Raw genomic sequence first — 71,153 nt, forward strand, 5'->3', positions numbered from 1 at the left:
TTCTTTCTCTTTTCCATTTCTTCTTCTTCTCAAAAAATACAGAGATGAGACCCATTGAGTATAATCAGATTTTTAGCTAAAGAGATTCAATATGAAACCCACTGTTTCGGTTATTGTAATTTCTGGTAATTGTCAGATATTTTTATGAATTTTAACAACTACGAGATCGAGAGTAGATGTATGACACAGAAGACTTCCTCAATCAATCAACTCAACAATTCTCAATTGTAAATTTGTGGGGTAGCCATATGAATCTTCTATAACCTCCAGCTCCATTTAGTCTATATTATTTCAATGTTAAATAAATTGTCTTTTTAGGCAATTTAGAGGTTCTTTAAAGGTAGAGATTCTTCAAGTGTCACACTTATCCGGCATTGACACGCAAGTTCTTGAACAAACTAGAAAAAAACTTAGGTTAACAAACATCTGACCCAATATAAGTGTGACAGTGTGGGTGCAATTGTAGTTTATTTGTAGTTTTTTGTAGATGGAGAGCAAATTTTGTTGTCAACATTTTTTTTTCCACATAAGATTGTAGTTTAATTGTAGTATAAATGTAGTAATTTTGTAGATACCCTTAAAAACAATACAACTTTATACAATACTTAAACTGATTTGTAGTTTATTTGAAGAAATTTTGTAGATAAAGAGAAAATTTTGTAGTCAACATTTTTTTTCAACTTAGATTGTAGTGTAATTGTAGTATAAATGTAGTAATTTTGTAGATACCCTTCAAAACAATACTGCTTTATACATACGTAAACCGATTTGTAGTTTCTTTGTAGATTTTTTGTAGAAAATTTGTAGATTAGGAGAAAATTTTGTAGTCAATATTTTTTTTAATATAGATTGCAGTTTAATTGTAGTATAAATATAGTAATTTGTAGATACCATTAAAACAATATTGCTTTATACATACTTAAACTGATTTGTAGTTTATTTGTAGATTTTTTTGTAGAAAATTTGTTGACCCAAGCGCATCAGCTCACTCCCGTCAAGAACAAGAGCTCCTCCCTTCGAATAGTTGACGAAAACAGAGCCTTGCATATTTAAATATGCTCAGCCATTCCTAAAAGAAAAAAGAGGAGAACCAAATCAAAAAGACCCTGAGCTTTAGAAAGGGAAGACTGGTATATACTTAGAGAAACAGAAATACGTGAAAAATGAGGAAAGAGAAGCCTGCAGAAAAAGGAGGAAACAAATCTGATGTGAATATGAAAAAATATTTAGTCCCAAATTTTTAGGCGCCTAATTTGGAAGGAATAAGCTATTCAAATATTTATTCCAGATTTGTAGGCGCCTAATTTGGAAGGAATCAGCTCTTAATATTGAGTATTTAATGAATGGTATAAATTTTGTAGGAAAAATATAAACATGGCGGGTAATAATGGAAATATGCACATTTTTAGTAATAAAGTTTCATATATGGTATAGATAGGAAAAAATCCCTTAAAACAAAGGCCAGCGTACATAGTGTGGGAGAGTGTAGAAATGACAGCAGTAGCCACTCTACATGGCTGCTATTTAAGATTTAGTCAGTATATCCTGAATTTATGTTTTTCAGTTTAATTTTTCAAGACAAAAATTTCCTGAATTGTCCTGAAGTTGAGATTTTTAGCTTAAAATTTCAGGACAAAATAAGTACTAGTTAATCTCTAATTAGCATCCCTGAGAATGACTATCTTTGCATTTGCTCCTGTAAGAGATGGCGGGGGAGATCGGTTTTATGGCCAATTAAAAAGATATCAATATAGTAAAAAAGAAAAATATAGTTGGGAGCGCATGCGTCCCTAATTAAGATGTAGGTAAAGCGAAATTGATGTACATTTGATAGGCCAGGAATAACACCATTTTGTCGTACCGTTTTATTGTGACGTTCTAAAATTGTGTTCAAATTTCTTTTGTCATTCTATGGTTTAAGTGCTGGTAGAAGCATTGGATATGGACGTAAAGTGAGGTAGTAGCTTTGAAGATTTTAAGTAGAAAATTCTGGTACAGACAGTTAAAAGAGTGGCCAAAATTAATAGAACAATTGATATGCTAACATAAAAAAATAGCTCTTGTGGAGGGCCATGCTCCAGAGGCACTTTCTCCAACTTCCATCAATAGGAAAGAATAGATCTAGGTCACGACCATGGTTTTTTATAGCGCCCTCGGATCATAATTAGTCGGATTAATGAAGTTCGAATACAAAAAAAAAAAAAAAAAAATTGTTGGCACTCGATCAAAGATAGAAATTTGGGACAGTGTTTCCTCTTTTAGCTTATAGAGAAGTGATAAATTAATTCAAATGTCAAATCTTTCGGAATATTGTTAATCTTAAAAAACTATTTCGGACAAGTATGGTCAAGACAGAAGTGATTTAACTTCTCTCTCTCTATATATATATCTTGCTAATTAATTCTTCGTCGGATCGTCAAATGATATATACGTAGTATCAAATCAACATGTTAGAAATCTTTTCATTCCAAAAGAGAAAGTGACATTTTTTATTTAGCGATATCTCATGCTTTTGGACTTTGATTATATTGTATTGAAGGGAAAATAGCACTACTAAAAATCCGATAAATACCAATCTGAATTTTTCGACCAACTTTGGTCGGTCAACAAAAGCGACCAAAGTTGGACGGAACTGGGAGAAAAATATTTACATTTATTTTAAATACCGACAAATGTTGGTCGGTAATTTGGTCAACAAGTTGACCGAGCTGGTCAGACTTGCTTAGTCAAAGAAACTTTCACATTATCGACCAACTTTGGTCGATAATGTAGACCCAATTTTTAAAATTTTAATAGTTATATTATTATTTAAAACGTTTTATAAAATTTAAGGAAATTTTATTTAAAATTACCGACCAAAGTTGGTCGGTTAATACAGGGGAAGCATTTACCGACCAACGTTGGTCGGTATATTTTAATTTCTGGAAAATAACCGACCAAAATTGGTCGGTTATTAGGGCAACATTGGTCAAAATTATGAATCACTTTTATATTCACTATCTAAATAATATAAATGTAATCCGTTAACACTTTTGTAATACAAATAATGAATACACTAACATATATTATAACATGTTATATATGTAGTTAAAGTAGTACAACGAAGCGTGTTTTATATATATATATATATATATATATATATATATATATATATATGAGAGAGAGAGAGAGAGAGAGAGAGAGGTCAAACTTTTTGTTTTTAATATTCAACGATGCATCCAAGTAAGTTATAAGTCGATAAATCAATTTACAAATAGATATATATGATGATAAATTATATATACTAATTAGGATCTTCACAAGTCTATCTCTAAAAGAACCCGAAGGCTAGAATTGACTTACAAGAATATTGCATGCGGCCTGAATTATACTTGCAAACAACAAACAATGGTAAGGTGTTCAATCCCAAAGCAAGTTACACATTCACTTTGGAGGAAAGACGATAAATTTGTGATTGGGTTACGAAATTGAAGATGCCTGAGGGTTATGCGTCGAATCTTGGAAAAAAAGTAGATATGGAGATAGGGAAGTTGAGCCATTTGAAAAGTCACGACTGTCATGCTTTCATGGAGACCTTAGTGCCTATTGCCTTTTGTGGTTTGCTTGAATGAATCTGGAAACCCATCATAGAGATTAGTTTGTTTTTCAAAGACTTGTGTTCTACCACATTAAGGGAAGAAAACCTACTCCGAATGGATCGGACATTCGTATAACTTCTAGTATGATGGAAAAAATATTTTCATGTGGTTTTTCTGATGGGATGGAACACCTTCCAATCCACCTTGTACATGAGGCACAACTTGGAGGGCATGTTCAATGCAGATGGATGTATCCCTTTGATAGGTAATATTATAAGTTTGATGTAATTTTCTATTTTATTTGAATGTTCTTAGCTAACATGAAATTATGTAGGACAATTGGCCAATGCAAACAATTTGTTAAGCAGAGGAATAAGATTGAAAGATCTATACGCGAAGCTTATCTTGCAAAGGAAATTGCTCATTTTTGTTCTTATTATTTTGAGAGTAACGTGCCATGTTCTAGGAATAGGCCCAATAGGTACACAGTCGAATGTGTAAATGACCCATTATATCCACCAATGTCCATATTCAATCAACCAGGCCGATGTTCTAAGAATGTTAAAAAGAGAAGTTTGAGTGATATGGAGTACAAGTCAGCTACATTTCATGTGTTGCTAAATTGTCTCGAAGTTGTATCATTTCTCAAGTAAGTATTGATTTATTAGTTATCAAAATATAAAATCTATTGTGATTACATCTTGATGCAACTACTAAAAATATTTGATGTGTCACAGTCACTTCGTGGGTCAATTTGGCCATGATGATGTATATACGAGATTTGATATGTGGTTCAAACAATTTGTAAGTTTATCCCGATAATGTTCTAACACTATGTAGGTAAATAATATTTGTAAGTTATGCTAACTTATGATTTTTTAACACTATGTAGGTAAATAATCCAAATAATAGCGTAAACCAATTTTTGAAAGACATATCTTGGGGACTTGGGTTTGAGGTCACAACAATGTCTAAGTACGTAGTGAATGGTTATAAGTTCCATACAGAGGTTGCTCTAAAAATAAAAATAGCAACAACAACGAGGTTTGGATTCAAGCTGGTGATGGAAATCAACATGGAGATAGTGATTATTATGGTTGCTCAAAGAAATAATAGAACTATAATATACAGGTTGACCATTTAAGAAATTGATACTCTTTAGATGCAAGTGGTTTGACCCAAATCCAACAAGAGGTACAAGAGTACACAAACAATTCAACATAATTGAGGTTAATCATACGAAGGAGTATGATCGCTATGATACTTTATGCTCCTTATTTATTGCGGCGGAATAAGCCCGATTGGTGGGTTGTAATAAAAACTAAGCTTGTAGGTATGAGGAAAGTCTAGAATGTGTTAGATGTTGCATATCAAAACAATATCTCCAATGTTCACCAAATAGTGGACGATCAGTTAGAAAATGATTTGGAACATCCTGAACGCATATGGGAAGAAGTTGATATAAATGAAGTAACAATTGTAGAAAATGGGGATGAAGAATCAACTGATGAAGCTCAAACAAGTGAGGACGAAGAATTCTCGGACGAGGAACAATATGTTGATGAGCTTTAAAAAGTTGGTTTTTAAAGCACTCTTATTTTATAACTAGTTTCTTATATGTTTCAATCTAAAATAAATGTATTATATAATGCAGCAGGCAAGGGTCAAGGTAACAATGACCCTACTGGTTCTCGGGGTCGAGAAAAGGCTAGGAAGGGAAATAGGAGGGTAGATAATAATACTCCCTCTTTTCCACCCTCTACAGAGATGCCTATGTCGTATCCTCCACCCCACGGCTATACTGAGCTGCCACAACATCACGAGCCCTACACCTTCATCCAGACACCAAATCTTTCATCACAAGGCCATAGGACTATTACTTTCGACATACAGTCCAGCTGCCTCACGACCACGTGGATCACAACCATGTATATCACATCCCTACATATCACGGCCACATGGATTGCATCTATCTATGTCATAGCCACTCGGGTCACAGCCACTCGGGTCACAGTGTGAGGTTATCACTAGTTTTTAAAATGAATTCTGCGTTTCAAGGCCTTAAAAACCTCTTTCAGCTTCACCTCGATTTGCATGCGCAGGCTGGGCGCGTAGCCGGAAAGTTATTATGTGAAAAATCTATGAAAATGTTAAAACTTTGACTTAAAATGCATTTAAGTTGAGTTCGGTCAATATTTTGGGTAAACGAACCCGGACCCATGATTTTATGGTCCCGGAGGTTCTATGGAAAAATATGGGACTTGGGCGTATGCCCGGAATCGAATTCTGAGGTCCCTAGCCTGAGAAATGAATTTTTTAAAGAAAATTATTTTCTGGAAATTTTTATGAGTTTTGGAAAAGAAATGCATTTAGAATTTGATGGTATCGGGCCCGTATTCTGGTTTCGGAGCCTGGTACAGATTTTATATGTGAAATAAGATGAGTCTGTGAAGTTTGGGAAGAAACGGATTTCATTTGACGTGATTCGGACCTTAAATGCAAAGTTTGATGTTTTAAGAAGTTTTGAAATATTTTATTGATTTTGAGGTTTAATTCGATGTTTATGATGTTATTTTGGTGATTTGGTTACCCTAATAAGTCCATAGGATGTTTATGAGGTTGTGTGTATAGATGGTTTGGAGCCCCGGGGGCTCGGGTGAGTTTTGGGTAGGTGTCAGGGTGATTTAGACTTAGAAAATCTGGTGTGTTAGTCATTTTCTGGTGTCTGGTGTTGTCTACTATGCGATCGCATAGGGCCTTTTGCGATCACATAGCTCGGTGTTGAGGGAGGAAATCTGTAAAACTATGCAATCACACAGCATGTTCCGTGATCGCATAGAGTGGTAGGGGCTGGGGTAGCTTGAACTATGAAATTGCATTGTGCCCATCGCAATCGCATAGCCTAGGAAGCCAGTCCACTATGCGATCGCATTCCTTTCTTCGCGATCGCATAGACCAAAATCAGCCCAGTTATTTTTAAGTTCAAAAATAGAATGTATTACGGGAATTTCACCATTTTTCACAAACATCTTCTTCTCCACACCTCTTGGGCGATTTTTGAAGAGAAACTTCACCATAGCTTCATAGGTATGTAATCCTAAGCTCGTTTTCTTCCATTTTAATTAACACCCACTAGATTTCTAGGCCTAAAACATGAGATTAAGGGTAAAAAATTAGGGATTTGGGTAGAGTTAGGGATTTTTTATTATTTGGGAATTTGACCTCGTTTTGGGGTCGGATTTTCAAAAACAAATTATACATTCGGGCTCGTGGGTGAATGGGTGATCGGGTTTTGGTTCGAACCTCGTATTTTGACCAAGCGGCCCCGTGGTCGATTTTTGGATTTTTGGGAAGAATGATGGGAAAGCTATAATTAAGTATTGGAATTGGATTGTTTAGTGTTTATTGATGTTATTAAGTCGATTATGTCTAGATACGATTGATTTGGAGCCAAATTCAAAAGGAAAAGCGGTGTTTGAGGCTTGAGTTAGCCGTGGAAGTTCGAGGCAAGTGTTTGGTCTAACCTTAGCTTGAGGGATTAAGAGTCGAGTCCTATTTGCTATGTGCTAATTGTCGAGTACGACGTATAGGCATAGTGACAAGCATATATACGTTGGTGTATAGCATGCCCGTGAGCCTCTTGATGTGATTATCATGACTTCGTTGTATTATTCATATCTTGGTGCTGAACTCTATTTGTTGGGCAAAGTTCGTAAAAGTAATTGTGATATTTGATCATTGAGGATTGTTGGCTCAAGTTGTATAACTAATTGTGAAAGTATGAGTGGTAATTGAAACCTTTTAGATCATTGGCTCGAGCTGTGAAGTGAATTGTGAAACAAAGGTGAAAAAGAGAAATGAATCACCATATTAACTCTCTTGCCGGGATATTGTTGTTTTTGTTGTTTTGAGGTTGTCCCTTGCCGGGACTTGTTGTTGAATTATTATTCCCTTGCTGGGATTCTTATTGCAATTTCATTCATTTCCTTGCGTTATTGTTTGTGATTGTTGTTTGGGTGAGGAAGAGAGTTAAAGCACGAAGGGTGATGCCGTGTATTGTTTGGTGAGAGAGTGTTAAAGCACAAAGGGTGATGCCATGTATGATTTGTGAGGAAAGAGTGTAAAGCACAAAGGGTGATGCCGTGCCGCACGATGTATCATTCCGTGCCGATGTTATATTGATTATATGGTAAGGACGAGCGTAAAAGCACGAAGGGTGATGCCGTGAACATATTCATTACTTGATTGCTTGGTGAGGACGAGAGTAAAAGCATGAAGGGTGATGTCGTGCACTATTTGATTTCTGGTTCCTTGTTGATATTCTGGATATGTTGTTTCTTTCAATTACTTGTTGTCTTTCTATTCTAAATTCCTTTTCTGCCGTATATAGTTGAATTGCACAGGTTTATTTGGTAGTCTGGTCCTAGCCTCGTCGCTACTTCGTTGAGGTTAGGCTAGGCACTTACCAGCACATGGGGTTGGTTGTGCTGATACTATACTCTGCACTATGTGCAGATCCTGGAGCAACTTTTGGACCGTAGATTGGGTGGCTGCCTTCAGTCCACACGGAGATCCAAGGTAGCCCTGCAAGCGTTTGCAGGCCCTGGCGTCTCCCTCTATCCCTTTTATTCTTGTTTCTTTTCATTAGTTCTGAAACAACATATCGTTTATTTTTCAGACTTTGTATGTAGTATTCTTATATCGTCTGTGACACTGTGACTCTAGTTCTGGTAGTTTGTTTTAGCAATTGTATTGGATATATATGCAGATGGTTTATGGTTTTTCTTACGCTTATTATAAATTCCGCTGTTTTCACATTATTGCTTTTAATTGTTAAAGAGTATATAATGGGTTAAAAGGTAATTTGTTAAATATTTCACTTGCCTAGATCACATTAGAGGCGCCCTCACGACTCCCGAGGGTGGGAAATTCGGGTCGTGACAAGTTGGTATCAGAGCTCTAGGTTACATGGGTCTCACAGTTCACAGACAAGCTTAGTAGAGTCTGAGGGATCGGTACGGAGACATCTGTATTTATCCCCAGAGGCTGCAGAGTTAGAAAAATTTCACATCTATTCCTTCCTTTCGTGCGGTTTGGTTTCTCAATGTTGATTGAATTTCTATTATGTTCTTTCACAGATGCCGAGAACACGCACTTCCTCATCCGCTGACCAGCAGCCCGAGCCTCCAGTAGCAGCTCCTAAGAGGGGTAGAGGGCGAGGCCGAAGCCGTGCTAGAGGCCGAGGTAAGGGCAGAGCTCAGCCTAGAGCAGCAGTACCAGCAACAGAGCCTTAGGTTGACTTTGATGATGAGGTTCCGGCCCCAGCAGTTCCGGTGGGCCCAACTTAGGTCCTAGAGGGGTTTATTGCTACCCCAGTACTCCAAGACGCTCTGGTCCATATAGTGGGCCTTATGGAGAGTGTCACCCGGGCAGACTTGCTTCCTGTAGCACCATCTGTCTCTCAGGCTGGAGGAGGATCCCAGACTCCTACTACTCGCACTCTGGAGAAGGTAGCTCCCCAGTTTTAGACTCCAGCAGTTCAGCCAGTTGAGGTAGTTCAGCCGGGTGTGGTAGCCCAGGCCGGTAATGGAGTAGCTATATCTGTCGTTGCTTTGTGGAGATTGGACAGGTTTACCAAGCTCTTCACTACTACGTTCAACGGTGCATCTTCTGATGATCCTTAAGATTATCTAGACAGCTGTTATGAGGTTCTCAGGAACATGGGGATAGTTGAGACCAACAGAGTCGATTTTGCTACTATTCGCTTGTCTGGATCTACCAAGACTTGGTGGAGAGATTATTACTTGGCTAGACCAGCCAGATCACCAGAATTGACTTGGGGGCAGTTTACTCAGCTATTTCTGGAGAAGTTTCTCCCTATCACTCAGAGAGAGGCCTATCAGAGGTAGTTTGAGCGTCTCCAGCAGGGTTCTATGACCGTTACCCAGTATGAGACCAGATTCATCGACTTGGCTCGTCATGCTCTTATCATACTTCCCACCGAGAGAGAGAGCGAGAGGGTGAGGAGGTTCATTGAGGGGTTTATTCAGCTGATTCGACTTCAGATGGCTAGAGAAACTGGGAGTGAAATTACTTTCCAGGAGGCGGCCAATGTGGCCAGGAGAGTGGAGATGGTTCTGTCGCAGGGAGGTGGTCATGGGTCGGACAAGAGGCCTCGTCATTCCGGTAGATTCAGTGGTGCCTCGTCTGGAGGCAAGGATTCGTATGGTAGAGGCCACCCTCCTGGGCCTTACCAGTAAGCACTTCAAGTTTCTCACGGTGCTTCAAGTGGCCGTGGTTCTCATATGCAGTATCATGATCAGCAGTCCTACAGTGCACCACTCGCTTCAAAGTTTTCAAGGTGGTCATTCAGGTCGTCAGGGCCAGCAGTCTCAGTAGCCGAGGGCTTGTTACACTTGTGGTGATATGGGTCACATTGCTAGGTTTTGCCCTCGAGCACCGAGTAGCTCTCAGCATCAGGGTTCCCGTGCCATGGTTCAGGCACCGAGTGTTCCACAGCTTGCCCAGCCAGCTAGAGGTTGGAGTAGAGGTGGAGGTAGAGGTATTAGAGGTGGATCTCAGGCCGCTAGAGGTGAAGGCCAGCTAGCAGCATGTCGTCCTAGGGACGTAGTCCAGGGTGGTGGGCCCCAACCCCGATGTTATGCTCTTCCATCCAGGCCTGAGCCTGAGGCTTCCGATGCGGTTATCACAAGTACTGTTCTGGTTTGTAGCAGAGATGCTTCAGTTTTATTTGATCAGGGTCTACATACTCATATATGTCATCTTATTTTGCACCGTATCTGGTCATGCCTAGTAATTCCTTGAGTGCTCCTGTTTATGTGTCTACACCGGTGGATGATTTTATTGTGGTAGATCGAGTCCATTATTCGTGCATAGTTGTGATTGGGGGTCTTGGGACTCATGTAGATTTATTACTGCTGGAGATGGTTGATTTTGATGTCATACTGGGAATGGACTGGTTATCACCTTACCATACTATCTTGGACTATTATGCCAAGACTGTGACCTTAGCTTTGTCGGGTTCACCTTGTTTAGAGTGGATATCAACTCCTGGTCATTCTATCCGCAGTGTCATCTCTTATGTGAAGGCTCGGCGTATGGTCGAGAAGGGGTGTTTGGCTTATTTAACGTATGTTCGTGATTCTAGCGCCGAGGTTCCTTATATTGATTTTGTGCTTATTGTTCGTGAGTTCCCTGAGGTGTTTTCTTCAGATCTTCCGGGCATGCCGCCCGACAGGGATATTGACTTTTACATTGATTTGGCTCCGGGCACTCAGCCCATTTCTATCCTGCCGTATCGTATGGCCCTGCCTGAGTTGAAGGAGTAGTTCCAAGATTTGCTTGAGAAAGGCTTCATTAGACCTAGTGTATCGCATTGGGGTGCATCAGCGTTGTTTACTAAGAAGAAGGATGGGTCGATGCGAATGTGTATAGACTACCGGCAATTGAACAAGGTTACAATCAAGAATAAGTATCCGCTGCCGAGGATTGATGATTTGTTCGATCAACTTCAGGGTGCCAAGGTATTTTCAAAGATTGAATTAAGATCTGGCTACCATCAGTTGAGGATTAGGGTATCTGATGTCCCTAAGATAGTTTTCTGCACTCGGTACGGGCATTATGAGTTCTTGGTGATGTCATTCGGGTTGACAAATGCCCCAGCAGATTTTATGGATTTGATGAACCGAGTGCTCAGACCTTATTTGGATTCATTCGTGATAGTCTTCATTGATGGTATTTTGAGCTATTCCCACAACCGTGAGGAGCACGAGCAACAACTTAGAGTGGTTCTTCAAACCTTGAGAGATAGCCAGTTGTATGCTAAGTTTTCGAAGTGTGAGTTCTAGTTGAGTTCAGGTGCATTCCCGGGTCATGTTGTATCAGTAGAGGGTATTCAGGTTGATCCGAAGAAGATTGAGGCAGTCAAGAACTGGCCTAGACCATCATCAGCTACAGAGATCCGGAGTTTCTTGGGATTGGCAGGCTACTATCGTCGGTTAGTAGAGGGGTTTTCATCTATCGCAACCCAGAAACCAGGTTGACCCAGAAGGGTACCTAGTTTAGGTGGTCAGACGAGTGTGAGACGAGCTTTCAGAAGCTTAAGACAGCTTTGACTACGACACCAGTGTTGGTTTTACCCACAGATTCAAGGTCATATACAATTTATTGTGATGCATCTCGTATCGGATTTGGTGTAGTGTTGTTGCAGGATGACAAGGTCATTGCTTATGCTTCGCGACAGTTGAAGATTCATGAGAAAAACTATCCGGTTCATGACTTAGAGTTGACAACCATTGTTCACGCGTTGAAGATTTGGAGACATTATCTGTATGGCGTGGCATGTGAGGTGTTCACAGATCACAAGAGTCTGCAGTATTTGTTCAAGCAAAAGGAGTTGAATTTGAGGCAGAGAAGGTGGTTGGAGCTGTTGAGAGACTATGATATCACCATCTTATATCATCCGGGAAAGGCCAATGTGGTGGTCGATGCTTTGAGTAGGAAGTCAGCCAGTATGGGCAGTCTTGCTTATATTCTGGCTGGTGAGAGACCGCTTGCTTTGGATGTTCAGGTTTTGGCCAATCAGCTCGTGAGGTTGGATGTTTCTGAGTCCAGCCATGTGTTAGCTTGCACAGCTCATTCTTTTTTATTGGAGCGTATCCGTGATCAGCAGTATGATAATCCCCATTTGTGTGTCCTTAGAGACACGGTGCAGCATGAGGTGCCAAGTAGGTTACCTTAGGTGATGATGGAGTTTTGAGATTGCAGGGTCGAGTTTATGTGCCTAATGTGGATGGTCTTCGAGAGTTGATTTTAGAGGAGGCCCATAGTTCCCGGTACTCTATTCATTTGGGCACCGCGAAGATGTATCAGGATTTGCGGCAACATTATTGGTGGCAGAGAATGAAGAAAGATATCGTTGCATATGTGGCTCAGTGTTTGAATTGCTAGCACGTTAAGTATGAGCATCAGAGGCTTGGTGGTCTATTCCAGAAGATTGAGATTCCTAAGTGGAAGTGGGAGAGGATCACTATGGACTTCGTTGTTGGACTGCCATATACTTAGAGGAAGTTCGATGCAGTATGGGTTATTGTTGATAGGCTGACCAAGTCAGCGCATTTCATTCCTGTGGCAGTCTCCTATTCTTCCGAGAGGTTAGCTGAGATCTATATCCGGGAGATTGTTCGTCTTCATGGTGTGCTAGTGTCTATTATTTCGGACCGAGGTACGCAGTTTACCTCACATTTCTGGAGAGCAGTTCAGTGAGAGTTGGGCACACGGGTTGAGTTGGGCACAACATTTCATCCTTAGACGGACGGCCAGTCCGAGCGGACTATTCAGATTTTGGAAGATATGCTCCGAGCTTATGTCATGGACTTTGGAGGCTCGTGGGATCAGTTTTTGCCTTTAGCAAAGTTTGCCTACAACAATAGCTACCAGTCGAGCATCCAAATGGCTCCTTATGAGGCTTTGTATGGTAGGCGGTGTCGGTCACCGGTTGGATGGTTTGAGCCGGGAGAGGCTCGGTTGTTGGGTACAGATATGGTTCAGAATGCCTTGGACAAGGTCAGGATTATTCAGGATAGGCTTCATACAGCTCAGTCCAGGCAAAAGAGCTATGCCGACCGCAAGGTTCGAGATTTGGCTTTCATGATCGGTGAGCGGGTATTGCTTCGAGTGTCGCCTATGAAGGGCGTGATGAGATTTGGGAAGAAGGTAAAGCTTAGCCCTAGGTTCATTGGCCAGTTTGAGATTCTTGATCAAGTGGGAGAGGTGGCTTACAGACTTGCATTGCCGCCAAGCTTATCAGCCGTGCATCCAGTGTTTCATGTGTCCATGCTTCAGAAGTATCACGACGATCCATCCCACGTGTTAAATTTCAGCACTGTCTAGTTGGACAAGGACTTGTCTTATGAGGAGGAGCCGGTATCTATTCTAGACCGGTAGGTTCGTCAGTTGAGATCGAAGAGTTTTCCTTCTGTTCATGTTTAATGGAGAGGTCAGCATGTTGAGTCATCGACCTGGGAGTCCGAGTCCGATATGCAGAGCCGTTATCCCCATCTTTTCCCCGACTCTGGTACTTCCTTCTTATGTCCGTTCGAGGACGAATTGTTGTTTTAGAGGTGGAGAATGTGGGTCATCACTTGTTTTTAAAATGAATTCTGCGTTTCGAGGCCTTAAAAACCTCTTTCAGCTTCACCTTGATTTGCGTGTGCAGTCCAAGCGCGTAGTCGGAAAGCTATTATGTGAAAAATCTGTGAAAATTTAAAATTTTGACTTAAAATTTATTTAAGTTGACTTCGGTCAACATTTTAGGTAAACGGACTCGGACCCGTGATTTGACGGTCCCGGAAGGTCAGTGAAAAAATATGGGACTTGGGCATATGCCCGGAATCGAATTCCGAGGTCCCAAGGCCGATAAATGAATTTTTTAAAGAAAATTATTTTTTGGAAATTTCTATGAGTTTTGGAAATGAAATGCATTTAGAATTTGATGGTATCGGGCCCGTATACTGGTTTCGAAGCCCGGTACAGATCTTATATGTGAAATAAGATGAGTCTGTGAAGTTTGGGAAGAAACTGATTTCATTTGACGTGATTCAGACCTTAAATGCAAAATTTGATGTTTTAAGAAGTTTTGAAATATTTCATTGATTTTGAGGTTTAATTCGATGTTTATGATGTTATTTTGGTGATGGTTACCCGAATAAGTCCGTAGGATGTTTATGAGGTTGTGTGCATAGATGGTTTGAAGCCCCGAGGGATTAGGTGAGTTTTGGGTAGGTGTCGGGGTGATTTAGACTTAGAAAATCTGGTGTGTTAGTCGTTTTCTGGTGTCTGGTGTTGTCTACTATGTGATCGCATAGGGCCTTTCGCGATCGCATAGCTCAGTGTTGAGGGAGGAAATCTGTAACATTATGCGATCGCACAACATGTTCCGCAATCGCATAAAGTGGTAGGGGCTGGGGTAGCTTGAACTGTGCGATCGCATTGTGCCCATCGCGATCGCATAGCGTAGGAAGCCAGTCCACTATGCGATCGCATTCCTTTCTCCGCGATCGCATAGACCAAAATCCGCCCAGTTATTTTTAAGTTCAAAAACAGAATGTATTTTGGGAATTTCACCAATTTTCACAAACTTCTTCTTCTCTACACCTCTTAAGCGATTTTTGAAGAGAAACTTCACCATAGCTTCATAGGTATGTAATCCTAAGCTCGTTTTCTTCCATTTTCATCAACACCCACTAGATTTCTAGGTCCAAAACATGAGATTAAGGGTAGAAAATTAGGGATTTTGGTAGAGCTAGGCTTTTTGATTATTTGAGAATTTGACCTCGTTTTGGGGTCAGATTTCAAAACAAATTATATATTCGGGCTCATGGGTGAATGGGTAATCGGATTTTGGTACGAACCTCGTGTTTTGACCAAGCGAGCCCGTGGTCGATTTTTGGATTTTTGGGAAGAATGATGGGAAGTTATAATTAAGTATTGGAATTGGATTGTTTAGTGTTTATTGATGTTATTAAGTCGATTATGTCTAGATACGATTGATTTGGAGCCAAATTCAAAAGGAAAAGCGGTGTTTGAGGCTTGAGTTAGCCGTGGAAGTTCGAGGCAAGTGTTTGGTCTAACCTTAGCTTGATAGATTAGAAGTCGAGTCCTATTTGCTATGTGGTAATTATCGAGTACGACGTATAGGCATGGTGACGAGTATCTATACGTTGGTGTCTAGCATGCCCGTGAGTCTTTTAATGTGATTATCATGACTTCGTTGTATTATTCATATCTTGGTGATGATTTCTATTTGTTAGGCAAAGTTCGTGGAAGTAATTGTGATGTTTGATCATTGAAGAGCGTTGGCTCAAGTTGTATAACTAATTGTGAAAGTATGAGTGGTAATTAAAACCTTTTAGAGCATTGGCTAGAGTTGTGAAGTGAATTGTGAAACAAAATTGAAAAAGAGAAATGAATCACCATAGTGGCTCCCTTGCCGGGATATTGTTGTTGTTTTGAGGTTGTCCCTTGCCGGGACTTGTTGTTGAATTATTGTTCCCTTGCCGGGATTCTTATTACAATTTCATTCATTTCCTTGCGTTATTATTTGTGATTGTTGTTTGGGTGAGGAAGAGAGTTCAAGCACGAAGGGTGATGTCGTATATTGTTTGGTGAGAGAGTGTTAAAGCACGAAGAGTGATGTCGTGTATGATTTGTGAGAAAAGAGTGTAAAGCATGAACGGTGATGTTGTGCCGCATGATGTACAATTCTGTGCTGATGTTATATTGATTATATGGTAAGGACGAGCGTAAAAGCACGAAGGGTGATGCCGTGAACATATTCATTACTTGATTGCTTGGTGAGGACAAGAGTAAAAACACGAAGGGTGATGCCGTACACTATTTGATTTCTTGTTCCTTGTTGATATTTGGGATATGTTGTTTCTTTCAATTACTTGTTGTCTTTCTATTCTAAATTGATAGTTCCCCCGCAACATGTTACCCCTCCCATACTTAACTATTTACTACTGTACTTCCTTTTTGCCATATATAGTTGAATTACACAGGTTTATTTGGAAGTCTGGTCCTAGCCTCGTCACTACTTCACCGAGGTTAGGCCAGACACTTACCAACATATGAGGTCGGTTGTGCTAATACTACACTCTGCACTATGTGCAGATCCCGGAGCAGCTTTTGGACCGTAGATGAGTGGCTGTCTTCAGTCCATACGGAGATCCAAGGTAGCCCTACAGGCATCCACAGGCCCTGACATCTCCCTCTATCCCTTTTATTCCTGTTTCTTTTCCTTAGTTCAAAAACAACGTATCGTTTATTTTTCAGACTTTGTATGTAGTATTCTTAGATCGTCTGTGACACTGTGACTCCAGTTTTGGGTAGTTTATTTTAGCAGTTGTATTGGATATATATGCAGATGGTTTATGGTTTCTCTTCCGCTTATTATAAATTTCGCGAGGTAGTAGCTCTGACCCCCCTACACCGTCCACACATGCCTTTGATATACATGTTTCGGACAATGATGATGATGGTGATGAGGAAGTGCATTATGATCAATATCGGAGGATCATCATAGTCCATGAGGGTGATGAGTACGAGTTATTTGTTATTTTTGCGTTTATTGTTTTGTAACAATTTTACTAAGATATTAATGTATTTTTATTGTTAAATTGCAGGTTCATCCCGAGTAATAAGACTACGAGGATAATCACCAAATCCATCAGAAAGTTTTATGATGGCCCTTTTGCGACTTGGACTGATTTCCCATTCTCGCTGAAGGAGCAAATTTTCAATCAATTTTAAGGTATAAATGCTCTTTTAAGCAGTTTAATAATTTATAATTATGATATTTCCATATTATAATTAACTTTTGAAATACAGAGCAAGTGTGTATGGGAACACCGCTATAGCGCGGAAGTGGCTACAATTTTTTATCATAAAGCTCCCAAACGATTGTCGCATACTTTCTCCGATGCTAAAAAGAAGAACAAGAAGCCTGACTGGTTACTTTAAAATTTATGGGATGATTTGCAAAGGCAATGGCTTACCGCAAAGTTCTTAGATAAGAGCAAAAACGGAAAGAAAGCTTGTGTATCTAAGAAGGGAGGCTCCTTGCACACTAGAGGTGCGATCAGCCTAGGGACAATAAAAAGAAGATTGGTACGTAATTGCTTAAATTATTTTAATTTTCGAAGTATATCTATTCTGTTTATTAACTAAATTAATTTATTTTCAGGAAAAGAAGTTGGGGCGTCCAATGAACCATGATGAGCTATTCAAGGAGACACATATTGTAAAAAAGTAGAAAGAGACGGATCAAGAAATGTGGGTCAAGGACCGGGCCTCGGCTGTATATGTAAGCTTTCACTTTTCTTCAAGTATTTTAATTTAATTTTATATAAATTTTGAAATAGTAATTCAATTTATTTTCGTATAGGGTTGCTACAGAACTAACGTGGCAGAATTCATCCGCACTCAGCCAGCTGGTGAATCAAGCGAGCCAACCCAACCTTTGGACGAGGATGTTGAAAGAATATGGATGGAGTCTGCTGGCGGTCCAAAATGGGGGAAGGTATACAGGCTTCCTACTAAAAAGTTTCATCGCTATAAGTGTAGAATGTAAGGAATAGGGATCTCGCAAGGCGAGCAACTTAATGGGGAGTGCCTCTTTGCTATGCGGGAGACTGTGACAAAGCTCACATCCGAGCTAGAAGCGGCCAAGGAAAGAGAAAGAGTTAGAGATGCTCAATTCCTTGGCATGCAAGCTCAGATCAGAACTCTCCTATCTACTCGATCTTTTCCGTTGCCCCGATCTCATGAGTCATCGCCAGAGGATCGACCTACACGTGATCGTTCCTCCCGTCCTCCCCGTGGTTGTTCTTCTCGTCCTCCACAAAACCCTTCTCGACACTGTCTTTTAGATGAAAGTTTATCAGACGGTGATGATGATGTTGTACATTATATACTTTGAACTAGACAAATAGAACCCGTTTTGAACTAGTTGTAATAAGTTTTAACTTGATTTTGGATTTTTATGTTCAATTGAACTTTTATTTGTTAGTTTTAATGTATTTATTGATTGTTGATGTGTTGTTGCTGTTGTTGTTGTTGTTGTTGTTGTTGTTGTTGTTGTTGTTGTTGTTGTTGTTGTTGTTGTATGTTTGCTATAAGGTGTATTGGTATGATGGCAGGTGGTGTAGCTGCCAAAAAAGGCATTTTAAGCCAAATATAAAACCCAGAAAATCGATCAAAGTTGGTCGGTTTCTAATAAAAAAAATATTTTCTGCAAATTACCGACCAAAGTTGGTCGGTAGTCAATAAAAATAATAATTTACAATTATCGACAAAAGTTGGTTGGTTAATGAACAAGGAATTCCCAGAACTCAACATTACCAACCAACTTTGGTCGATATTGTTAAATTTTAATTTTAAAAAAAATTCATTTATCGACCAACTTTGGTCGGTAATTTTTTAAATTTAATAATTAATAAAAAAAAACATAATTTAAATACACCGACCAACTTTGGTCGGTAAAATTAAATTATTAAAATATTATTCCCACCAAAGTTGGTCGGTAAATGTTTGAAATTCTTCAAATGGCCGTTTTAACATGCCGACCAACCTTGGTCGGTAATTATCGATCGACTTTGGTCGGTATATTAAAATGACAATAAAAATAGTGACTAAGCGTGTTTGGACGGGTTTTGGTCAGTAATTGGCCATAACCGACCAACGTTGGTCGTTTTTCTGGTCGGTATTTATCGAATTTCTAGTAGTGTAGCATGGGCTAGCCAGTTTTCGCACTGGTCATTCAAAAATAGCCAGCGTTTGCAAAGTCATTGAAAAATAGCCACTATTTTGCTGCAACACAGAAAGTTCCAGCATAATATACTGGAGAACGGTGCACCTCTGTATGAACTTCCAGCATATTATGCTGGAACTCTTCCAGCATATTATGTTGGACCGGCATATTGGAGTTCCAGTATACTGGAGTTCCAGTATAATATACTAGAGTATTTTTCGGATTTTGAACAGTGTTTTAGTTCAGATTTATCTTTACATGAAAAGTGGCTAAAATAACCTATTATTTTTGAAACTGTGACTATTTTTGAATGACCACTTATAAATTTGACTGTTTTTGAATTTCTACCTATATTTGATCCCCAACTAGCAGGCATTTTTGTAAAAATTGGCTTACGACGATTTTAGTTAAATTATAAGAAAGGATGACGTGTATGGCGAAAAAAAATTGAAAAATGATCTTATACGGTCTATCACTTTTAATCTTAGACATGTATTATTGGTCTTTACACAGTTTCCTTGTCAGTCTGTGTCATGTTTTTAATAATTACAATTTTCGTGCACGTTTAACCAAAGACCAAAAAAAAAAAAAAAAAAAAATCAGTTTCCCATAAGTCAAGGGAATAGAATTGGATAATTTTTATGAACCCAATTTCTCAACACAATCACAAACTTATAAATTATAATTACTGAACTGAATTACACTGGAAGCAAGAATTACTAACGAAATTAAAGGAACAAGGGAAGCATAACCAGAAGGGGATGAAAAGCCAGAGATACAGAAATAGAAAGGGGATGAGAAGACAGACTCAGAGAAAGTGGAAAGGAACTTCACAATACCATCCCTCCCTTATTTTACTAACCTACTGCTATATAAATATTTTTTAACCTGGGTCCCACACATAACTTGCTAAATTTCCCAATATGCCCGCTCGGAGGTTATTTTCATTCATAACAATAATCCCGTCCTCAATAAGAACCTTGTCCTCAATGGCAAAATTGATATCATAGTGGTGATTAGGCCAAGACTTGACCGTGGATTAGGTGTTACATCAACAAGAAATGTGTCTGAAAAACGGCTATCAAACAAATACCATGAGAATAATGTTGCAAAGCACAATGTTGGAATATGCAACACCTTTGAGTCAACTATTAGAGATAGAGCAACATTTGGGATCTCACAAGCTGACTCATGAAAAATCATACTGAACTTAGCCCTATCTAGTATGGCAACACATTGTTCCATCACACCTCCATTGATAACATGACATAACCTCTTCAAAGCCTCCTGGAAAACCTGGTCTCTTAGGATAATGGAGATTAAAACAAGGGCAAAAACAGTATTTTTAGATGCGTGTAGTTGGTAGACAAAACTGCCCTGCTCAAATAGGACAGAGTAAAGAGCAATTTCACGGGCAGCCACTTACCTCAACTCCTTCTTAAGTTTGTCAAGCCTTGAATCCATTTTTCCAATCTTTTGATCTAAACCTGCTTTATCTTCACACTGGCTTTCCTCAGCGTTGATTATTTCATAATCGCTACCAATAAAATTGCAATTTCCACCAAATGCATCCACATTCCTTCCTTTGTAATTCAAGCAAAAGTTATTGTTTGATACGTTGTGCCACCATTCATATTTAGCACATATACCATCTCGAGCGTTGTTTGCAAACAATTCTAAACAAGAACCACCAACCTTGAGTATTTGCCCAGTGTCGACCCAAAGGCAGACCTGTATGCCAACTTCACAATACAGCCATAGAACACCTCTAATGGTACAATCGGTTCTCGCAATTGCTCTAAGAACTCAAGCAAGTTGCTGGAAGTCGTTGAGCTCAACCCTTGACTGTATGTTAATTGTCAGTATAAAGTCATCACTCATATTCCATGTGCCAATTCTTGCAAACTTTGTGTCAGCCTTTTAGAAATTTTGATGGAACAACTTCCTGTTTAGTAAAACTTCACCACATGCTTCTGTTATAACCTTGAGGACGTATTTCGCTGAGGTATCCTTATCCAAGTGTTGCACCATAGTTACATCATGCAAGGCAAACAACAAAACAAGAAGGCTCTGTCTCCAAGGTAACACCATTTCTCTTAGTTTCAACTCTGTCAAGTCGGATGAAGGGTCTTTTTTAGCATTATAACAGGGATGAAAGACTGGAGATGTAGTTACTGCCCATATCGAATTAAATTGCAAAATGTAGGCATGCGAACACCATTCTCGTCCAGGGTCACACACTGTAGTCATAGAGTTAGAATGTGCAACTAAGCAAAACTTGCTAGTAGATCCCAACAAAAGTAGTCCTTCTACGGTCTTTGTGGAACCTGTTAGAGTCATGAACATAGAATTTATTCCCAGATCCCAAACACAAAGATCCGTCACAGTAGGATTAAATGGAAACTGATTCCAAAGGCGTTGATTAGCGAAAATGGTAGCAATGTGATAAGCTGATTTCCTAAGGATTCCCTTAAAATGATCCACCACTATGTTTGAATAATCTTTGCACGGATTGTATACTTTCAGTTGAAAAGCAAACTGTGGTACATGCAACACGTTGTCCGCCCAAATTGGAAGGAAACCTTTATCATGTTCTACTCCTTAATTGAATTTTCAATGCACAACTTCAGGCATTATTTAGTCAGAAGGCATTGCACTTGTTGGGATGCCATCCTCATTCTCCATGAGAAATTCAGCAAGATACATATCTTCAACCCAATTTCTCAACACAACCACAAACTTGTATATTATAATTACTGAACTGAATTACACTGAAAGCAAGAATTACTAACGGAAGTAAAGGAACAAGGGAAGCATAACCAGAAGGGGATGAGAAGCCAGATATACAGAAATAGAAAGGGGATGAGAAGACAGGGAACTTCACAATACCATCCCTCCCTTGTTTTACTAACCTATTGCTATATAAATATTTTCTAACCTGGATCCCACACATAACTTGCTAAATTTCCCGATATGACTGCTCGGAGGTTATTTTCATTCATAACAATAATACATGTCATTTACTCATCCTATAACAAAATTTATGACAGCAGTCCATTTCAGAAATAATATTACTAGTAGTTTTATTTTTTAGGACGAAAGATGGAGAATACTATTACTTTATTTCCCTTCGATTCTTGAAAAGGAAATACTTTGTTTAACAATGAATAATGATATATTTGACCTTTAAAACATATATGACAAATATCACAAGGATAGGATGAATGTTATTTCCAATTTAGAGATCACATGGTATTAAATGATATAGATTTAAGAAATTTCACTACATATCAGTATTTGTTTTGTATTCTGCCACTTATCCTATCTGTATTCAAATTCTATACATGGCAAATGGCATTTAATTTCATTCACACACAATCTCAAATGATGCCTTTTGTCTTTAAGTTAAAGAGATTTTGATAATTCTCTTCCACACACAAACTCAAATGATGCCAAATTATTGCATATATAATTCACTACTCCTATATATTTCTCTTACACACCAAATTGCATAAAATTCACACCTCTTTCCTGCTCCAAACATACTCTCTGACTCCTTCTTTCTTACCCTCGCCGCCCGTTTCGTCTTTTCTTCAAATCTAAGCTTGTTTCTACACCTATATATAAGCAAAACTTTACGTCCAACGTATCACTTTCTCGCCGGAAAATCAAGAATGACCTCTAAATGTATATCCAATTGCGTTAACGACGCTAGAGCTCCGGTACGTGCCACGTATATAAATCTTTATAAATGGCCGGAATCCGACGTTGAGTTTATTAGATCAGTCAGCTCAAAAATGCAAGGGAAAAACAATAACAATGGCCATGGACATGGACATCATCCTAAGGTGGTGGATAGTATTTCTTGTAGGCAATTATATTTGAGGAGTTATACTTTTTCAAGGGAAGAAGAGAATGTAAATGATGAGAAGAAAGGAGTAAAATGTTATGGTAAAAGAAAGAGGAAATTAGCTCGTCGGAATGGCGGCGACAGCGACAGCGACGGCGACAGCGGTGGTAGTTCAAGTGGTGGCCGGAGACCGACTAGAAGGAAATGTAAAGGTTTTAGAAAGGCAAAAGAGATATCTTGTTCTGCTTTGGCTTCGATTTTTCGGAGGTTATTATCTTGCACTACTAAGGTTGATGTGGTTGGTTAATTTACCCCAAATTATTTACTTTAAAAGATTATAGAATTTCCTTCTCTCCTTTTTTTTTTTTTTTACCCATAAGTGCTTTCAATTTTTCACCTTTTTTTTCTTCTTTTTTTTCTACTTTGTGTTGAGTTTTTGTTTATATAGCATCTTGATTACGTATTTGAATTTTATTATCGCAATGTATATGTAATGAAACTTTACAGGAATGATCACATTTTTCGAATGATAGCGTTCAATATTTGGTTTAATTAAATTAAATCATTGAATTAATGGTATATATGTTGCTAGGTTCATTTGTATGGAAATCTAAAAGGACGAATAATGAATAACTTATATATACCGATAATTAAAAGATTTTTATACCATAAATGTATTTATACCTCTTATAACAAGGTAATTTGCATTATTTAATTTCCATGAAACTATAGTTACATTTCTATATTTCTCTCTAATGTAACGACAATAAAATATTTATTGTCCAGTGATGGATTTCCGTCCAGCTATCTCTTGCCCAATTTACATCGAGTCTCCTGTTATCTAAAGGAAACTTTTATGAGCAGTTACTTATAGTTATTATATAGTGATCTAATAGTGTAAAAATTATTTTATTAGATAAATTGTGTATAGAAATGAAGCTAAAAATATATTATATAAATCAAAGATAGGCGTGCAATTTCAGTTTCCACTGGAAGTACTGGAGTTCTTTAGCATTCACAGCAACAAGAAATGATGCCAAAGAATCTTGAAGAAGAACTCTTAGAGAAAATGAAAAACTTACAAAGGAAAAAAAAGTAAAAGCCTCAGAAAAACTAACAAACAAAAGAACGGAAATCATTATCAATTACCACCGAGATTGTGTTGAGATGGATGTGATCCATATATTGATATTTAACTAGAAGTTTCAGGTTCGAGCTATGAGGAGGGAAAAATTCCTAGAACGAGTACTTCCTACTTTAATGAGCCTTATGCGATACGAATCTGAATTAATCGAGCAAGTTATAGTTGCATATATCCAATAGTTATACCAAGAAAGATTATCAATTAATTTAGAGAAGAAAATGCAATTCATTTGGGTGCACTCATTCCTCTTAAGTGCATAGTACGGACATGACAAACTTGACTACACTTCTTTTCCTATTTTCAGAAAATTTCCCACCAAAAAATAAGAAATTTAAGGATCCATTTGTCCATTGATTGTTTTTCCCCCTTTTTTTGGGGGAATTTTTCAAAAATGTATTTGCCCATCAAATTTTATAAGTTTTTGGAGATTTTTCGAAAATGAGCTTTTCAAAAACTAAAAAGTTGTTTTGACCACTTTTTCAAAATTTCAAATAAAAAAAAATCCTACTTACAAAATTGTAACATTTTTTCAAGTGAAATGCATGTCCAAACATAATTTCAAATTTTAAATACCATTTTTCAATTCAACTCTAGCTCTTTTTTTTTTTCTTTCAAAAACTATAAGTTTTATGTCCAAACTCTTATTTAATTTATTGGTCATTTTCTTGAGTAAAAGTGACACCTCTCTATATCCCACTAAAGAGGTCTTTGTAGAGACAATCGAAATGTTCTACGTAATTGCTTGCCTAATTAATTCCAACTTAAATAATGCAGCATTTGACTGACCACATAAGTAAAAATAATCGCCGAATACCTTACTACCTATTCTTTTCCTATATTACTTAATACTAACAAATAGAACGAGATTTTTTCTTACATGATCAAAAATTATCCGTAAGTGATGAACCAGTACACGCTCAGGATATATAGCACTTCAAGAGAGTGAAATTCAAGTGGCATATAAAAAAAATTATCAAAATCGCCATCGTATGATTGGCCAGAAAGTGAAGAGCAGTTTATAAGCGGCCCAACTTAGGAATCATGACCTCTCGAAGAACAGAAAAAATATACCGCGAAGACATGAAGCACTTCTTTATGGTTAAGCTTTTCAATATGCCCTAATATTAAGCTATATTTACGAAATAACTCATTTAATCGCAATATAAAGATCAAATTATTCAAAAATACAAATGCTATAAAATTAAGTAATTCTTGTATAAATAATCTTTTCACTATTAATCAATCATAGTACTTAATTTCTTCATTATTATGACAGATATGTCTCCACACGAGTTGGTCCATAGCTGTAGCTAAGGTTTAGTGTGTATGGTGAAATCGGAGGAACCCATCTCCCGCCCTGGAGGTATGTTCGGAATGTCGTGACAACACCTCGAGGCTGTGGGATCGTGATTGGGCTCCTTATCTCGAGGATCATCCGCGGTCCCGCAGTGGCTCCGAGGTTGAAGGATCTGTCCGCGGCCCAGCAAAGGTTACAAAGACGGGGGACTCCTGAGGCAAGCAGCTAGAATCAATAGGTCCTGGTGTCTTGTCTAGCCGTCTCATCCCCGTATCTTTACATTTGATGCATTCTGTATCATGCGGGGTTCCCTCGCCTATATAAGAGGAGCCCATACCATCTTGTAAAGGGCTTATGTTACTCCATTTCTCCACAAGTGTAATAATTTCTCTCACTCTTTTCTTCTAAGTGGTTCATCCTCGCAGGCTCGAGACCTCCTTCGTATATGTTATTTTCTTACTTCTTCTTCACCGTATCGTTTAATATTGGCAACATAGAGCCCTGCTTAATCATACTTCTAACTGTTATCCCATCCCCGATAGTCCGAGATCGATATCAACGCCGATCCCGAGGTCCCATCGACCATCTTCGAGCTCGGGCAACATGCCCCTTTGGTTTGATTACTGCCTCACCTTAACTCGCATTTTATCTTATACCTCATGTTCTTAGCATTAACTGCTTTAACAACTAGCTCGGGAATAGATCACGTATTTTTAGAGTCCCATTTACAAATTTAATTGTTGTTACTATTTTCACGGTAAATATTTAGCCTCTGGACCCAATGTTTAGACCTAATTTGACTCATTGACAAGGTTTACCAATGACGACATTGTGGAATTTTTAGTCGCGATATTTGGTAACGTGACTATGTAGAGTAGCCTAAATAGGGTGGTCCATTTATAATTTAATAAAAAAGGAAGATGTTAATTTTGTTTAGTACAAGTAGCTTTGCTAGTTGATCAATGTGGGAAAAACCTTTTGACAGAATACAAAAACAAACAAATTATATTGGAGAGTGGAGACTATACCAAATAATAAGATATAATTTGAATAAAGTAACATAAAAATATCTTACAAAAAATCTCATGTATTTTATATTATTGGTCTTCTACATTTTAACATGACTATTGTGGCATTGAATTTTGTCAATTATAGTCGATGATTATGTAAAGTATAGGGCAAAATATAGAGTGGTCCATTTGTAACAAAGGAAGACGTTAATTTGGTTTATACAAGTAGTTTTGGTAGTTAATTATTTGGTCCATTATTGGAAACAACGTTTGATGCAAAAAGAGGTTTTTTAAATTAAAAAAAAAAGTGCACAACTGAAGAGTGGTAGTTAAGTTGGCTAATTAAGTCCATAATAACAATCTGAACCTTAAAAGAAGCTGCCAAATATGGTATCTGAAATAAGTTCTAAAATTGTTTATTCCTTTTTTACCAATTATTTAATCTCGATAAGATATAGGAGTAATTGTATATATTAGTCCCACATTTATTTCTTGGGATCAATTCTTGCAACGGAAAACTTCGGGAGGTCTATTTGGTGTCAACGGTATTATTATGTTATAAATGCACACTATTTCATTATTTCACCAAGTTACTAAAGTATTAATTTAGAAAATAGTAGCTTCAACATAACATCTTGTTAAAAAGAAACCCGAAAAATAGGAAAATACAAACAAGTTGATCGGAGACAAGTAAGAAAATTAAATGGAGACCTAATTTCCTTTCTGTTTTTTTTTTGTTAAAATTTTATTTTCCCAGAAATATATCTACTTACTAAAATAGTAGTTTTTCTTCTCACCAATAATACAAACTACGGGGTAATATTCATTCTACTGTGGAGACGACTAAAACTCCAACAATTACGAAGTATAAGGCACTAGTAGTCCAATCACAACATAATTTGTAAAATAAGGCAATAAAGTAAAGAATGAGCGATATAAATTAATACAAGTAGTACAAAATTAAAGCTGTATTAAGAACAAAAAGTAGGGGGCTTGTGAGAGATGCAAATACTTATTTGAATGACTATGGTTCAAATATAAAAATTCTTGTTTAAAAGTGTATTTCAAGTGAAATTTTATTTCCACTTATAAATCTTAAAACCTTTTTGTCTTAATTGAAGTTCCTGTTCGAAACAGGTTCAACTCCCACAAACTTTTTTCACAATTTTAACTTTAAATACTTTTTTTTCAACTTTGATTTAGATATTCTCCGAGCAGTAGAGATAGAGGTTTAATGAGACTCGGGAAAATAATAAATTTTGTGTACACTATACTACTACAATTTTTTTTTTAATTCTAGTAGTTATTGTTGCTTTCTTTCCCCAAAAATTAACACTTTGACCGAAAAAATTGATCGGCAATACCGCCCGTAAAAATTAATCGAAATCAATCAATTTTACTGACCGATTTGAATTAATTGACCAGTATTTTTCCGACTCATCCAATTCGATCGGTTTTTGGTCAATAATCGTCCAAAAGCAATCACATTCCGTCGATTTTTTTGGTCAGAAAAGAGCTGTTTAGTAATGTAAAATTGAGGTCTTTTGTGCCACAAGTTCACAATTACCTTAGAAAAAAAAAATCAAAATGAGAATCAGCATCGTGGAAAACTTAAGGAAGCATATGATTCTCTGGAAATAATAACATGATTTCCTCTAATTAGTTACAAGAAATCCTCTCACGATAAGCCCCTCAGCCAAATCACGAGGAGATCTGTTAGTAGCTACTAATAAAACTATCTATTTTGATATTTCTAAATTTCCATTACTAGAGCAGTAGAGCTTGTTTACAACACCTTTGCCATTACGCTATCACGAAATCAATAATATGATTTCTTTTTTCCCTCCCATTTTGGTAATAAATCTATGATTGAATCAATCTACATTCCCTCACCTTCTGCATTATGTTCATTGAATTTGTCCTTTTTATTAGTCAATCTCCAATTATGATCATTTTCTGCTGTTACGAACCAACCCTGGCCCTAAGATTTTCGACAAAATGTTACATAGCTGCTTTCCCAAAGTAATCATCGAGGCGCAATCAGATGCTCCAATCAACAATGAAGAAGCTAGAGATAGCGATACCCAATGGTTTGCTAAAAGTATTCAACGAGATTTTCTCATGACTAAACAGATTGAACAATCTGTTTTTACAGAGATTTTGCCTATGAAATATGATGGGATTTTCGAGGCAACAGAGATAAACTCTGATTCAAATGATGGCAAATTAGAGGAGGACCAGCAAGTCTGCGCGATGGTGAAGGAAAATTCAAGGCACACTGTAGTTCAGATACTTGACAAATCTCCTCATAGGAAAGGAATTGATTTTTTGGATGATATATCACCATGGATATCCACTGAAGAAGCTGCTGATATTTTTGAAACTGACGCAGATAAAATGTTTGGCAAAGTTATTCAGAGAAACGAAACCGGTACGACGCTCATCACGGAGGTTGTTAGCCACGCCAATCCGGTGCTCTCTCAAGAAATCAGTACTATTGGTGTCTAGTGAGCGTTAAATCCAATGCAAAAATTCCAATTCTTGCCATTGAATTTGATATGGGATATGGTTGCTGGAATCAATTGCTTATAGAACATCCTAAAATAATTTGCCCTCGGCATCGACTTGGGCTTGCCCAGTGCTTAGCGGAGATGTCTCATTTGCATCAGTTTTCACATGATGAATTTGGATTAGACTTTCTTTTTGATCCTGGCTCGGGTGCTATTCCTTTAATCAGGGTACAGTCACCTCAAAGGAGGTTAGAGGACCATTTTACACCCTCAAATCCAAGCAGGCAACATTTGACAAAATATGGGGGAGTTTTTAAATATATGTTGTGGTTCCAACATGATATCAATTCCCATATAGCCATTTGGTTTGACACTTGGCAGCGACCTAAGGCTAGTAAGTTCTCTCTAGCTTTCTTAGTGATTATTCTGCTGGATAGGTGTGTGTATGGAAAAGTTAGTTGGTTGGACAATGGGAGATGGATATTAGATGACATGATTTACAGGAACATGCTCACTGTGCTTGAGTCTTTTGTACTGTCTATAGTAGTTTCCATGATATGCTTCTTGAATCTATGAAGTCTGTCCAGTCAAGTAAGCTAGCACTTGCATTTACTTCTGATGATGTGAATTCCCCAACTAGAAGAGGAGCTATCAGGCCCTTGCGTTTTGCTTATGTTAGTGCTTCATATGAGCAGATCTGTAGCAATGCCACTCTTCTGCTTGGAGATGATGTGATTCTTGTTGTGCTTGTGTCCAATGTTAGAATTTTGAAAATGATTTGTGGTCGCTCCTGCAATAGAAAGTCTGCCCAACATATTAGAATTGCTTGGATACACCAGAATGGGTCAAAGTTGGAAAAGCCCTTTGCTTGTCTACTGCCTTTGACCTTGGGAACCCATATTTTGGCCACCAGGGGAGAGCTAAAGTTATATCTAAGGCTCCAAAGATCATCACAACCACTACGAATATGTTACAAGGACCGCAATCTTCCAGGATTCTTGTTGTCTAAATCCAAAGAGTGTGCTTGGGAGCAGAAAATACAGAGAGGGCTCCAGGTATTAGCTGAAAGTTACTACAAGCAATCACCGCATGTTCGAGTCGATAAAGCTGTTGGACTCTTGTTTGCTCTATTTGGTATAGTTCAGAAGGCAAGGTCTGCTTCGCCGTATATTATCTTTGATCCCGGTCCTTATCTTGATTATGCCAGATTTCCCACGCTAGCCATCTTCATATTAGCAAACAACTATAGTGACTGCATTTGCTTAGGATTCTTGCACTACATGACTTCACTTGATTTTGTTATATGGATTGTTGTGACTGTTTCTTGTGCCCGTCCTTGTCTGTTTAAAGCTCTAGATCTGCTTGCAAAGCTGAACGAGCTTTTCAATGTATACCACTTTATCATAAGCCAGGAGCATCCACATGTTTCTTCCTTGCTGCAGATCCAAGAGTTCAACAGAGCTTATGGTGAGGAGTGCACTACTTATAATGTTCTTGCCCCAAACCTTGAGGACAAGAGCCATAAGAGTAAGAGACAACATAAGGTCCTTGAATTCGTGTGTACCGTACAAGTTGTATGTGTTATTCTCGGCATGGACTTCTTTAGTACTGTCACTGCAATTCGCTCAAGCCTGAATGACCCCACTGGTGTTCAGTCACAAAGTCTATTCACTAACACGTTGTCAAGTTTGGGATTTACCTTTATTCTGACTAAGAACTTTCTAGAGGAATTTCCAAATGAGAAGTACTGGTATATTGTGGTTAATCAACCAAATTTTTACAAGCTATGGGGTGACATGGAACAAGTTGAGTCTGACTTTGAATCTGCACATTTTAAGGTCAATTGGGAGCATCTTTACTATATTTCTTTTTCGATGTTGATTTACTTTGTGGAAAGTTCACCTAGAATTGTCCATTTAGACAAATGGTTTTCCCCTTGGCAGAGACGTAAGGATATTGTGGAAATGCCTAGGCATGACAATGTACGATGGAGGGGAATATCAGATCTGTTGGATGGCAAGTATGATGATTCACTATGTGTAAATATTTGAATGAGGGTTATCATAATAAATGAGCTGCACTACAACTTAAATTCACTCAATCTTTTGTCTGTACTATGTTAGGTTGGAGTGCAATCGAGTATGGTACAAATTATGAAGTTGTTGTGGAGCTCAATCATGTCACCGATATTATTATTATAGCAGTCTCTATTCTACTGTTTATTCCAGTGTTGTTGTGGCCTATGGAGCTTTCAAAGGAAACACACGATTTTTATCATCACAACCACGTCCAATGTGAAGTAAACTTTGCCAACACACTGAACAATTTCCATTTAACCGAGTTCATGCTTTTGTGGAGGTTCGCCACTAGAATATTTGCATTGGTTCTCTCATTTAGCTTGCTGCTAATTGACTCTAACAGATGGAAATCAAGGTCATATGAATATGTATGGCAGGTCAAGTTAAGATCTCTGCTACTATCTACTAAGAGCCACAATGATCAAAGGTTTGATTGGTTCATAACAGATGCGTTATATCACATATTCTGGTCAAGTCACAAAGCATGCCTTGGTTCTGAGATAATGAGTTGGGAGCTAGCGAGTATCACCGTTCTTGACTCGAACCTTGAGGACATGGTTCTTATTGAGGACGGGAGTATTGTTATGAACCAGCTCTGGCCCAATGTCTCACAAGTAGCTATTGGGCTGAGAAGAGCTTTTGGGCCAAGAACATGTAATAGGGCCAGATTAATTTGTTATCCAGGTTGAGTATTTGACGCAAGGATAGTTCTGTTAAAAGGGGGACTGATCGGTTATTTGGGATTATGCCTATTGTGAAGAAAAGTGACTGCTTCTCCTCGTCTTCCTTCTCTGATCCTCTCCATTCTCAATAGCTTCTCATCCTTTCTTCTCTCTCCTTTGTATTTCAGTTTACTATCTCTAATTCCTGTAATAGTTTTGAGTTTAGTTATAATTTCTTGTCACTGTTGAAGTAATAGAAGTGTTGAAGGACTGGTTTGTTACATCTGCTCATTTTTTCTTTCAAATTTTCAATTAAATAGTATTTTTGTTAACTACCGACCAGAGAGAAACTCTCAAATTCTAACGATAATTTGAATAACATATATATCATAATAATTTAAAGCCAAGACTTCTTGTAGAGACCATTTCTCCAATTGTAATCTTTTCTATATCGCTCCAATTTTATCGGGTGTCCCGAATGGACAACTTCTTGGAGAGACGAAGCTATATAATTTGTTATTAATGTAAACTGTAACTTGAATGGTAAGCTAGTGAGTTTGTATACCCTTAAAACGGATAACAATTAAATTTATACTCGATTTTATGGATATGTGGATTGATTCAACACAAATAATAAAAAATGTTAGATAAACGAGTTAAATATAGAATGAATAATCAAACCAATTGTGATGTTACGGCCGGACTCGGATTTGCGCTGAACAGCAATTTTACTCTCGATTGGATCCTTGGTTTGAAGCCAAATGTATATGAAAAATACAGTAAAATAAAAACTTATCAATAGCTAGAGAGCAGAAAAATGAATTTGTATTGCCTTGGTTTGCGTGTTATACTGTGTCCTATTGAATAAAAAGCTTCCGTTTTATATAGTAAGAGAGTTTCATCCCTAGTACAATTCTAAAGAAGGTAAAAATCCTCATTTCTCGTCAATTACTGATCCGCTACCGACATCAGGCGAGATCTGCGCCGTGATATCCGGTGGGGTGCGAATATCACAGCCCTCTGTTAGGTGTGTGCAACCGTTGCCATGCTTTCCGAGGTCTCGGAGCTCATTTTGGATTCGGGGAGTGTTGTCTTATCAGGCCCGGTGGCGGGCATTTCATTCGGGCCTCGATACATGAAGTTCCCAGCTTCAATTCCGATCCCATATAGTCATATCCTTGCTTCGTTTGACCCACCGGGAAATCGGGGTGTGTGTTAGCCCTGGTTTCACCCGTATAGAGAGTTATATCAGAAAAAGGGAAATTCATATTGTGTAGCCGCCCTCTAAAATAATAGCCGTAAAATATATATCTTTTACATATTAAATATTAAGATACAAAAAATATACATATTTCATACATGATCAGTGTGTATTTTTTGAAGCAATAATTATTTTAGCCGACCAGCCAAATATATTAAAAGTGTAAAAAAAAAAAAAAAACTAGTCTCATTTTATTATTTCATCCCCGATGAAACTAACATACACTAGCTAGTAACTAATACAAAGAATAAAAAGTTGGAAAAAATCACATGCATAGATTCTAGACCTCGTAACCCAATTATTAGGTTAAGACTTCATCAAAGTAAGGGTTTTTTTTTTTTTCCATTTTAAGAGGACAAGAAAAAGAGAAAAAAAAAAAGAAGGGAAATTTCCATATAAATTGTGTATAACTTTTTGAGCTGACGATAATCACGTGTGAAAGGGGCCCACAATGGTTGTAAGGTTTATCAAAAAATTCGTGCCCCTTACAAGGGTTGTAGAGCTCACTATTTATAGTTGCACCTAAAGAACAAAGTCTTAGGATCAAGTCCCATTTTAATGATAATTATGAGGGTCATTGAAGAATGTATAACAGTAGGCAGTAAGTGTCATATTCTCTATAACGAACTATGTATTTAATGCTGTAGAATATTCTCTATTAAATATTACCGGGTGGCAGATATTTATTTCGCCTTTATGAATACCCTTCTCTCCGATAATAAACGAGGTCGTTGTTTTCAGATTTGATTATCTTTTGTCTTCGGCTCTTGCACGTGTCGCTTTATCATGCGAGCATTTAATATAGAGAAATTTTCATAAAGCACCATCTTTTAGCATTAATTAGTCATCTATAGATACCATTTGCTATATTACGGATTATAAATACTTTTTTTGTGGTTATAAGATGTATTTGATGTATTTAAACTATTGTATTCATGAATACAGTAGCAAAAATAGGTGTGAATCAGGGAAGTCCAGCTAATCAGTTGTTGTATTCGACTTTATTCATGGAGTAAAACATGGGATTACAGCTGGACAAATTATTGTATTCGACTGTATTCACGACGTGAAATAGGGGATTACACTGTTTTTAAAACGGAAAGTGAATCAATTAACATAATAGACTCCTAATATAACTCAACAAACTCAATTATAACACACATCAGTTATAAAAAAAGATTCTCAACCGAAAAATACCCCAAAAACATAGCAATCTTCAGAGAAATTATATAACACATCTAAATACATAAATTATATTAATTAAAAAAAACTTATGAATACATTCATGGCATATAGCGAGATAGTGAATACAATGAAATACATAGAATACAGCGGGATACATTGAAATACAATGAAAAAAGATAATGAATACAGTGAAATACATGGAAATACAGCGAGATACATTGAAAGATATTAACAGAAAATTCAAGTTGCTCAGCCCCAAACTCCGTCGTCTCTGTTCAAGAACAACCCTAATGTCGTCTCATCGAGCTGGAGGATAAGTAGAACCAAATCAAGAACCCAAAAAAGAAAAGGTCCCTTTTTCCCTAGATTCCCTCTTTTCCTCTCAATTTCTACTCCAAAATGGAGAAAATCGCTATTTCTACTCATTTGTGCCTAGCCTTAAGCCTTTCAATTCTAATTCAAGTTCAGATATAGGGTTTTCCTTGCCTTGCCTCACTATTGTATTCCCAAATCAACGCAGAAAGATATTGGCTTGAACAGCTTCAGTTGAACAGCTTCTAAAGGTTTGAACTGCTTTAGTTGCAGATTTTAGTTCTAAAATTAAACGGGTGATGTTTTCTTGAGTTGGGACGGGACTGCTTAACACTGGTTCTGATTGAGTAGTGAGAAATGTTCGATGGATTCGGCTACTGAAACAGATTGAGAATTTATAGGCTTTGTGCATGTGGTTGAAAAGCTTAAGGTGAAAGATGAGAGAGAGAATAGAGAATAGATATGGGGTAGGGGAGGGAGAAAAATAATACAAAGCTTATATTATGGCTTAAAGATAGGAGATAACCATAAATAGATATTTGGCTATAAAAAATCAAAAGGTAGCTATGGAATATAATTTTTTAAAAGAATATTTATTTAAAATAAATAAATTATTAACCTTTGCTATAGGAAGTAAAAATTCCTTTAATATAAACATATTTTACCCTATACAAACTCCCTAACAATATATATGTCATATAATTTAAAAAGTGACCATTAATTTATGCTGAGTTGAAACCCTCTATCTTAAAATATAAATAGACTATAGGGAGTAAAAGAAGTGGTACATAGGCTGATGATTCTGTCTGATTTAAGTAGTCTAATTGCTTTCTTAATTTTCCAATCACTGCCTATTACTTATTATCTCTATTGGTGACAAAGTTAATACTAAGAGGAAGTAGGTTAGATTAGATCGATGCATAATCCTTTTCAGAATGTTTGATGACAGTTGACAAATTAAAAGAACATAACATGTTATTTTTGACAACATGTTCTTTCAACTTTTTGGCTTATCCTCTCTACTAAACCACAAAAAAATAACACCTTCGGTATCGTCACTATCTATTTACTCATCATAGATTTGCAAATATATTAAAAGGATTAACTAATTATTTAGACTCTTAATAGATCTAAAGAAAATGAGGTAAAGATTAAAATTATACGGCAAGAATGACCCTTTTTAATGATATAGTGCATGGCAAGCATGAAAAACTAATAATCAAAGTATTTAAGTTATATAATGAAGTTGTAAAGCATTTTTATAAGTTTAGTATTGTGTATCGGTTATATTACGGCAATATATGTCATCTGAAATATAAAACTTATATGTCAACTTAAATATAAAAATTATTTATTCATATTATCAATAAAATATCCAGTGTATTTTCACAAGTGGGTCTGGGGAGGGTAGTATGTACGCAGACCTGTTTCCGGAAGACCCTCGGCTCAGTAAGGCAAAATCACAGTTGTTATGACAAAGAACTATGGAAAGCGAGATAGTAGTGACTGTTAGGGATATAGTAGATATGCCCTAGATCCAATATCATATTTGATGATTTGAACATATTTTTGTGAACGTTATTTGATATTAAAATATATGGCATTTGATATTTTTTTATCATTGTTATTAATTGCTTGATTAATTTGATAAGGTCCTTGATTAAATTTTGAGACTTAACATTGTGATGGAGATCATGATAATGAGAGTAAAGTTTCTTATAATTTAATCTAAATTTATTCTTGATCTTAGGATTATTAATTTGGATATTAGTAATTCGATTAGATCAATATTTATGTGATCGTCTATATGGGATAAAGATTAGTTGACCTCATTAACTAAATCACATAGATAGATGATGCATATAGAGATATGATCATTGAACCGACTCATTGGATAATTCCTAATGGTTAGAATTACCATAAACTGTCAATAGGATGTTCTCTTGAAAAATGTGATGTAAGAGTTTCCTTTGACCTGAGATCGTCATAGTAATTGAAAAGTTATTTATTGTGCTTTGATACTAGACACCTATGGCCCTAAGGCGATAGTTGAAAGGATATTGGGTATGATTAAATACTTGTAGAATTAGTCATTGATCAAGATAGAATCTGTCAACTCTTGGTAATGAGTTTAAGCTCCATGTTGTCATGAATTATAAACGACCAAACTAAGATCTTGGCCAGGGCAATTGAATGAAAGAAGAAATGAGTTTCTTAGGTCATTCAATGGTCGATTATATTTGACATGAACACATAGTTGGTCGTCTATTAGGATTTGACAGTTAAACCATATCCTAGGGCGATCCAGAGCTATAAGGAGAGAAGGAAATACTACATTATTATTCTACTGGTTCTTGAAAGTAAATTGTATACTTCATTCTATCCCGTCGTTAAGGAATGTTGCTAGACGTCATCCTTAATTAGTATATTGATGTGATCAATTTACTACCGGCTTAGTATTGAACCTATGGGGTCGCACACTAACGAGTGCTCTGATCTTTGCTAAAGGATTAATTACTTTATTATTTGATAATTAAATTAAGGAATTTAGTTAGTCAAATAAATTTATTTATTAGTCTAATTGAAATATTATTATATTCATTGCTAGCACGGAGGATATAGCTAATATTTGTGAACAAATTGAAGTTTTCTATTTGGAATAGAAAAAATTATAACTCTTGATTGAAATATATATGTGATATATATGTGATACTCATAAATAATATTTATATACATATATATACTTATATGTATATAAGAATATGTATATACTATTAATGAAGAATCATAAATCAAATCCAAACTTGGATTTACGTAAGTCCAGAAGGACTCGTCGGCCACTAATTCCCATTGTGAATGGTATTTGGATTTTTCAATAGTAAAATATGGAAAAGTTCAGTTACTACTAATCCACCGAATTAGTGGCGGAGGCAGGATTACTGTCAAGGGTGTTCAAAAAAAGAAAAAAGTTAGAACGGTAATTGCTTGTTGGAATAGAACCAATGACCTTTCAAAGGTTTTGAACCCCCTTAACCACTAAGCTATGCTTTTGGACGGCGTCAAGGGGATTCAAAACATAATATATAGAGGTAAAAAACAAATTTTGTCTTACATATACAGCGTAATTTTTCGGCGAAGGGGATTCGGGTGAACACCCTTCCGCCCCCCTAAATCCGCCCCTGCACCGAATTTAGTTTTCCTTAATTGACTTGGGAAAGATTTGGTGATTGGCTCTATATATATATCACCTATATATCGTGGCCAAGGTTTTTTTTTTTTTTTTTTTGATTCACAAGAAGTGCCGCACAGTCGAGAGAAATAACTTTGACAGAGGAAAATTGTTTTCTTGTCTTATTATTATTGCTTCGAAGTTTTTGAGAAAAATTTCAGCACAATTTTTCGTTCAATTTGTTTGCGGGTTTCAGTGATCAAAGAGTTGATAGCAAGGATCGGTCTCGGTGTGGATACGCATAGAGTCTTCGCACTATCGAAGAAATTTTAAAACAAGACTCTATTCACCAGGTACGTCTTAGATCCGATCTATTGACATGTAAATAAATTTTTAAAAACGAAAAGATCTGTCTAGGATTGTTATTGTCTTTCGCTGCATGTTACGAACACCTATATGCAATCCTTCAGTGACAACCAGAAAAAATAGAAAGAAAGCAAAGGAAACATCAGGTAATAAGCTAGCGTTTGGCCATAAATTTCTAAATTTATTTTGAAAAATCTGATTTGGGTGAAGTTTGGTTTGAAGATGAAAATGTGTTTGGACATCAGTTTTCAAAACATATTTCCCAAATTTATTTTGGAAAAACATGAAACATAACTTATACCTACAAGTTCTAAAAACTATCACAAATACCAAAACAGTACCATTATCAATAACACTCATTATATTATCGCAAACCATAGTCCTGAACATAAATAAATTTGGTACAAGATTATCATTTTTATAATCAACTACATAATACACTATCAGATGACCGAGAAGACGAAGCAACATTGTTACAAAATTATAAATGGTGGGCTCTTTTATAAAATACAAAAGTTTGGGGCAATTTTTAAAAAATGTAATAGTGATATTTTGGGTAAAAATTGCACAGGACGCCCTATTTGGTCGCCTCTATTTAACCTATACCCATTTTTTAAAAAGCTTTTAACTTGTACCCACTTTTTAAACAACTTAAGCCCCATTTCTCCTCCTTCTCCTCCTCAAAGTTATATCCGCCTCTTCTTTCTCGAACTTCTCCTTCTCCCTTTTCTGTAAGAAATTTGTTACGGCTATGTATATAACCTATATTCACACAAAGAAAATCCACAATTAACAACAACCATAATTTCAACTTTAAAGAAAAATTAAGAAACTTATAATTAATTACCCCTTAGTGAGAATGGATAAGCCAGCGAAAGCAACGAAAAGGAGAGTTGATATGATGGTTGACACTCCATCATCACTGGTGGAAGAAACTAATTGCTCTGTGTTTCAGCTGTAGAAACTATTTGCTGAGTGGTTGGATTTGCTTCTGATAGCAAGAAATTCCAGAAATAGCGGAAACCATAAGCCAGTTACAAAATAAAAACTTCAGCTCTAGAGCTGAAGTTTGTCAGCTACAAAACAAAAACTTCAGCTCTAGAGCTGAAGTTCGCTAGTTACAAAACAAAAACTTCAGCTCTAGAGCTGAATTTCACCAGTTACAAAAACAAAAACTTCAGATCTAGAGCTGAAGTTCGCCAGTTACAAAACAAAAACTTCGGCTCTAGAGCTGACTTCAGGCCCAGCTACTAGAATGCTGAAGTTTTGCATGATTGCATTTGCTACTTTAGCCCCGTATGCTGAAGCTATGCAAAAAAGCGGTTACGCTTGCAATTTTTTTTGCAAAGCGGACACAAGTTAAAACGTGACATAAAAAGCGGGTATAGATGCAAATGCCCCATATTTTGACCCAAAACTAGCTATTGAGTTGGTTTTGGGATCTGAAATTTGGATTTGGACTTTGCCAAAGTGTAGGCAAAATCTACGGCCAAACATGTGTTTGCAAAGTAAAATCCAAATTTATTTTGACAAAATCTATGGTCAAACGGGTCCTAAATATCGATCTAAACACAGGGAACCGAGGGTAATACTATGGAAGAAAATACAAATTTAGTAAAAAAAGACGATCAAACTGCTTACTAACCTACTAATACATATTATCGGTGCACATCCCCTTGTCCTTTTATTACCAAAAAACACACCCCCCTTCTCCCCCCCCCCTTACAAAACTGTTCTCCTTTTTCATGGAAAGAAAACAGCACACAACCCCTACAAAACTGTTCTCCTTTTTCATGAAAAGAAAGCAGCAGTCACTCCTCAGACTTGATGTTGCCTTTGTGTTTTTCCTCTTTGACAGTTTTCTTACATCTCTCTTTCTTTATTTCATGTCTCTTTTTTTCCCTCTTTGGAAGTTTGAAACCAAAGGCCAAACAAAACTTTAAGGGGGGGCTCTAATTTGCATGGCAATCATTTACTACTACTACTATTTCATATTTCCTTAGTATCTTCAAATTACACTAAAGTTTAAAGTTGTACCTTCTAAATTCTTCTTTTTTTTCTCTTTTCTTGGATCTTCTTCAACTTCTTCAAATTTCTATCTTTTTGACTGATAAAAGTTCTTAATTTTCATTCCCAAGAAAATATTCAACAGACATATAGTAGTTCAAAGTACAAAAGGGAACAAATTTGCCAACTTGTTGAAGGTATATTTACACCTTTAGATCTATAAAAATATTGTTCCTATCCCAACAAAGTCATTCTTTGGCTTTGATTGAAAAACTAGGTGCCAATATAATTCATTAATATATTTTTTTTTGGCCAAAAAAAGAAATGCTTAGGCAAAATTTGTATGGAGATGGAAGAAGTGGAGGAAAATGCAACAATAAGGTGAGAAAAAGGGGAGGATCAACATCAAGTTCATCTTCATTAATACAAAGTTATAGATTAAAAAGGGCAATATTAGTTGGGAAAAAAGGAGGGTCAAGTACACCAGTACCAATGTGGAAAATGAATAATTCAAGATCACCATCATTACAAAATGATAGTAATAGTAAGTCATTCAAGATTCTGCAGCAGCAAACAACAGCAGCAAAAGGTATTGGTTGTGAAAAAGGGCAAGAAATATTTTCAGTTTCAGCAAGAAAACTTGGTGCTACTTTGTGGGAAATTAATGGTGTTCTTACACCTAATAAAAAGGAAGAGGTGAATTTTGATGAAGTGGAAAGGGTTGCTAAGTCATCATCCAAATTTGATTCTGTTGCTTTCCAATTATCTCATAGTCCTGTTTCTGAGGTGGGGTTCTAATTTTCTTGAAAAAAATTGGCTTCTTTTTTTCTTAGTCATTCCAGGGGACAAATTTATGTGTATGAGTTTTTGCTAATGTTGTTTATAAAATTGATGGTGAATTTTGGCAGAGAATGGAGAGATCTAAAGTGGGAAGTCATAGAAGAAGAACTTCAATTGGTTCTCAGAAACTTTTGCAGACTGATTTCACTCTCCAAAATGGTTGCTTAATTGAGGTACCATTTTCCTATTATTAGTATTATTTAATGAAATAATCTATTTTAGTTGGATACACTGTTTCTGACTTATTCTATGGCAGTAACTTAAAAATATTTTGGATAATTCTACTCTTGTGTTCTTTTCTTTTTCTTGGAGGGGTTGTTGCTGTTATTGGCTGCTGCAACTAACTGAGATTAAGTTCTAGTCATGTTACTATATTTACTTGAGGTCTATTAGTTTTGTTAGCGTTTCTGAGCCGATGGTCTATCGAAAACAGTTTTTCTATTCTCGTAGGATAGGAGTAAGGTCTATGACATAATACCCTCCCCAGATCTCACTTGTGAGATTTCATTGGGTTTGTTGTTGTTATAGTTGTAGTTTTGTCATTCGGCTTTAGTTTTTTTTTTTTTTTTTACTTTTTATAATATTGGACAGAGATGAACTTAAATGAAGCAACACACACTCCAGGATCCACATAGTCAAATCCTAACTTGTTTAGAGTTGAGGCATAATAATTGTTGTTTGTTATCATAGATTTTTCTGAAAGTAAAAACAAAACAGTGTCTGATCCTTACCCTACTCTTTGAAATAGCAAGGTAAGAAGAGCCATTCAAAGTTTTATCATAATGAATGACATAAATGGCACTTGGATATGTCCCTTGGCTTCTTCAAAGTTTTATTTTAGGAAATGGACAAATGTTTCATTATCCTTGAAAGGGACCAATAATGCAAGTTGGTCCTGTTTCAGGTACCATCAGATTCAACATGTCATATGTTTGTTTTCCAACATTGAATTGATATAGTAGGTTGTAAACTTTGTTTGTCATAGGCTACTTGTTTTCTACATCTGCAAAATGGTACTAATATATAGTCACAAAAATATTCTTGTTTTAGGCTAACCTAAGTTTTTGCCCTCCATTTTCTGGTGCTTTTCTTTAGCTACTCTGCTTCAAATATTTACTTTTTCTAGTCGGTATACGTAGATTACATATTGATTATACACAGTTATACATATATTATACATCTGCCGGCTATGCAGGTTGATCAGACACAACAAAATCATGCACAGACAGTAAACAAACATCGGTTAAAGGATGTAAGGAATGGCCTCTCCGCGTCTAAGGAACTGCTGAAAGTTTTGAATCGCGTATGGGGACTTACTGAGCATCAATCAACGTGCTTATCTCTTTTCTCGGCTATAAAAGCTGAGCTTGATCGTGCGTGTATTCAGGTGACTAAATTGATTCACGAACAAAGATATAACAACGGCGAAGTTGATGTCCTTTTGAAGCAATTTGAAGAAGAAAAGGCGGCTTGGAAGTTAAAAGAGCAAGACAAGATTCACACTGCCATTACATCTATAGCAAAGGAGCTCAAGATAGAGAAGAAGCTGAGGAAGCAAACCGAGAGAATAAACAAGAAGCTCGGTAAGGAGTTGGCTGATACGAAAATTTGTCTGTCAAAGGCTGTCAAAGAGCTTGAAGGCGAAAAGAGGGCACGAGAGATATTGGAGCAAGTATGCGATGAATTAGCTAGAGGTATTGGAGAAGATAGAGCTGAGGTAGAAGAATTGAAGAGACAATCAGCTAAAGTTTGCGAGGAAGTTGAGAAGGAAAGGGAAATGCTTCAACTAGCTGACGTTTTACGCGAGGAAAGAGTTCAAATGAAGCTATCAGAAGCAAAGTATCAATTCGAAGAGAAAAATGCAGTTGTCGATAAGCTAAGGAATGAGCTTGAGGCTTACTTGAGATCCAAAAAGGGACAAGAACAAGGTGGTGATGACTCTCCTAATTATGAAAGAATCAAGCAACTCGAAAAACATTTGAGAGAAACACTTCCAACCACATGTTATTACCAAGATAAAGAGAAGGGAAATGGGAAAGTAGTAAATAAAGAAGATGATGATGATGATTCAGCTGATAGTGATCTACATTCAATTGAATTAAACATGGATGATAACACGAAAAGCTATCAATGGGGAAGTACCCTTGAGAATGATCCTAAGAGATTTTCGGTTTCTGACAAAAGTAAAGGGAGGAAGTCCATTTCAGAGAAATTTCCAAGACAAAGTATTTCCATAGAGAGGGAAACTTCAGATGGCATAGAATGGGAATTCACCGCGGGAGGGAAAGAGAACGTGGACACGTTCGAGCAGGAGAGGTTCAACTTTCTTGAAAACGGAGGAATTTTCGAGTTCTCTTCTCAGGTTTGGAAAAAAGATTGTGAAGATGAGATAGAGAGGTACAAAATGATCAAGGATCTTCGCGACCATATCGTGTCTTCTGCTTCGAGGAAAACACCAACTCAATGCTTTTCGAGTCCAACTAAGAATTGGAGCCAACAGAATATGCCTTCTAATGATGCTGAAAGGGTGATCAATGAGGCTTTTGCTGTCTTACAAGGAGCAGATTGAAGAAACAAATCACTCTCCTTCTGCAATTTGATACTACATTGTTTACATGAAAATATTTTCTGCTGTTTTTGTCTCAAACTATAGCTAAACATCCAATCTCATTACAATTTTGTCGTTTGCCCCTTTGCATGACATAAAACTGTACAAATTTTTGCTACTCTTCTTTTGATTATAGAGATGCCATAAGTATATTACTATCTTTTTTTGAATTGGATAAGTATATTACTATCTTGTGAACAATTTTCATCTTTAATACTATGACTTTTTCATCTTTAGTCTCTTTTATCAACATGCTCATTTATCCTCTTGGTTTTGAGTTAGATATCTATATCTTCTTCTTCTTTTTTTTTTTGTAGTTGTTCCAAAGTTTTGGTTTAGTGATAAGAGCATAACATCTATGTTGCTCGAACTCTACAAATATGTTGCCGAAATTGTGTCGGATGCTCCAAAATGTATACTGTTGAAGGATCTGACATGTATGTAGCCGGCAGCATTTAAAGAGTCTGAGCAACGTAGCCAACGCGTGATGTGTAGGGTGAGTGTATGTCATGTCTTCGAATCCTGCTATGAACAAAAGCCTAGTGTAGAAGCCCGACTATGGTTTCGGCTAAACCAGTAACTTTTGCTTTAATAATGCATTATTCATAAATTTATTGAATTTATACACATACTAAATTTAGAACTTATAGTCGTCATACTAAGATTCGGAACCCATAAAGTTAAACTTCGGGCTCGACCTCTGCCTGTTATGCTAGCCCCATTTGAGCCATCCGCCGTTAGCCCTCAAGAATTTCTCGCTATTAAAATAATTATTTATTTGGGTGTTGGGGGGGGGGGGGAGCTATAGACCTTTTTAGTTTGGATAAATAGTAAGTGGACGTTTGGACGTAAGAATTGTAAAATTCCAAAATAGGGTGAAAAGATTTTTCAAGTGAAAATGGTATTTGAAATTTAGAATTGTGTTTGGACATGAATATAATTTTGGGTTATTTTTGAAGTTTTGTGAGTCAAATAATAAAGGTTTTCATATTTACCCATACTATTTTAACACAATTTAAAAAAATAAAATTAAAAGGTTTTCATGTATTCACACTATTTGAAGGCGATTTCAAACCTAAAAGTTTAATATTCTAAAGTAATTTTAAAAACTATAGTTTGTTAAACCTTAAAAGTTAATTTAAGTGATGATCTTTGTTCATATGTTCTAGGAGGTTATCTCTTATGTACTTAATTGATGTGAAAATTTGATTTATATGGTTTTAACTCCATTCTTCCATGATAAGTTTTCAACAATCTATAAATTGTCTTAAAATATTTTATATTATTTCTTTATAAAAATTAACATATGATAAATCTATAGAAAAAATAAAAACATTTCTCGTATATCCTTAATAAGAAAAAAATTAAAATCCCTATAATTTATATAGACTTCTATCAGATATTTATTATCTTATCACCAGTAACATCATTTTAAACGAGTTATAATAAAATATAATTTGAACTACTATATTGAATTACTACAATTTATATCATGTTAATACTTGTTTAATGCAGTTGGTTCTCTTTGTTTGAAGTAGTAAGTTGCCTCTTTAGGGATGCAAGTGAAGTTCTCTTTGTTGACTGTACTAAAAATTTCTTTTGATTTTGTTGTATACAAGACATAAAGTAAAATCATAAAAAAAAAAATTCAACTTTTGTCGTATTGTAAAGGATGATGTTGTTCGTTTTAACTTTCGTTAGGTAACTGATTGTTCTTACTATTGAAACACTTGGAAGACCAAATTGGATGTATTCAAAAGTAGTTTACAAATAGATCGATAAGTTTTTTATTGTAGAAAAATTGTTAATATAAATTACACTTGTACCTTTAATGTATTATCTTGTTAAAAATTCAAATATAGTGGGGAAATAATACCATTCAATCAATTTTACAATTTAATGTTTATATTTGACATTGATGTTAAAATGAGTATTATAGCACATAGTTTTTTTATGTTAATAATTGGAGCAACTTAAGCAGGTTATAATTTATAGTTTAATATTTTGTAAATTATTAAAATAAATTAATTGTAAATTGTGATCCCCAATATCATTCTCTATCAGTTATTAAATGGATATAACAATGATCGATTTATTTATCAAAAAATTAATTGAGCACCGACAAACAACAATATTAAGATTACAATGTTGGCCCGTATACGAGCCTAGAATTATAGATTGGATACCTAAGCCAATCAGATAATTAGAAAGCGAAACAATGCAGACAAAGAAGATAAATTTGGCTAAAATTGATTGCACTAAAGGAGCCAATCTTTCCTATATCGTGATAAAGTAACAAAAAATATTGAAGTAGACTATGTGCATATGGTATTTGATGATATGCCTTGTCCATCTTATATTATTGTGTGCTTACTCATTCCTTTGAGCATTTGCTTTCACTATTCTGTTTCTCTTTTGACGAAGTTCTTCTTTTTTTATGAGCTTCTTTATTTACGCTTTTCTACGTCGAATCTAAAAAATGATGAATTTTTTTATTGAAATACTTTGTATATTTACTTTTCATCGTTATTGTTGTCTTTGAGACAAATGTTTTCATGTTAGTGATTTAAAATTTCTTCGGTCTCTTTGAAAGTGTACGTGGAAGGTGATGCCTCCACTAATATCTACCTCCTAACTGATGTTTGATAGGATGGAACAAGAGAAAGCTCCAAGAAAGACACCAAACCCAGCCTATGGTCGTTTGTTCACATAAACGTATTATAAAGAGGAAGTTGGAAATATGAGCGTCAAAGAGAAGTAATCGACAAAAAGATACTCTTTCAAGTAAGTCACGATGAACTTTAAAACAATTCTTTGTTCGTGAAAGCAAAAGGGGTACAGTAATTTATTATGTTACTGTTGCCATTTAGTAATTGTGATGGTGTGTTAATGTGAAGCCTTTTTTCCCCGTTGTTAGATTGTGATGGTCCTATTGAAGTTTAGGTACATAGTATAAGATTTATTCAACAATCTCCCCTTGCACAACAGGAAATCCTAAGAAGAAAGTTAAGAAAAGCAAAGGTCGTGGCTTCGGCCACCCTCGCTTCAGCCAATCGTCAAGACAAAGCCAAGTTGATTGCATATTTAAATGAAATGAAAGAAGTGAAAGTTAGGATGTTTGTGGTGTTGAATTATAATGCTTAAGGTTAATTTGATGGACCGGCGTTTTAGGATATCCATATGGAGAACATCAATTTGTCTTCGATGGTTCTGTGATACTTTCATCTGGAAGGCACTATGCATGTCAAGTTTGATGCTCTTTTTGTATTTTAAAAAGGGACTCATTCATTTCTTTATAGGATGTTGCATATGTATACCTTTTTAATGCCTGGTACTCTATAATTACAGTATCTCATGGATTGTGGATTCTTTTCTTCTAATACATTTTTGATGTGTTATCTAAGTGAACTTCATTAATCCAAATCAAATACATCTAACATCAATACCTGTGCACTTAGCATTACTCATACACACCGAATGATGTTTTTTCCCTTTTCTTCTTATGTAGCACTTACATTGTAGGTAGTATTGTTGCCTATATTGCAACATATACAGATACATGTAGGTAGTAATATCGCCTATATTGATCAGTCTTGTTATTAACTTATTCATCTGAGTACCAACTTGGTTCTGGCAAACTTACTAATTTTTCATGTTTATGTGCGGCTTTTACCTTGATCATAAACAGAAGTATGAATAATCTGACCATACTTTTTATTTTGTTGAGAATGAATACTTATCATCAATATTTATTTATCAAATAATAACCTTCTATAATATTTAACAAGAAGCATGGTTACACTGACAACATATAGTACTACTTGCTATAAAACTTTTTATGTGCAGTTGTTGCCTTGGTCGTGAACAGAAGTATGAACAATCTGTGCGTACTTTTTCTTTTGTTGAGAAAGCATCAATATTTGTGCATCAAATAAGAAAGTTCTATGACATTTAACAGAGACATGGATATGCTGACAATATATAGTAATACTCACTAAAACTATGTTTCTACTAAACTTATCTATCTATGTAAACTAAGTTACTGGATAACTGATGAAGACATTTTGTGCATTGCTGATAAAATGTTGCAGATTTTATGCAATTCCTCTTCCTACAACAGAATTTAACAGAATGATCCGGAAAAAGGATAATGATGGCAACTACTCTGTCAGCTCTTGCTATAAGCTTTTAACCTTAAGCCCTCCTTCACATAACTGTCAATTGAACTTATATGGAAATGTATATAGGCTCTTTACTTCTAGCCCTCCTCTCCATAGTTATTGGTTTTATTTGAACAACATTGCACAATTATTGTCTGACAAAAAGTTATACCTTATGTAATAAATTTTAACTTTACTCCAGTAACTCAGAATACATAAGTTTCTCTTTGCATTGTCCCATAGCTACTCAACAATGCAAGTATTTTATCTATGTTTGTAGTTAAATGGAATCATGCCTGGTGATCCAAGAGGCGCTACCAGCAGTTTTCGGAACGAAGATAGGAACACAAGGATGTTCGAACGCAGTACCTGCTTGAATACTACGGGCAAGCTAGAAGAAACAAACTACTGATGTTCTGAAGTTGCAATATACACACGAGAATGCAAATACAGATTTGAAGATGCATCGGCGATATACACACGAGAAGGCAAATGTCTGCACCTGTTAACTTTTTGACTAACTTACAAGATGTATATAACTTACTACATAACATTTGGTGTTAATTAATAAAGTTGATCACGTATTCTAGGATTCTGTTGTTGAAGCGTCGGTCGTTGGCCCGTGCAGAACATCTAGTTTATATATATTATATATTATATAGAAGGGAGAGGAGGAGATCGACCAAGGGCATTATGGTCATTCAAAAATATAACTGCATTGTTTGCTTGTACAGTAGGCTTAAAAGCTTGGTTACAGCCTTTGGATTCCTAATGACCGAAGAAAACAAAATCAACGTGGCCTTAATCTATTGAATTAGTGGACCCCACTTCCCACTCAACCTTAACTTGCTTCTTTAAATGCATTACTTGACTACTTTTACTTTTTGATTTGTTTGAAACTAGATTATTTCTCTATTATCACTTTCACGGTTTAAAAATATTTTTTCAATAAGTATTTTTAACTAAAAGATTTATCTGTTAGGCAATTTATAATTTAAACGTTCATTTGATAAAAATATTTTATGGTAACATACATTTATATATAAAATTCTATTATCTTCTTAAGAAAAATTATTTCATTTGTTTTATTTACTAAATATTTTTGGTAAATAATATTTTTTTAAAACGTGGCGATGATTTATGTATATTTTTATTAAAATGTTCTTATATTAATATCAATTGATATCATTTTAAATTCTCATTAAATTGTAATTTCAATTGGACACTTTATAAATCAGGAAAAAAATATATTTAAGAATAAAATATAGTTTCAAGTACCATTTTTATTAAAGGATATTGAAATTTATTTAAATTATATAAAAATAATTCCCATTATAAAACATTATTTGAGAATAATCTAATTTGGTATTTTTTTTCTTTACTATATATTAGGCAGCATGAGAAGTATCATTTATGTGTGATTGTACTTCTTCTTCTATGACCAAAGCTAATCGGGTACTTCCTCTGTTTTTAATAAAGAATTCTACAATTATATAAATTTCAAAAATACATAAATAAAAAATTAATTATTTTCAGAAAATGCTCAACAAATAATTATAGTAAAGAAAGTAGTACTACACCCTAGAGAATCGATATCTCAATCACATCAAATGAAACTCGAAAAAATGTGTGATTGAAAATTGTATTTATTTTTAATGAATTATCCAAATATGTCTCTAGAATAAAATACAAATTTAGTTATTATTATTTTTTCAATAATTCAAAAATCACGATTATTATTTCAAAGAACCAAAAAAATATTTTTGCATCATCTATTTGGCAATAAATGAATATATTTTGTTATTCAAATTTGTATAATAAAAAAAGTAAAGCAATATATTAACACAATTGAAAATACTGAAAGAGCACATCTCAACTTATTTTTCAACTAACTTTTTAGTCATTTTTTTAAATCAATTTTAAGTTTGGTGGCATGGAAGTATTTGTTTAAATTAAAAAGTGTAGAACTTTTGTAAAAATACTCTAACTTGTACTTGAAGTATTGTATAATCTTTGTTATAATAAAGTGTCGGACTTCGACAAATATTATAAAGTAATTGTGAAAATACGATTTCAGAAAGATTAAAAATGTACGTAACGCAACACATAAAAAACAATATAGGTAAACATGATTATATTCTATATGTTATCACACAAAAACCTATTTTCTATCTTCTTTCCTTAAAGACGAATAAATGTGTAATTAGTAATAGATCAAGAAATATTAAAAGGAAGAAAACAAGAAAAATGAGGGGCTTTTAAGTTTTAGCTCGCGCCAGAATTATATTCGATGGCCGAAAAAGTGTATAGTGTTTGTGTATAACATATATATAATTATATATATACACACACAAAATATATATACAAAGAAATACATTTTTGGGTTAATATTTTGATAGTGACTATACAATATTATTTTTCCACAAAAAAAAAAGCAATAATTGAGTTCGCGCATCGCACGGGTATGCCATCTAGTACTAGGAATAAAGGCATGTGATATAGTGTTATAGAGCTGGCAAGACCACAAGCAATTATTCCTATCCTATTGATGAAAAATAAAAATAAAAAGAGAAGATGGCAATGATTTTTTTTGGTACACTAAAATGAAACAAAAAAAAAACTAAATATTTTATTTTTATTTCATCACCGTTTTCTCTGGTTGGCATTGACCAACCAATCAACTGATCAAAATTGTCTTTTTTTTCTTTCAAAATTGTATTTTAACTATATTATCTGCCTTTAAAATATCATCTTCAGATATAAAATATGGAACCCTTCAAACGCTTAAATAGTCAAATACCTGAAATAGGAAAAATGATATTGTATAGCTACTTTCAAAATAATAGTCAATATATATATATATATATATATATATATATATATATATACATTGTGTATGTTATATACAAAAAATATAAATTTTATGCACTTTTTCGGCTACCGAATATAAATAGTTTCTGGTGCAGGGTAAAGTAAAAAAGATCCTCTATTATATCCAGAATTGGTTAAAGCACCGTCCATAATTGTAAAATTAAATATGCATACTTTACTCCTATCTTAAGGTAGAAAGGCTGTTTTAGATAAACTCTAGGCAAGACTCAACTCTAAGGAAAAATAATATGATAAAAATATTAACCTCCATGGCATTAGTATAGCTATTTGCTAGTGAATGTATTCTTCAAAAAAATTCTTACAAAAATATTAGCATTAACATAGTATTGTACACACAAAAAAAAAATCAAGTAGATTTAAAAATAAAAATGCAGATCATTATGCAAGGAATACACCAATTAAAATGACTTGTTTCTGGGGTGGCAGCTAGGGTTGATGTATTAATATTTCCATGGCAATTATAATGACTGTCTTGTATATTATTTAGACCAAAATGACTTTGATCATTGCCAAGGTCCAGTTGTAATGAATTGCTCATTGATTTCAAGATTCAACTAATAATTTACAAATTAAAAGAGAAGATTTAAAAAATGACTTTATTTAATTCCTTGGAACGGTTGCTGGCACACTATATTATATAAAATTCGCTTGGTTCACGTTAAGTTGTCTTAATTCATAGAATGATTGTCATGTGCATACATCATGTCTAATAATTCATTGCTTCTCTTCTAAATTTATTTATTGGATTTCTGTAGCCATAGTAAACAAAACATTTATTTTATTGCATGGTATGGACCAAAATGTAGAAGTTCTATGGCCAGAAAAGGACAAAAACAGAAACATATTGCGATGTATATGTCTCATGTTTGTCTTAGCTTACTTCAACTGAACGCAATTTGCCAAATCAATTGTATCCCAATTAAGTATATAATTAAAAAAATTAATTGTACTCGATGTTTGTATCAAACGTAGAATTTAATCTTACCAATCATAAAAATAGTTTAGAATTTGTAGTACTTAATTATGGTCAAGTGATAAATTTGTACAAAAAATACATTTTCCTAATAATTTATTTTTTTTATTTTTCACCAAATGTTTAGTGTCCGCTTTGGAACATCAACTAACTTAAATTCTCGCCGTGTAAAACTCATCAAAGGAGGAAGCGCTCCATTATCCATATACCAGGATTTTTTCTTCCCCAAAGGTCGAACCATATCTTGTATTAATTGATTTGGAGCAAATGCCAAATACTACTAAAAAAAATTCGCTAATTGATTTGAAGTCGTTATTTTAAAATTCAGATACGTAGGATTAAAATCTTGTCTCCGACTCTAGTTTTGGTAGCTAAAACATTTGTCAGTGAAAGTGATTGAACACCACTAAAGTTAGGCTGATTCATTTTCTTTTACCAATGTTTTGCCTGCCATTTGGACCGTTATACCAATTCTAAAACTATATTTTGAGAAGATTTTCTCAGTTACTATTCAGTGGAGTAAGAAATTGACAGTACATGCAATTAGAAAATTAGAAGGACTTGTTTAATTGGGCCCCTAAGATTTCAATTTGTAAGGACTTGCTAGCAAAATAGGTGCAGTTGACACTTTATTTTTCTTGGTAGTTGACACTTGACAGTGTGTAAAGTTAAAAAGAGAAATTTGAGGGTTAATTGGTAGGGGCCTGCCTGAATTCATGTGATATTCTAACCTTTTGCACTCTCAATTCCCTGTTTAAAATGCAATCTAGAATCTTCACTTGTCGGCACGTTATCACAAATTAAATTATCATAGTAGTATTAAAATCTTTATAATGTATATTACTTTAGCTCATATAAAAAAGAAAGATGGAAATTACGCATTTTATACATAGGATAGAATGAGATGTATAAAGCTTTGTGCTGAGTTTAACCGGTCTAAAAACACTCTTAAGATGGTGTGATAGTGTCCGTTTTGGGTAAGCACATACGAAGTTGGTCTCACACCATTAAGAGATTCATACACCTTATATGTAGATTACCAATTTTTTTAGCTACCAATGTGGAATTTTGTTCGGACACCCAACAATCTCCCCCTTGAAATAAGTTCTACATGGTCCACTACCATGATCCACGGGTCTCCCCTCTAGCTGAGTTCCACGGGTCAATTTCTAAGATTTATTGTGTGCCGCCCACATCGTTAGAGTATTTATGGCAACTGAAGCCAGCAACTAACTTCTTTTGTGTGCATACCGAGCCTCACATCTAATACCAGTTGATATGTTCAACCAGCTCAAAGATACTCTTAACATGGTATGATATTATCTGTTTTGGGCCAAACCCGCACGATTTTCCTAGAAGGCCTCACAGCATGTTAAGATTTTCCTAGAAGGCCTCACAATCTTAACGGTGTGAGGTATTTTAGGGAAATCATACAAGCTTTGCCCAAAACGAATAATATCGCACCATATTAATAATATGTTTGCGCTAGTTAAGTCCAACATCTTATTTATTTATTTATTTGTTACAAGACTGTTTTCTTCCATTTGCTTCTATTTAAGACTTTTAGTTTTCTTCCCACTCTACACCCATCCACCAATCTCAACAAGAAACAAGTGATACAGTAAATAATACTAGTTTTCACGAGATTAATGCTATAGTTGTACACCGTGGACTTAAAATTGTAGTCACGTAGCTCAGTAGAAAGAAAATTGAGAGAAAAGTCTAATTTCAATCCACGGATATTATTATTTTTTTGGTCTCGTGCAGACAATCCCAAAAGGTATTGGGAGTCTGATGAGTTTAAAGTACTGAAATTGTTTAAAGTAACATTTTGTTATCGTAAGATATGATTAATTTCAAAATAAATTCAAGCTATATATTATATCTCTAAGCTATATGAATGTACAGAAGAGATTTCCAGAAACGAGCTAATGAATCAGGAATCAAGAGCAAGACGGACAACAAGCTGGATTTGACCAAAATTGAATATCAACATGTTTCACGTATTTACTATTTAGTTAGCCAATAGGTAAGTCTTAAGAAATGTACATGAATAAAGGACTAGTATACAAGCTTCAGCAATTTTTCACCACACAGAGATTTGACCCTTGTTATTTGGAAGACCTATCTGCTTAACTAGGTCTAGAAGTGAAACTAACAGGGTTCACCGGCTGATCCCTCACGATCAAGCTAACAACTTCAGGTCCCAACCACATCAAAATCAAACTTGGCTCGAGCTATTCTGTTCAAATTGATAGTTAATGAAGGCTGGAGTATGATAATATGTGTGCAGGTGTGTAGGGGGAGAAATGGAATATCTAATAATGCATGTAAAAAGATTATGAAGTAGGCTCGACCACTTGGGCTGGACCTTAGGCAATGGAGGTCACCTACCTCGACCATGGGCCTTCTTGATCACCCATCGACCCCATCCAAGAAAATATGTTTATATAATAATGCAAGTCAATCACGCTTGAGTCATGCTGAATGAATTCAGCTACGGATACACACATAGATACAGGTGTGTAAAAGTAATCTGTACAAGTACATGCAGTTTGGTAATTTTTAGTGTGCTTTAAAGAATCCATACAAAGTATAAACAAACATGTCACACCTGCTCAATACAGGTATGTCAAGGCAAATGAAATTCTTTTATTTTCATTTATCGTATTGAATATGGAAACCAGAGTATAATTGCAGTCATCTGCACTTGGTTATCCGAGTAAATATACACAGAAAGAGGAGCAAATGCAGACTACACATCCTGTCTGACGTAGACCAAGCTTTAGAGACCACAAAATAGTCAAATTGACAGGATTAATTAGAGTGATCATCATAAAGATAGTGTTGCAAGAGCTCAGAGATCTAAATGCACAACAAGAAACAATGTGCCGGGGCATAACCAATATGCATACTGGGGCATACACATGTATATCTAAGATACATTTACCTCATAGTCTCACAATGAAGAAACATTTCATCCATAACCAATGTTATTAAGCAGAGCAATTCGTGAGAAGCACATACATGCTACGTGGAGAAGTAAGTTGGCATAGGCTTGGTGACAAGTAAAACAAGCACCAATCCTGTTTTCATTCTTCACTTTTCTTTTTTTTCAGGACGAGAAGACTTCTTTTTTGTTTTCCTTTTTTCTACTTTAACAAAGGAGTTGAGCAAATCACTTTTCAACAGCTGATGTGTGACAATTCCATGCGTGGCACATAATTAATTTCAATTAGAGAATGCAAAATAAGACAGCTCACTAAATTAGCAAAGACAAATCCCTCCATTTCATTGAGTGGTCCGGCCAGCCGTCACAAACAATGGAATCCGGTGTAAGATCTTCTTCTATGCCGGAAAAAACATATTCTGGTGCAGGTAGATAATCTTTCCTCCGACAACACTGATGGGCCGATAAAACAAAGAAACCACCCTCCAATGCAATGTGCGCCATAGATGCCAGCCACACATCCCTATCATCAGCTGTCGGTGCACAATATATTTCAATGCCTGTCAACATAAAAGAGCTTAGAAATTCTGTGGAAGTTCAATTAGGAGCATATTCATTTCAAGAAATGAAGTAATTTATGAATAAAACGTACCAAGAGGGTACTCTAGAAAATACAAAATTTCAAGACTTTTTCTTCACTACATATCAAGAGAGTCTAACAAGTCCATAATTTCTGTCAAGTTGATTACAAAATTTCCTAACGCCCAGAAATACAGATTTTGTATACATCTATGTTTTACAAAAGAAACAAGCTCTTCTTTCCCTTCAGCTGACTGTAGCTTCTGCAAAAGGAGACCTACTTTTCAATTTCCCAATCATTAAAGTTCCAAATCTGGAGAAACACTTCATCCAAATCTGGAGAAACAATAACCAATTTGATGGTCTTTATTTAAAACCACAGTAAACAGATTTGGCAACTGATCTTTCAGCAACCCTTCATCTGACCCCACCTGTCAGTCCACAACTTAATCCTCCTATCATTGCCCAATTTTAACCTGCAGTCCACAACTTAATCCTCCTATCATTGCCCAATTTTAACCTGATATTGTTCTTAAAATCACCACAAAGATTCCTATATGAACATTCACTAGCTTTTCTGGGACATCTCATGTAAAATCCATTTCTCAAACAAGTGTTATACAACAGTGATATAAACCAAAAAATCCATTCCCAGTAATGCTATTTTAAAATAACACTTCCCCCCGCCCTTCCCCCCTTCCTGAAAAGGTCAAGATTAGTGGCTCAATACATCTCGTAGTTACATTATTAAACAAACTTTCCATTCGTACTCAAGTTGACTAAAAAAGGCCATATTTTTATGACCGAGAATATCCACTATTTCAGCTTGAAACTCTAAGGATAACGGGTCCATTCCTCTACCCTTCACTTAAATACCAAACTTGGTGCAACAACTAGGTTCCAAACTCGTGACGTGTACCTACCACACTGTACTACCTTTTCCATTGAACCGAAGCCCAAGGGGCTCAAAACAGGTCATTAAATGAGGACAATCGTTCCAGAAGGCATATCTACAAAAGTTATGATGTATCATTCGACCTGTGGATAGAGATTGAAATTCAGCTTCATGAGCCAAAGCATAAGATTAGAATACAATTGCTTTACCGCCCTACAATAGGTCTTGCAGAATTCCCTATAATGTATCCAGTAATTCATAAGTTTGAAGACATTATAATCAGAAATTACTGCAGCATGAATAAGCACAGTGAATTATGGATGAAAATTTATGCCAGAACTCTCTTACAAGAAGATGCATCGATATCTGATTACACCAGAACTTCGAAGCCATATGGGTTCATTACTTTAATAGCACCAAATGAAGCAACCGCTTTCATAGATAAATTTTATCACCAAATGCAAGGAACTTAAAGGCAACACAGAGAAAGGATAGCTTATTCCCAATTCAAAGTGTCCCTAAATGCCATGATACTCGAAGTTGTAGTAACAGAAGAACCTAAGAGATTAGCAGCAAATGTCAGACCTTTAGCATACATCGCGGTCCTTAGAGGTGGCATTCTGTTCTCCCAACGTATTGCAGCACCTATTTTTCCAAGTGGAGTGTCATAAACTGGAATTGTTGATCCATCCCCAGAACCCCAGATAACTCGCTCCAATCCCGTTGGCATTATCTTCCGATGCTTCCCAAGGTAGCAACCTTGAGAGTTGAAGAAAAGAACTGTGCTATATAGTGTATGTCCGTTTCTCTCAATAACACCTATCACCACGTACACCTTAGCTTGTATTTCCAGCAGCTGCTGCCAGACGATCAACCTCACCAGCAAAAAAATAGATGTAAGAGAGAAAGACAGAGGGACTGAGGGGGAGATAAGAGAGGAAGGATGGGAAGCTTTTGCAGGGACACAGACAAACAAAGAGTACACATATGTTTAGTGAAATGTAAAGGACATAGAATTTTTTTACGATGAGCTATATTAGCCAAGAAGCCAAGAATGAGAATTTAAATTTCATAACATGTTTGTTGATTCTCTTTATCCCAAATAAACAATTTTTGACTTCTGTGACCTGAATTTACTAGCTAAGGTCCTTTCTCCTGGTGCTTAATCTTAATATTGAATGAATACTTACAATTTTCCTCTAACCACAAAGGGCAGCCGGGTGCACAAGGCATCCCACATTTACGCAGGATATGAGGAAGAGCTACACCAAAAGGGGTGTGACGTAGTCTAATGCAAGCATTAGTGGCTGCTTCCGCAGCTCGAACCCGTGACCTATAGGTCACACCACCATTTAAGCATAGCCATCAGTAAGAACAAAGACCAACAACTCATGACATGATTTGATCATAGATTAAAAAAAAAAGGCCGGCTCAACCCCATTAATTTAAAGATTCTCCTAAACATATATATATATATATATATATATATATATATATATATATATATATAGTATTTGTTTGCTCATATACTTGAACATCCATTTGATCTCCTTCTCCATCAAAAAACAAATATGGAGTTCCTAAGTAAAACCATTCTACAATCAATAGAAAACACTGCAGAAGTACTAATAAAGTCACCATCTTTGGTCTCAACAATATGCACTATCTTAGCCTTTGTAGCTGGTGTGTTGGTCTACTTCTATGGACCTTATTGGCGTGTGAGAAAAGTACCAGGTCCTCCAGCTTTTCCCCTTGTAGGACACCTTCCTTTGATGGCTAAATATGGCCCTGATGTCTTCTCTGTCCCTGCCAAACAATATGGTCCTATCTTCAGGTTAGCCTTCATTATTATCATTTCTTGACCAGTTTATCTTTGTGCTACTTAGTTGTTTCTATTTGTTATTCTTGAGCAGATTTCATATGGGTAGACAGCCACTAGTTATAGTAGCAGATGCAGAGAAGTTGGAATAAAAAATTCAAGGACATACCAAATAGAAGCATCCCATCTCCCATTGCAGCATCCCCTCTTCATCAGAAAGGCCTATTTTTTACTAGGTACAAAATTTACAAGGAATAATACTTTGTGACGATGGTAAATTTAAGGTGAAAATAGTTCTAATCCTCTCCAATCCATCAAATTTGGCGAAAAACTCATTGACTTTGACTGTCTAAGGATTCTTTTGGCCTTCGTTGACTCAGTTAGGCTCATGTCATTTGGTCGGCTACTATTGCTACCTTCAGTCCTATCTGATGCCAACATTGTGAATGGCGTTGTTGATGCGCAGAACGAAGAGGAAGCTAAACTCCTAAGTTCAGAACTTGGGCTTGATGAAGAACGAGTAGCATGGCTTTTGGTCATATTGTTCTTCTGCACAGCTTGCCCCTCTGTAGACATACGGACACGACGAGCTCTAGCAAGGGCTTGTATCCGAACTACAGCTATCATACCCCCTAAGAGTCACTGCAGCCTGCTTCCTTACTTGTGTTCCCCTAACAAGTGCTTGAAGCCTTACCAATCCTTTCAAGGCCCTTAATGCTCTTCTTGCCTACAATTGTCATTCAGTAATACCAAATCAAGATCAATTTGAATAAACACAACTAAAAGTCCCTTGTTTACAAAGTTATATACAAAAAAGAACAGATCAATCATATCATTTTTCAAGACAAGTATCAATCTTATCAGCAGAGAGAATCAAGTACTGTATATTTTTGTAAACAATCAGAATTTGATGCACTAGACTAGAAAACTATTAAATAAAAGAAGTCATGCTGGGATATACAGAGTTCTCATCCATGCTCACTATGCAAAAAAGATAAGACAGAAAATTTTTGAGTATACTGCTAGTTTAACTTAACAAGTCTGTATATTATGATATATATGTTCTTCAGAGTAAAGTGCATTTCCCTCATTTCTCATCAGCATTTTGCTAGTTAACTCTAACCTCAGGACATCAATAATTAATACACTACTCCATTCTTAACAGTGAATTAAGAGCTACCATGCGACTTTAACACAACTATTCAGGGAAAAGGCCATCATGAATCATGATTCTAAGCCGTCGAGGCGGAACCAGGATTTGGAGGTCACAGGTACAGAGAATGGAGACGGTTGATGAGGAAATGGAGCTTGATACAGAGGAACATTTTCCATATATGCAGAATTAAATGGTGGGGGCAAGTTGTGATCTCTGGGCATCTGCTGAGTAAATGCAGTACTTGAAGCCTGCGGAAGTGAAGAAAAGGAAGCTGATAAGGGTGCTATCTGGAGTACAACTGAAGGGCATGACTCCTTAGCAGACGCAAATTGAGGAAGCTGGACAGGTGTGACCATTGATGATGGCTGGACAGATGATGACTCTGGAACAGACGAATCAAAGTTCTCTTTAAGTTTCTCATCCACATTTAGGAGCATCTGATCAGAGACATGATCTTCAAACTGATGAATTCCCATAGTTCCGGCTGAAGAGGGAATTTCCCCGGTAGCATCATCACCAGGAAGCTTCTGCCCTTCAGCAACAATTACTGGACTCACAGTAAGTTCCATTTGATTCTCTTTCCCATTATATCTCACTTCCATATCAGGAATACCCCTGGCTTTGGGATTTATCATGATTGTGGACCGATTTCTCGAGAGTGGTACCAATATTTTCATGCGCATGAGAATCCTTTAAATAATCCAGATCCTTTAATCGTGGAGGGAGTAAGTGACAGTGATTCTGATGATTCACCAAGGTATAAGCGGAGACGTGGAAAAAGAGGAAGAAGCTGGAGCAGAAGCCGCTCTCCTTATGATAGGAGGAGGAAGAGTCCACGGAAGAGACAGGAGAGGCGGTGTCGTTCTCGGAGGTACTCATTTTAATTTGCTTTTTCCTATGTTTCTGCCCAATATCTCTTCTGTTGATTTGATTTCTACTGTAGTTTTGGATGATTTTAAAATTGTCAATGCTTAAACTATACAGCATCTCTCCAAAGAGACGCAGAAGTAGAAGCAAGTCACCTTCTAGGCGCGGGTTAACTTTTGGTGGTGACAAAACGAGAAGGGACAGAGGTCATCTCCCACAATGTAAAGACTTCCTCCGAGGCAAGTGTTACTATGGAGCATCATGTCGATATTTCCATGCTGAGCTTGACAAGAGTGGTGGATCAAGATCATACAGGAGCAAACATCAGCACCAAGATCTTCCGCCTATTTCAAAGGATTTGATTCAACCAAAATTTGCTTTGCATATAGGGCACTCAATACTAATTTATCACAATTTTCTCAAGACATATACATGTACACATGAATTTTTGCCGAACTTAACGGGTGCCAGTGACCCCTCTACCTATAGCATAGGTTGACCCGTACCCAAGAGAAAAGATAAATACTTGACCAGCAGCTTTTGAGATATAATAGAACTTTGATTGGAAGAGGGGAGCATATACAAAATGAAACAAGTGGGGAACTTAGTCAGGTTACACTAATCTTAAGCACAAAATAGAACAAGAAAGAAGGAATGAAGAGAGTACAATTAGTGAATACCAAGAAACCACGAAAGGCAGTTTGAATCCTGATAGCAGCCCATTCTTCCATCACTGCTTTCAAACTTTTAGGAGAAGCTCTAACCACAGTAGCTACAGCAGCTGTGTAAGCATCATTATTCACTGATGATGAATCTGACCCTTCTGACCCAACACCGCCATTTCTGTGCTTAAATCCTTTCCATGAACTCCTCCACAGCTTCCATTTCTTGCTCTTTCCACTCACCTTCTCCTATAAAAAAAATGTACACAAACAGTTAACTCTCTGTACATGTAAAAAGATTGAATTTTTAGTGCAGATTTGAGCTTACATGATCTTCTTTTTCAAACTTCTTGAATCCTATAAAGCTTTCACCCATTTTCCAGAAGCATCCATTTTCTTGTTTTTTCTTAAAAACCCAACTTCAGATTCTGTTCAAGAAAACAAGCTATCCTTGTTTGCAGAAAGATAAAGAAAATTTTTAGACAACAAAGCTTTCAACTTTCGAGAAGTCAAAAACAAGTAGTAGTACTACTTTTAAGTAAAAATATTTGTGTAAATATCAATGCAACATAGAAACAAAAGAGAGTTAAAGCAGAAAGAAAGTTCTTGTTAACTACCCAAAACTAATGCTTCGCTTTGAAGGGAAAAGAATTTAACACAGACTCAGACTATTAATGAGGTAAAAATAACATTTTTTTCTTTTCAAAATGACTTGAAAACTGAAAAAGATTGCAACTTTAATGGTTTTTTTTTTGAGATATGGGGTAGTGGGTGTAGTGGGTAACCAAGGCTTATGCTACTTGACTACACTGTGCAAAGAGCCGTTGGGTTTTGAAATTCAAAAACATAAGATAACAATAGGACACGACCGGCGTTGTGGTGTGTTCCATTTTTCCCGCTTTGGGACGTGGGAACACAAAATGACACTGTTTTTGTTTGAATTACAAGTATAGGGGTGGTAGCGGCCGAGTCAGAAATTTCAGTAAGGAATTCATAAAAAACATGCCAAGAAATCAAGAGGGTCCAACATATACTATATACATAAAAAATAATTTTGTCACTAGCTACTTCTCTGGTTTAAAGAAAATGGCAAATTTAGGGTTGCCTATGAAAGGAGACAAAATCTCTTAGACAAATAGTATCAATTTAATCTCAACAATATAATAATTAAGCAGTTGGGAAAAATGGTCTCACCTCAGGGTCCAGACAAAACTCGAAAAGCATTTCATGTCCAAATATTCTTTCTCTTTTGCATAAAAGATCAAAGATGTAACTAAACGAATCGAGCTTCGTTAAAATAACCACCCCAAGATTAGAAGAACATTTCCTATGATAGCTAGGTAGACAATATTTTAGTATATTATCACGTGTAGACAGATGTATGTTGTTCATAACATGTGGGAAAAAGTTGAAGATAAATCAACCTTTTGTAACCATCTATTGCATGCCGCTTGAACAGAATAGGCAGACACAAGACACATCACAAAGGTAAATACTGTACCATTTAGAAAGCAGACTAATTTGACTTTTTCTTGACCTGTAGTAAATGATTGGATGCTTCACTTAATGCAGCAGTTGAACACATCTGAACGTTTGATGTTTTACGCAAAAGAGAATATTTGGACATGAAATGCTTTTCGAGTTTTGTCTGGCTGAGGTGAGACCATTTTTCCCAACTGCTTAATTATTATATTGTTGAGATTAAACTGATACTATTTGCTTAAGAGATTTTGTCTCCTTTCATAGGCAACCCTAAATTTGGCATTTTCTTTAAACAAGAGAATAGCTAGTGCTTTAAACCAACCATCTTTAAATCATTTTGTCTGCTTTCATAGGCAACTTCACCATACAATTTTGTATCTTTAGTTTCTATATAGGACAGCCACAAACAAAAGTACCAAGTATGGTAAAACTAACAATCCCCACAGGATACAGACACGAAATCACAACATTTCTAATTATGATGAGGATTGCTCAAATAACCAGAGGAAATCGAGAATATACAAAATCCTATTTCAAGAGTGAAAATGAGAATGGAGAAAAGAGGGATGAAAAAGTTAATATGAAGCTAGTTGAGCTACTTTTACCAATCATAAAAGAACCAAGGGTGGAAGCCTAAAAAATGATACCTAAAGCAGTTGGTGAACATAGCAAGATAACTAAATAATAATGTGTCATTATATTGTTGCACCAAAAAGAAAGAACAATATATAACGAAATAATCATAAAGCAATCAAGATATAGTAGGTGCATTACAGCAAATATAAGATCTCTAGTAACAGGTTTGCAAACAATATTGTTGTTGTAACAATCCAATATGACAGATCAGTAAATTAACTTTTCAACAATGTGCTTACTTTGAAACAGAAAAATCTGGAGCAGCAAAGAATATCACCGAGGTCCGAGGCATGAAGATGAACAAACCGTTCTGCTCTTATGCTCTATTCCTTGGAGAAATTCTGCCATCCAACTCGATCCAGCATGTTTCCGCAAATACCACTAAGCATGGGGGAAAAATTAAAATCCATAGTCGAAATTTATCAGTTGGAATAGTTTACATTTACATCGCCAGTAAGCTCTGGACCCATCCAAGTAAAACATCAAAGAGAAAAGTACTGTAGAGCTAAGCAGTCGCCAAAACTTATCTGGTTTTATGATTGTAAATGTACATCAATCAGCATGTTGGAGCTAAGAACTTAGATTTTATCCAATTCGTAAGCAAATAAGCATTTCTAAAAGAGAAGCAGAGAAGGAGAAAGTAGAATGACAAACGGAAATGCAAAGCAGGAGCTGTAAGTGTTTCCAAAGTTATATTGTAGCACCATCTTAGCATAGTTGTAAACATGGTAAGGTAAATCTCCACACAATTTGTATGGAATAGTTTTGCCATCACTTAGGTTTAAGTAGCTACGTACAGGATTTTAATGGGAAAACTGAATATAGTTATTCAGATTTGAGAGATCCTTCCATCAATTAAGGCACAGAGACTTGACGCTTAGCGAGTGGTACGATGTGTCGAGTTATAATATAATAGACACAGGGTATGAGTCTATTCATACACCACCAAAAGAGGAGGAATTTGAGGAACTATGAAACATTGGATTAACTCTATTACTTTCTCTCAGGAACCACACACAATTAACAGTAGTTTTAAGTGAATATTGGATTAACAGTAATTTGGTTGTTGATAATGGTAAGATCATCATATCACATACCTAGAGACTGCAAAAATAAACTACTTTAATCTCCATGAATATCTTATTGAAACCTAGAATAACCACTTCAAAGAAAATAAAATTTTATCTTCTCTGATTATTATTTATATAGCCACTCAGCATATATGAGAACAAAAATAAGTAACTCTAGTTAGCAACTTTTCATAAAAGTCTCATATGAAAATTGTGAAGTGAGAGATCATCAACAATAGAACTAACAGTTTTAACCTATTAATATATGCATTAAATAAGGCACAAAAAATTAAAGTCCAAAGAAACTGTCGATGTTTTTAATATGAAATCTAATGTGTTTCCAGAAAGCAAAGAGTTGATTGATATACTTCTTGAAGGAAGGAAAGAATAAACATCTTATAAATGGGAAAGCCAAACACGAAAGGCGAAAAATAAATGGTTAATTGGTCAGATTTTATTCATGAAATGGCTTGGATTGGTATTAGTCTGGATACGGCAAAATCATTCTATTAGATCGAATAAGTACATTCGATCTAATAAGTACCTTGTGTTAGAATTGAGAAATTCTATGGCTCGGATCTTTAGTGTTCTCTTATTTATTACCTGTGTCGACTATTAGGCAGAATACCCTCACCCATTCTTACTAAGAAACTGAAAGAAGCCTCAAAAACAGAAGAAAGAAAGGGTGGAAACTGAGGAAGAAAGAGATGTAGAAATAGAAACAGCTTCCGAAATGAAGGGGACTAAACAGGAACAACACTTGTATTCGTCTATTAGTTAGCTGGAAATGTACATCTGCCATTTTGCGAATAGTATTGTATTCAAATGAAGTTACAACATAATGAGAATTACATGTCAAGTGTTTTTCTCTTAAAACTTGAATGTACCTTTTAAGCATGAGATTTAACATTCAAGATGTGACATGGTAGATTTCAAAGTGAACGCATCAGATCATGGAGTAAGGTTCTAATGGAATTACAAAATCTATTTTGATGTTCTCCGCAGTTGTTTTGTATGTCTTTTCTCCTATTATCTGTACCACTGTTAAACGTAAGCAATAGCAACACAACAGAACATGATGAGGAATTGAGGACAAAATGTGTATTAATATATACTGTAAAGACAGAATAATATGTTTGTAATATCGGTATTGAAGCCATTCTCAAGCTAATTTTCTCTAAGCTAGAAACATACAACACAACTGGAATCATCGTGTAAAAAGCTTCCACGGGGAAATGCTTCTTGAACATGAACAGCACACGAAGACACAAACAAACAGCAACAAAGAGCCGGCAAGGCAATGGAAAAAGAATATGCATCATAGTAATGCACTGCACAGGGAGAAAGAGAGGTAGAAGAAGCAGCAGAATGAGGAGAAGAAGTGTAACATTTGGAGTGAGTACTATCCTTGATTGTTACTACCAGTAGTGGAGTGTTCACACGGGGCCAACAATATTTTAGTAACTAATTTTCTCTCCAATTTTCTGCCCAAATTTTCGTCGAAAGAAATCCCCCTCAAAAATCTGTAAACTACCCTTATATAACCCTCTCTGGAACCTTCTTCTTCCTTGCTCTCCAAGTCACGCCCAAAACCCTGTGGGGACCTCAAACATCCGAAAATCCACAAAAATCCGACTTCATGGGGGGCTAGGATATTGAATCCCTCAGATCCTACGGCAGCCATTCATCCAAAATCGTTCTCTCGAAGCGTGAGGCATAGGAGATAAAAGGAATATTCATTGTCAGGATCATTACGGGACGGGTGACGTGAAGGAGGGAGAGAAGAGGGACCACGTGCACGAGTATGTGAGCTAACTCGCCTGATTCCGGCGAGTTGGAGGTGTGAGGATTCGGCCAAGTTGAGAGGAGAAGGGTGTGTGCTGCTTTGGTTTTTTTGGGGGATTTGGGGTTTAGAGGTTATTTGGATTTTGAGATTTAATTCGGGCCGTTGGATAAGAAAAGGTGAACGGCTGGGATCTAAAATGAAAGATGGGTTGGGTTGGTTGATTTTGGGTCGTGGGCTCAGATGGGGAGGGGCTGATGGTCGAAATTGTTGGGCTAAGGCGGGGGATTTGAAATTAGGCTCAATTTGGACAAGAAAAGCTGAAAATCTATTAATATATAAATCTCTCTTTTAATATATAAAAGGAGAAGCAAATCAATGATATTATGCTAAGTATCACAACAAAATGTCAACAAGTGTCATATTTTAGGACAAAGCTCCAATAAATTTGGAGATTAAGAAAAATAGAAAAAAACTTAATTTTTTTAAATAATTAACCAATTCACTTATTGGACTTTTGTTAAGTCCCACGTATTTTCTATATATTTATTTAAAATAGAAAACTAAAAATATATAATTACTCCAATTCCAAAAAAATGGAACCCCACGTTTTTCCTTGAGTTTTTTCTTCTTTTTTTTTGCTCTACTTCTTTGTTAAAAACCCGTAGCTTAATTTTATATTATTTCATTAATATATATATTAAAATCCAAAGAAAAATGCAACAGATTAAGTCAAGTGGCAGCCTAGAAAAAATTCATATGACATAATTAGTTAATAATTTTTTATTTAGTTAATTATTAGTTATTGGTTTAATTTGAATTTTAAAAAGTTAACTGAAATTTATAAACCATTTATTTATGTTTAAGATAATAAATTACGTTTTTAAGATAATGGAATAAATGTAGTTATTTTGATTTAAAGTTTTCGGGAGTCATGATGGCGCCTACTAATGTGAGGTAGGCAAGCCAAACCTTTAATCTAATTACTTTATTAACCAATTATTTTTGTTTAACAAATATAAGACGATAACGTGGTAACAGCGAAAATTCAAATTTAAGCGGAAGACAACAATAAGATTTATGAAAAATGCATCTATTATAAATACTTAAGCCTTAACCACCCAAAATCTGGTGTCACAGTGTCACAAACTGTCTAAGAGATTACTACATACAAAGTCTGAAGAAAATGGCAATACATTATTTCTGAATAAAAGGAAAATGAAACGAGAAATAGGGATAGAGGGAGACGTCAGGCCTTGTGGACGCCTGCAGGTCTACCTTGGATCTCCGCGTGGACTGAAGGTAGCCTCCACACTACGGTCCAAAAGCTGCTCCGGGATATGCACATAGTGCAGAGTGTAGTATCAGCACAACCGACCCCATGTGTTGGTAAGTGTCTAACCTAACCCCGGCGAGGTAGTGACGAGGCTAGGACCAGACTACCAAGTAAACCTGTGTAGTTATATAATATACAGCGAAAAATAAAGCAGAATAAACAAATAAAGATATGAAGGGGAAACATGCTTCGGGGAAAACAGGTAAAACAGAACATCAAGAGAACTATAAAGGAATCAAAATCCACCCACTAACAAAAATAAGGAAAACAAAGGCAGATTTCACTTTCTTTTCACATCTTGTTGCAGGCGTGCAACCCGGTCCCATTTCCTGTATCTCGTGGCAGGCGTGCCACCTGCTCCCATTTCATTTATCTCGTGGTAGGCGTGTCACCCGCTTCCATTTTATTATATCTTGTGGTAGGCGTACCATCCGCTCCCATTTCATTATATCGTGTGGTAAGTGTACCACCTGATCCCATTTCAGTATATCTTGTGGTAGGCGTACCACTCGCTCCCAGTTACAAGCCAACAATATTCACAAGGAACCCTGGCAAGGGAACAAGAGTAATATAACAACTTTCCGGCAAGGAAACAATGATATTTCAATACCAATCCCGGCAAGGGAACAATACTATCAAAACAAACATCCCGACAAGGGATCATTAATATCAAACAAACATCCCGGGAAGGGAACAATGGTGATAATAACATATGAAGTGCAATAAACTACAACGAAGTCATAACAATTCTAATACAAGACTCACAGGCATGTTTGATACCAATGTATAGACACTTGTCACCATGCCTATAAGTTGTACTCCACAATTAACATGTAGCAAATAAGACACAACTCATAATCCCTCAAGCTAAGTGTCACGACCCAAACCGAAGGGCCGCGACGGGCACCCGGTGCCTTACTCAACCGAGTACCAACATAACATATCTTTCTTATTATACTATCTTGAGTAAATGAGCCAGAAACCAGTCATGAGATAACAAAAATAAAACGTAAGGGAATACTCAACATATGATGACCCAACATGATATACAAACTTACACATGTGACATACGGGCCTATAAGGCTGACATGACCATTTGTAAATTCAACACATAGGTCAACAAGGCCATACAAGTATCCATAAACCCGACATCTGTCTACAAGCCTCTAAGAGTACATAAAATCATAAAGGTCGGGATAGGGCCCCACCATACCAATCAATACATATCCAAAACATACTGACCAAATAGGCAACTCCGGAGCAAGTGGAGTGCACCAACACCTCCGATGAGCTGATAGCCTACTAGGAGGAATGTCAACCTATCAGTTGGGACCTGCAGGCATGAAACGCAGCATCCCCAGGCAAAAGGGATGTCAGTACGAATAAAGTACCAAGTATGTAAGGCAGTAAAACATAAACAAGAACAGTAATATAAAGAGAGATAGAGGAGATACAACCTGTAACATCTGCGTGTTTCTGGGGGCTACTGACATGAAATGCATAATACATATATATACATAAACTTTTAAAAACATACACCTCTATAAGCATTATCATCATCATATCATACCCGGCCTCAAAGAGGACTCGGTAAAAACGTACCCGGTCATCATAAGGCTCGGTAGAATCGTACTCGGCCATGTAGAGCTCGATAAATCCAGCTAATCAGTGGTTACATAATAGGTGTCGTACCCGGCCTACTATAGCGCGGTTCGGTAGAATAAAATAGATACTATATATAATGCATGATAGACTCATGGAATCACGTTCTAAACCTTTCGGAGTGACTTAAGGTCATTGCACCTTCGATTAACATTATGGACATTCATACCCTCAATATGAACCTCAGTAGGATTCAAGGATCATACACACTTGCTTAGAATAACTTTATAAGGAAAGAACAACATGGGCAACCTTAGTTTCTAGGAGTAGATCCGTTATAAAATAGTGTATTCATTTCACTTTAGATCATGCCAAAAGAAAGAGGGAAGTACCTTAATATACCTTAACCATGGTGAGTCCTTAATACCTCCCAAGCTACTCTTCAAACAACTCAACTCAATCTACCATTGCATAAGGAGATTCAAAATCAGTGTTGAATAAAGGCTAAGTCTGCAACTTAAACTTGTAACTCGTTTATATAAATTCGGGCAGCATCTCCCCGGTAACAAGAGCCTCCTCCAATATCATATACCAACATCAATTACTAGAGAAATCCAGCAATACATAATTATCAATAACAAGACATCATAAAATAACAACAAGTCATAACTATTTTACAACGAGCGACAAGCTCCAATTGGAATTAGTATACCCCATATCATCCCTTATAGACTTTTTACTTTAACTTAATAGTATCATTAACATGATAATGAAGTCATTCACCAATAATTCCAGCCTTATACCATATATCCATAACAAAGAAAATGATCCACAACTCCAATTATTCTTAATTAGCAATTTTATTCACTAGTTCATGTCTAGTTCATCCATTTAACTTAACCAATGCCAAGATAACCTTAAGAACCTGTAGGAACACAATATAATTACCTCATACAGTAGATGCAAGTTGAAATCCATATTATATTTATCTTACAACATCCCAATACACCCTAATCAATTCATATCCAAAACGACGACTATAGTAGTGTCAAACATAATAACTAATCCATGATTTTTCCATTATGTGGTGTTTCTCCATACCATTTATCCTCCAAAAATTCTATTTAACAGCAACAAAATAGACAGCCCAAAAGCTACACGAAACAGCCCAAAAATAGTCCATTACAAGTCAAATAACTCGAACTCACGGTTTTCGATCACCGTCCCGTGAGTTCTAACTATTATGAAATCAATTAATCAACCTTCCTTGATATTTAAGATATTAAAACCAGAAATTAGGAATTTTTATTAACTTCAAAATAACTTATAAACTCAAATTATAAAGAAAAAGAAAAGTGATATAGCGATACTTACGTCGCAGGGATCATTTTGATGTTATCGCTACTTGATTTCGTGCTCCGGATGATAGTATCGTTGAAATACTTGTAGAGAGATTAAGGGTGATTTTAGGGGTCTTATTTGGTCGTGCTCTCTGGAAATATGCAGAAAGAGACGAGATAAAGGAGATAGATCTCAATTTTGTTGAAAAGTCAAAAGGTGTTACTTGGCACCCTATAATTGGCTCGTCTTCCAACGCTTATAACTTTTTATTCGTGTGTCGTATGAGCAAACGGTTAAGAGCGTTGGAAACTACATTCCAAGACCTTCAATTTGGTATATAATATATCCCAAAAAATATCATATAGCACGCGAAATATATTTCTCAAAAGAACTCAATTACAAGGCAAATCCTTAGTCGTTTTTTCCGCAACATTGATCTGATTTTTCTCAAACTTTATACTTCATATACAAACATCATATATAGTAATATCATGGCTTTAAACTCATTTAGATCATGGTTAACAAGTCTCGTATTCATCTTAACTTACTTAACACTTCGGCAAACCTTTCTTATCCTTGTAGAAGGATTTCATCCTTTTTGAGTTTACATTAGATAATCCTATAATGATAGTAACGTCTGAAGTACGGGGTGTAACAACATGTGCCCTTATAAACATTTATCCTTGAATATTAACTCTCAAAGGCTTGCAAAAAATATGGGACGAAAAATCACTTTATATACTTTCCAAGAGGATCTCATTTCTGAGCTTACATCAACGGACTTACGATGTACTTTCACGTACAAAAACATGGGTTGTAACACTAAGGTTAGACCAAACACTTACCTCAATTCCACGAACACAATTCACGATTCAACTATAGCTTTACCCCTTGATTCCACCACCAATTCGCTTGTATCTAGTCACAAGTTACTTAATTACGTCAATAAACACTAAATGAATCAACTCCAATGCATGAAAATAAAGTTTCTAAAGTTTTACCCAAAAAGTAAAAAATCGTCCCCGGGCCCACATGGTCAAAATCCGAGGTTCGAACCGAAACCCGATTACCCATTCCCCCACGAACCCAAATATATAATTTGTTTTGAAATCGGACCTCAAATCGAGGTCCAATTCTCTAATTTTTTAAAAAACTAGGTTCTACCCAAAACACCCAATTTCCCCGTCAAAATCATTGATTCTAGGATGAAATCTTGTAAAGAGAAGTTAAGGAGTAAGGAAAATGAGTTAGAAATCACTTACCAATATTTTGGAGAAGAAAGGTTGTTTGAAAAATTATCTCTTATGTTTTTGGGGTTTTGAAAAATGAAAAATAACTGAAAATCCCATTTTAATATACCCCTCCCAGACCCCCTGTGCGGACCGCACAAAATGGAGTGCGGTCGCACAATTCACCAGGTTGACTACAGTGACATATTCTAGTATTTTGGCCATAACTTTCTCTACAGATGTCCAAATTGTGATTTCTTTACCTTTTTGGAAACTAGAAATAAGGGCTACAACTTTTGTTTTTGAATCATCACACAATTCCTTGTAGATCAAAAGATATAGGCTTCCGAAGTCAAACCAGTGAAATGTTCTTCACTGCGGACCGCATAGAATCTAGTGCGGCCACAAAGCCTTCAACGCGGTCCGCACAAAATCTAGTGCGGCCGCACAAGCCCCTCCGCGGCAGCATTCCTTTTTGTGCGGATCGCAATGGTCTGTTCAGAGGCCTTCCAC

At 36.1% G+C, this 71,153-nt stretch overlaps 2 protein-coding genes, 1 long non-coding RNA gene and 2 pseudogenes across 5 annotated transcripts; 3 read left to right on the forward strand and 2 right to left on the reverse strand.

Moving 5' to 3' along the window:
- The first annotated feature begins 28,061 nt into the window (after nucleotides 1-28,061).
- Nucleotides 28,062-31,788, forward strand: LOC107764217 (uncharacterized). Of its 2 annotated transcripts, XM_075237351.1 has the most exons (3): nucleotides 28,062-30,558; nucleotides 30,664-30,740; nucleotides 30,844-31,788. In XM_075237351.1, the coding sequence occupies exons 1-3, from the start codon at nucleotides 29,278-29,280 to the stop codon at nucleotides 30,875-30,877; spliced, it is 1,392 nt and encodes a 463-aa protein (XP_075093452.1). In that variant the 5' UTR covers nucleotides 28,062-29,277; the 3' UTR covers nucleotides 30,878-31,788. The 2 variants fall into 2 exon arrangements, with proteins under 2 accessions (XP_075093452.1, XP_016438288.1); XM_016582802.2 differs by having other exon boundaries at nucleotides 28,062-30,740.
- Nucleotides 31,789-39,479: 7,691 nt separating this feature from the next.
- On the forward strand, nucleotides 39,480-43,368 carry LOC107797784 (uncharacterized). 2 transcript variants are annotated; one of them, XM_016620702.2, is made up of 4 exons: nucleotides 39,531-39,957; nucleotides 40,083-40,546; nucleotides 40,669-40,773; nucleotides 41,796-43,368. In XM_016620702.2, exons 2-4 carry the CDS (start codon nucleotides 40,085-40,087, stop codon nucleotides 43,167-43,169), a joined length of 1,941 nt encoding a protein of 646 aa, XP_016476188.2. In that variant the 5' UTR covers nucleotides 39,531-39,957; nucleotides 40,083-40,084; the 3' UTR covers nucleotides 43,170-43,368. The 2 variants fall into 2 exon arrangements, with proteins under 2 accessions (XP_075093453.1, XP_016476188.2); XM_075237352.1 differs by having other exon boundaries at nucleotides 39,480-40,546.
- Nucleotides 43,369-45,392: 2,024 nt separating this feature from the next.
- Nucleotides 45,393-47,960, forward strand: LOC107797781 (uncharacterized). The gene is made up of 2 exons (XR_001650756.2): nucleotides 45,393-45,992; nucleotides 47,649-47,960. It is a non-coding gene; the product is annotated as an uncharacterized LOC107797781 (long non-coding RNA).
- Nucleotides 47,961-54,198: 6,238 nt separating this feature from the next.
- LOC142161729 (bifunctional nitrilase/nitrile hydratase NIT4A-like) lies at nucleotides 54,199-57,503 on the reverse strand (annotated as a pseudogene).
- LOC107797782 (protein IQ-DOMAIN 6-like) lies at nucleotides 57,185-60,569 on the reverse strand (annotated as a pseudogene).
- Nucleotides 60,570-71,153: the final 10,584 nt, after the last annotated feature.

The sequence above is a fragment of the Nicotiana tabacum genome, chromosome 18, assembly GCF_000715075.1.
Source record: "Nicotiana tabacum cultivar K326 chromosome 18, ASM71507v2, whole genome shotgun sequence".
NCBI classification, from domain to species: Eukaryota; Viridiplantae; Streptophyta; class Magnoliopsida; order Solanales; family Solanaceae; genus Nicotiana; species Nicotiana tabacum.

What these genes read in the sequence shown, in the direction of transcription:
- LOC107764217 (XM_016582802.2), top strand. Translation starts at nt 29,278, where the DNA reads ATGCTTCTTGAATCTATGAAGTCTGTCCAGTCAAGTAAGCTAGCACTT. An exon ending in TCAGATCTGTTGGATGGCAA is followed by an intron (nt 30,741 to 30,843) that starts GTATGATGATTC and finishes GTACTATGTTAG; the next exon opens with GTTGGAGTGCAATCGAGTAT.
- LOC107797784 (XM_075237352.1), top strand. Translation starts at nt 40,085, where the DNA reads ATGCTTAGGCAAAATTTGTATGGAGATGGAAGAAGTGGAGGAAAATGC. An exon ending in CTCATAGTCCTGTTTCTGAG is followed by an intron (nt 40,547 to 40,668) that starts GTGGGGTTCTAA and finishes GAATTTTGGCAG; the next exon opens with AGAATGGAGAGATCTAAAGT. An exon ending in AAAATGGTTGCTTAATTGAG is followed by an intron (nt 40,774 to 41,795) that starts GTACCATTTTCC and finishes CCGGCTATGCAG; the next exon opens with GTTGATCAGACACAACAAAA.